Source organism: Panicum virgatum, chromosome 2N, assembly GCF_016808335.1.
Source record: "Panicum virgatum strain AP13 chromosome 2N, P.virgatum_v5, whole genome shotgun sequence".
Lineage (NCBI taxonomy): Eukaryota > Viridiplantae > Streptophyta > Magnoliopsida > Poales > Poaceae > Panicum > Panicum virgatum.
The window spans coordinates 68813806-68884494 of NC_053146.1; the positions used below are offsets into that span (position 1 = coordinate 68813806).

The 70689-nt window shown below is 46.3% G+C and overlaps 6 protein-coding genes, 1 long non-coding RNA gene and 2 other non-coding genes across 10 annotated transcripts in view; 6 read left to right on the forward strand and 3 right to left on the reverse strand.

The window, feature by feature from the left end:
- Positions 1-1441: 1441 nt before the first annotated feature.
- LOC120662170 (peroxidase P7-like) lies at positions 1442-2978 on the reverse strand. The gene is made up of 3 exons (XM_039941291.1): positions 2639-2978; positions 2362-2556; positions 1442-2276 (listed from the first exon to the last, which is right to left on the reverse strand). Exons 1-3 carry the CDS (start codon positions 2846-2848, stop codon positions 1707-1709), a joined length of 975 nt encoding a protein of 324 aa, XP_039797225.1. The 5' UTR covers positions 2849-2978; the 3' UTR covers positions 1442-1706.
- Positions 2979-6315: 3337 nt separating this feature from the next.
- Positions 6316-9501, forward strand: LOC120662171. The gene is made up of 3 exons (XR_005670201.1): positions 6316-7367; positions 7852-7905; positions 9247-9501. It is a non-coding gene; the product is annotated as an uncharacterized LOC120662171 (long non-coding RNA).
- Positions 9502-15593: 6092 nt separating this feature from the next.
- On the forward strand, positions 15594-17071 carry LOC120662967 (NFX1-type zinc finger-containing protein 1-like). Its single transcript, XM_039942009.1, has 2 exons — positions 15594-15609; positions 15975-17071. Exons 1-2 carry the CDS (start codon positions 15594-15596, stop codon positions 17069-17071), a joined length of 1113 nt encoding a protein of 370 aa, XP_039797943.1.
- Positions 17072-26339: 9268 nt separating this feature from the next.
- On the forward strand, positions 26340-31085 carry LOC120662968 (WEB family protein At2g38370-like). The gene is made up of 4 exons (XM_039942011.1): positions 26340-26985; positions 28196-28233; positions 28761-29078; positions 29324-31085. Exons 1-4 carry the CDS (start codon positions 26340-26342, stop codon positions 30770-30772), a joined length of 2451 nt encoding a protein of 816 aa, XP_039797945.1. The 3' UTR covers positions 30773-31085.
- A 570-nt stretch (positions 31086-31655) lies between these two features.
- On the forward strand, positions 31656-31737 carry TRNAS-UGA. Its single transcript has one exon. It is a non-coding gene; the product is annotated as a tRNA-Ser (tRNA).
- Positions 31738-38449: 6712 nt separating this feature from the next.
- On the forward strand, positions 38450-40224 carry LOC120662172 (CBL-interacting protein kinase 29-like). The gene has a single exon (XM_039941292.1). It carries the CDS (start codon positions 38623-38625, stop codon positions 39922-39924), a length of 1302 nt encoding a protein of 433 aa, XP_039797226.1. The 5' UTR covers positions 38450-38622; the 3' UTR covers positions 39925-40224.
- An 11979-nt stretch (positions 40225-52203) lies between these two features.
- Positions 52204-55099, reverse strand: LOC120662173 (CBL-interacting protein kinase 2). Its single transcript, XM_039941294.1, has 2 exons — positions 54864-55099; positions 52204-54070 (listed from the first exon to the last, which is right to left on the reverse strand). The coding sequence occupies exon 2, from the start codon at positions 53734-53736 to the stop codon at positions 52384-52386; it is 1353 nt and encodes a 450-aa protein (XP_039797228.1). The 5' UTR covers positions 53737-54070; positions 54864-55099; the 3' UTR covers positions 52204-52383.
- A 4970-nt stretch (positions 55100-60069) lies between these two features.
- TRNAY-GUA lies at positions 60070-60155 on the forward strand. Its single transcript is given in 2 exon segments — positions 60070-60106; positions 60120-60155. It is a non-coding gene; the product is annotated as a tRNA-Tyr (tRNA).
- Positions 60156-64452: 4297 nt separating this feature from the next.
- The window catches only part of LOC120662174 (probable potassium transporter 9), an 11350-nt gene continuing 5113 nt past the window's right edge, over positions 64453-70689 (reverse strand). For both annotated transcript variants that reach the window (XM_039941296.1, XM_039941295.1), the window contains one exon: positions 64453-65763. In XM_039941296.1, the coding sequence (XP_039797230.1) occupies positions 64667-65763 (1097 nt within the window). In that variant the 3' untranslated portion in view covers positions 64453-64666. The remainder of the gene's footprint in view (positions 65764-70689) is intronic.

Genomic DNA, 70689 nt, shown 5'->3' on the forward strand with positions numbered 1-70689 from the left:
TGAGTACTGCTCGTCATCAGATGAGCCCTCATATTCTTCCATCTCTATTGCGATTTGGTCTTCTGCCTCCATCTCGTCCACAATGCCATGTATTCTCTCTCCCTCATCAGCAAGGCCCTGTGGTCCGATGTTTTGGTTCTCTATCTCTTCTGACTCATCTTGCTCAACATAGTTGGTCTCTCTTCGAATACTCGGAGTTGCTTGATCTGCACCATATTGGATTTCATTTTGTGTCTTCTCCCGGATTTGAACAAGAATGGCCAGATGCCACCCACGCTCTAGAGCTGCTTGCATGTACTTCTGCCAGTCATCAGTGTTGTGTATCATCATCAATTCCCATAAATCACTTTCTACCTCACAGTTAACAAGAGACTGGACGGCCATCACATGTGTCAACAGATCAACACGGAACCCATGCTGCAGCCACTTACATATGGAACCAAAACTCCTTTCCAGAGGTTTATCTATGGCGCTAGATGTGCACTTAAAGGCAGAAAGGTCTACTCCATTTGGTCCGTACAAAATATTGTAGTCACCATAAAATACTTGAAACTGCGTCTTGCTCGACATATCTGTATATCACAGAATACTTATCGAGTTATACTCTTTACTTCACTACCTTATTCAATAATCCGTAAAAACTAAGTATGCATTTCAACTACAACATATAAGTATTCATAACTACGTGATGACACTCAAATTCTATACTGTATATGCGAAATTCTATTCTAAATTGTAATTAATTTATAAACACGTCTCTAATAGTACTACAATTATAATAATAAATGCGTAGTACTAATTTTCTAAACTAATTTACTACTACGTAACTAAAGTATCATTAAACTCCTACTTAAATGGTTATACTATAGCACTAATTAAATTAAATTACTCTACAATACCAATGGAAAAATACATAAGCTAAATGTACTAACCTGCAGATCACAAGTGCGCAATCCGGCAGGGCTTCGCCGCTTCCCTTCTCCTCACCCCTCTCTTTTTTTTTTCTAGATTTTTGATGGAATTTTTGGGCTCAAATGAGGATGGAATAGGGGTAGAATGCTTATATAGGGGGGTAAGACCCGGTCGCCCCGGGGGGGGGGGCGACAGGCCCCCCTGTCGCGCCTGAGGATGCCCCCCCGGTCCCCCCTGTCGCCCGTGGGGGGGCGACAGGCCCCCTTTGCACCCGCGCGCCCCTGGCTAGAGACCTCGTTGCAAATTTGATGAAAAAAAAATTATATTTAGGGCCTGTCGCTCCCCCATATGGCGACCGGGGTATATTTTTGAAAATTTTCAAAATGGACAAATATTTTTGAAATTTTGATTTTTTTTATATAAAAAAGAAAAAATCGCTTCCAGGACCTTGATTGGTCTGATTTTGGCCCATTTGGGATTCTGCGATTGGTCCATGGACCGTGGGCCGTTACCACTGAAGAAAGATTATTTTTCTTTTTTTCCCCTTCCGAAAAAAATAACTGCTTCTTCAAACATTTCGGCCAAAACATTTTTAAACAGTACATGAAAAAAAATCTCACAATTAAGCAGGCACGCCAGTACAGTACAAAACACACACTACAGAATACTAGAATAGAATCTTGCTGCGGAAGCTGGTGCGGGCAGCAGCTGCAGGCAATCACGCAGCAACATATATCTCTGGACCCTGGACACTGAAGCTGCTCTGTCTCGTTCCACCACGAGAAAGCGATCGATCACTGCTGGTTGACGACCCGGCAGTTCTCCCTGACCTCGCCTTGGTCGCCGGTGAGCGGGCTGAGGTTGCCCATCTTCACCATGGCGGCGCCGAAGTCCTCCCAGAACTTGCTGGGGTTCTCGGCGTAGTACTTGACCAGGTCGTCGGCGCCGCCGGCGCCGCCCTGGTACAGCTGCTGGTCCGAGTGCAGCAGCGCGCGGCCCTGCATGAGGCCCTGGTAGTAGTCGGTGTCCACGGTGGTGGGGGTGTCGTCCAGCGCCGACAGCGCGTCGTCGTCATCGCCGGGGGATGCCGGGCAGCGCTCGTCCAGCGACGCCGCGTAGGCCGGGTCCAGCGTGTCAGTCTCGTTGTAGAGGCGGCTCCGGAAGAAGAGGCACCGGGAGTAGCCCAGCGTGTGGCCGCCGGAGAGCACCACGAGGTCGTGCAGGGAGAGGCCGTGGGACTCGAAGTTGGCCAGCAGCGCCGGCAGGTCCATGAACGGGGTCGGGATGTCGTTGTTGGCGTCGTCGATGCTCGCCGTCGTCGCGTCGCGCCGGCCCAGGAGCACGTCGTACGAGGATCCTCCCAGCTGCGTGCACAATCAACATTTGACAAGCAATCAATATTTAATTTGTAGCTGCTGATCGAACTTAATAATAGCTACCGACACCGACCGCTACAATGGAGTCGCGAGCAGCTACAGCGACGATGTCAGCGCAGGAGACGACGTTCCCCAAGCAGACGGTGTTCAACGCCGACTTGATGGTGTCGATGACGTCGTGCCCTCTGACGGAGTTGTCGTTAGGCTTGGCCGTCTTCTCGCCGATCATGTCGTCGGTGTCATCCAGCAGGATGGAGCCGTCGCAGCCCTGCAGCAACATTATATTATATTTTCAGCATGTTGGTTGACGGATCAGCTAGCTATCCGATCCATGGATACTCAGTACTCACATTGACGAAGCAGTCGTGGAAGTGGAGGCGGACCAGCGCCGCCCCCATTCTGGGCTCCCTGAGGATGGCCGCGCCGACGAGGAGCTTGATGGTGGTCAGCGCAGGCGGGCACGTCTCGCTGTAGTAGTCCGCGGTGAGCTCCGCCCCGAACGCCGAGGCCTGCAGCAGGGCCGCGGCGATGACGGTGAGGTACACAAGAACGGCTGCCATTTGCACGCGAACAATGCAAGTTTCCTACTGCAGTTCTAGCTAGCTAGCTAGCTAGCACTGTTTTCTCAAAAAAAAAAAACTAGCTAGCACTGTTCGATCCAACGCGCTGCGAGTGCGATGATCCAGCTATAGACGGGATGGAGGACGTGTGCTTATATATATAGCTAGGAATTAATGTGCTTATGTATGAGTGTGCGCGATGATCGATCGAGCTGTCAGCATTATTATTGGCCGGGCGACCAACCAGTGCTTGTATAGTGCTTGATAGACCTAATGCATACAGATTCAGGCTTTGTTCAGGGCTAGCCGCTGCTTGTCGATCAAGCAAGAGACCGCTACGTTTCTTCTCCATCCATCTCATCCATCGCGATCGGCCAGCTTGTGCTTTGCTCGAATTTACCTACACCAGATTGGCACTGCAACCGGCAGCAATGCAACATTTTCATTTCTTGCTGAAAACTAGCTAGCTACCTAGCTACCCATTGCATGCAATGCATCGACGACTTTCACAACTAGCTATAGGTCTGTCAACACGAAAAGAAACCATCCGAACACCATAGTTTATGCTTCTCTCCAACAGCTCGGACTAATTTTAAGTGATCGTTTTTTTATAGCCATGGTTGGTACCGTTTCGCCTGGACTATGGATGGACCATATATGCCGTTATTAGCTTTGTTTCTGATTTGGTTTCATCCGATTTGCCGGCAGCGATGCCTCTAGGGTTAATAAAGTAATATTGTATTTTTTTTAAAAAAGCTTCACTTAAGCACGGCCATACACAGGTGAAAATGATAGCTTAAGTATAAATTATGATTTTCTTAACGGAATGCTGATTCATTTTTCCCGGAGCTAAATTAGATCAAGCCAAATGGTGTGCGGTCAAAACCTAATTGGACTTTTGTGTGAAAAGTTTTATCTTTTTTTTTGAGAGGGGTGAAAAGTTTTGTTTTCTTATTTCAAGTTTATTTTACAACACGCTTCCCCGGCCCGGAATTTGTATTAAGTGTATAAGTAGGCAATTTGTACACTCTAATCATGACAAATGACCGCCTATTCGGAATATTCCCCGAATATAATGGGCAGGTACGGGCATTTCTGGAATCATGTAACAGAGGTCGCGGTATAAATACCCTCCTCCCATTTTCACTGTATAGGTTGATTTTTTAGGAATATGTTGTTGACGCAAAAATCAACACACTAGAATCTGAAGGCACACAAAAATCAACACACTGGAATCTGAAGGCACAGTTCGCCAAATTTCAGAATGCAGACCAAGCGTGCCAGTCAGTTTAACCATTCAACTGACAAGGTGATGATAATTCTTCTAATGTCAAAAGGGATCGGTCGATCAGACTGATTTTATTCTGGCATCAGCAACGATAACACCACATTCCACAGCAGAATAAAACATGGTAAATAAATAATCGGCCATGAGGCTGATTCCAGCATCCTGATGAGTAGGAGCAACTCATCTGTTATCTGAACTACATCTATGCGATTGATGACAATAAAGCTCAGAAGCTATCAGCTAGGAAGCCGATAGAAAACATAGTGCAAGTGGGCTTTTGATCCACCATGAACAGGACCATAAGTCAATGATGCTTCGACTAATATCACCACCTGTATTTCTAGATGAAACGACAGCGATGCGCTCGGAAGTTGCAATCTAGAAATACTACTAGCAGCAGATTAATCTAACCTCACCGGTCAATAGATCTATCCACAATAGAACTTCCCAACAACACTTTGAGAAGTAGCCAAGGTTAAGATGCAACAGGCTATCGGATAATCTATCGTCTATTTTATTAAGATAAATCTAATTAAAGCGATCTAAATAACAAGACGATAGATCAAAGATAAATAAGCCGATGCGATCTTACTCGAGACTAGAATAATTGTGATTCTACCACATCTAGCAAGAGGTAACGCTCACAAGATAGGGCAAAATCGATAACTGGTGAATACCGTAGATCCAGACAGAAGCGAATGTGCCGTCGGCCGAAGATCCAAGGTACTCGATAGCTGGTGGATAAGAACCAGATTCAACGACAGCGATGCACCAGGAAGTTGAGATCTGGGATACCCGGTAGACGAAAACCGTGGCGAACCGGAGATCGAAGCGATGCAGCCCAGATTGCTGAAGAACTTATCAAAAATCTATATTACTCCTACTCTTAGGGTAGAAAGGTAAAAATATTTGAGAAAGTAAATTGTTTTGTATTAGTCGTGTGATAAACCTTTTGATAATGACTAATAATCGGCCAGCCGCACGCTCGACCGTGACGCCGTTCACCCCCTCCCTCACATCCCGCACGTGGATTTATCCGTTCTCTCCTAGGTCCTCCTGTTCGTCCCCAACTCTCCATCATTTTTTTTCTCTCCCCCTCCTGCAAGCTCCCTTAGTCCCTTCCAAATCCATGGCAACTCAATTCAGATTCATCCTCCTTCCCCTGCCCTGGCACATCCCTTGCCGTCGCTGCTTCCTCTCTCCATTCCCCACCATAGCCTCCTCCCTCCTCCCGCCGCAGTCTGTTCCCCTCCTCCCTCTGCGCCGCACGGCGCGGAGCGGCCCTCCTCTCCCCGCTGCTCCCTCTGTAGAGGCGGCGCGGAGCTCGAGCTGCGCGGGGATGCGGCAGCTCGGTGCGCCCCCACCTCTCCCCACTCCTCCCTCTGCGGCGGCGTCGCGTGGCGCGGACCTTGAGCTCGCACGCGGGGATGCGGAGGCGCGGCGCGACCCCATCTCCTTCTGCCTCCTTCGCGAGCCCGCGCGCGCAGTCGCGGCGGCGCAGGCGGATGGGGCCGCGTGTGGCGCGGGGGCTCCTCCCCTCCCCTGCTGCACGCGGGCAGCGCGGCGGGGGTGAAGTGGCTCGGGCGGAGTGGCGCGGGCGCGTGCAGAGCAGCTTTTGCGCAACTCCGCTCCTAGGCAGGCATGGCAATTTCTGGTCGCCCAACGCGGAGGGCCGGCTGCGGGAGCTGGTAGAAAGGCTGGCGCGGGCGTGCGACTGCTCGGCTAGATGGTGAGTCCTCTCTCTTTGCCCCTGCATATTTTGGCGCAGCCTCGCACTTGCATCTGGTGGGGGATTTGACTCGGCTGTGGATTCTGGATTTGCAGTTTATGTTGGCCAGGTCAGTAAGGAATACTATTCTGCATTTACGCGTGTCAATTTCCAGTGACCCATGCTGCAGAGGAACCGATTTTAGTCTAGTAGACTTCTAGTACACGCTCATGATTCTGACCAGGTCCCTTTGCGCTCTTAAAGTTGAAGCACTCTAGAAACGAAGGGGACATCTATGGAGCGGGCGTAGGCAGCGGTGGCGCATGCGGAGCAGAGCAGCCGAGCCGAGCCGGGTTGTCTTATACAGTTACTATGATCTGTTCTTATAATCCAAATGCTTATTTAGTCACTTTTTTGTATGATGCAGGCATTTGTAAAGAAACTGCAACAACAACAACAACAACAACAACAACAACAACAAAGCCTTAATGTCGAGTATGCAGTTTTTAGTGTTATAGATGGATTACAAATCTTAATGGCATGTACCCAAAACACAGGTTCAGTTTTAGTGTCATCAGTAATTCTAGCTAGAAGTATTAGTGCATTTTGGCCTTTTGCTATCAATGATTTCGATTCAACTTGTGGACTTCATTTGTAGGCAAGTTATGCAAAAGCAACAGGCAAATTATTCATTTTAGATTAGCATTTTTTATTTCTGCATAGATTTGATAATTGCTAGCACTAATATAGTTGTATCTTGGATAGGTTTTGATTTCACACTTATTCCTTTTTTACTCCTTTTGATTCTGCATTTTTTCCATTTGTATGTCTTCTTTACTTTTGTTTTGTGTCCCCTAACTACTAATCTTGGTGGTTTCCTTTCTTCTATTCAAGTACCAGACGTAGAAGCATCTTATAGATTAGAACAAGATGATAGGGATGTAAACAGATTGGATACAGACGGATATTACTGATATCGTATTTGTTTTCATATTTTTGTTCGAATACGGAGTCGAATACGGATATTGCTAGTTTTTGCCGGATAAGATTGCAATGGATGTCGACATCATAAAAATGTAACTTTTGAGTATTCGGATACGGATCGGTTATAGATATTGAATACTCGGAAACAGATACGGACGGATAAAAACCCTTCCAGACCTGATCGAATTCGAATACAGTCGGGAAATATCCGTACTATTTACATCCCTACAAGATGATGCAGTTGTAGGCACCGTACTACTGCAGTAGGACCTGATCTTGGTTGTTTTTCGCATTCACCAGCAGGGATTTTGGTGGAAGCGCGGGGGATGGGCTCAAGTCCTCTACAACGGGTGGGGGTGAAAGGTCAGGGGCGTCAGACTATATCAAAGACCCTCTCAAATAGAATCTTCGTTTTTATTGCATTTTCTTCAGATTTTTATCCCCCATCCAATCCACCTTAGTGTTTTTGTATTTTTTTAGCATTTGTTGGTTGGGAATTCGAGGCCATGGAAACGATAGTCTTTGCTGCTAGCTGGAAGGTGAGTCAAGCAGATCTCCTCATCTTTTTTTTCCACTCCGGTATATGAAATGGTTATACGTAGTTTCTCTCGCTGGTGGTGGGTAGTTTTTAAGGGAAAATTCGATTCATGCCACCACAGCTCCGTGAAATTGGGTGTCATGTTGAAAATCATGCCACTCAATGTCATGATTTTCAACATGAGATCCAATTTCAAGAAATTGGAGTGGCATGGATCCAACTGACCCTAGTTTTTATCAAGTGAGGAATAGCACTTTGCACATGAAATGGTAGTTTCTATAGAAGAATTTTTGGCTTTCAACAGTGTATTAGTCCTATAGAACAAGCAAAGGGAACTTACTGGTGAAGAACACATTTTAGATATTGTTTTTCTAAATGTTTTTTATAGAATGTATTCATGCGTGTGTCTGTGTCTGTGTCTGGTGGGGGGAGGGGGTGACATTACTAATATTAGCCTAATAATGGTTCTTCTTTTTGTTCGCCAGGGTGCTGGGTGTGCTGGTGGTTTAACAGAGATGGCACAGTTGCTTTTTTAGTTGGTAGGATATTTTTTACGTATGTAGGACCACATACTTGCTTTTTTAATTATGTATATTTGCGGATGGCGGGGTAGATAGCAGCACAAAATGTGATTTCTCCTACTTATGCAAGTAAAATAACCTTGCACACACCCCACTTGTAGTAACAAGCTTTTTCTTGGGCAACATGCAATTTCTTTTAAAAAAATAAATATTGATTAGAATTACAATTATACTTTTTTTACTAGCAATTATACTTATTCCTTATAGCCATTTTATACCTTCCGATAAGCAATTTACATTTTCTAATTTGGCAAATGTGTTTCTAGTGTTTTGTGCTATTCTTAAGCACTATCACGGCTGGATATAACAAACTGAGATCTGCACCATTATATGATTCTGATTCATAAGCACATATATTTACCAGAATGATACAGCGTGCTTTCATCATCAATTATGGGCTTTCTTTCCTCTTTTTGTGGCAGTATTTCTGCAAGATACTACATTTTATGATACAATCATCACTGGATCTTTATTTGGTACTAATATATATAGGAGTTTGGCAATAATATTGTTTTTACATAGGCAATACTACTGTGGTAGTATTAGCTTGTTTGATAATTCATGCAGTATCTTAGAGTGTTGTTTCATTTCCTTTTTGCGATGAGAGAGATTGAGGGAGGTTGTCATAATTAAGGATTATTGAATTTGGCTATCGAGCTATGAGCCGTGTGTGCGTGGGTGGGTGTTGTTTCTGAGATCAATGTCATATACCTCTCAGTTATATTTGTAGGCAAGTTTTGCTAAACAGTCAAGCAATTTATTCATTTTAGTTTAGCATTTTTTGCATTCTGATCCTAGCATTTTCCTATGTTTCTACAGATCATTTTTTGGATTTCATATATCCAACTTATACTCAACCAACAAGAAAATTAATCATACTAGCTAAGCATTCGCCCTTGTTTTTAGCATTTTTCATGTATTGTGACAATCTGTATTTTTTTTTGTTCCTACTTATCACTTCGAGCAATTCATGTGTAGACCACCTATGCTAAATGAACATGCAAATTATTCATTTCAGTTTGGCATTTGTTTTTGTTCTGGTTGCATATTGACCAGTAAAAAACATATAATGCATTAGTTTTCTTCTCACGAGGCTTGCACCAATGCATATTAAAATGGTAACATCCTTGTGTTTGCATGTGAATCAAAAGAAATGCAACTTATCTAAGCTAGATAAATACATTCCAAGATATAAAGGATCTTTAGTAGAGGTGCCAAGTGAACTATATTTCTTGATTATACCTTAAAAATTAGTGCATGGAGTTACTGTAATGGCTAACTTTTAAGATTACCCAACAGGAGCTTGGAGCAACATCTATAAAGTTGGTGATTTGCAACTTTTATGGATGTTATGGAGGCTGGGGCACCGCCAACAACACACATGGATTTTTTGGGACTGGGTGGTACTGTTCAACTTCGGCAACACCAACAACAACACGAGCGGCGTTGCGGCAGGGATAGGGATCCGCATTGCGCCGCCGGAGAGGCTAGCCTACTTCTACCACCCCACGGGGTGGCCCTCCGTCGACAGCATCATCCCCAACTTTCATATGTGAGTAGTGCTCCATCCCCTATCCCAATCCTTGCCCCCACCCGTTCGTTCATCCTGTGAGTCTTTGTGTGTGTGCGCGCGCACGCTACTTGTCTAGGCAATTTTGTGTATCCATGCTAAGCATTTTGTACCGATATTAGAAGCAATTTTATATGAGCCACTATCAATCACTATTTAAGCAATATAGTGTATGCATGTGAAGCTTTCAATAGTTAAACTGGGAGCTATTCCGTATTTTTGTGTTAGCATCTTTGGTCTTATGATTTAGTATTTTTATGTTAAGCTAATCTGCCATTTGTGTTCGACTGATTCAATTTGTTCTTGGTGCATATTGCACTGCATACAACAAAACCAATTTGGGTTCATGCCTGGAAGGTCAACCATGGAGGCGATTTTCTTAATACGACAATTGATGGAGAGATATAGGGAACAGAAGAAGGACTTGCACATGGTCTTCATTGACCTTGAGAAGGCATATGACAAAGTACCGAGAAATGTCATGTGGTGGGCCTTGGAGAAGCACAAAGTCCCAACTAAGTACATTACCCTCATTAAGGATATGTACAAGGATGCGACGACGTTTGTCCGGACATGTGATGGCAACACCACTGACTTTCCTATTAACATAGGCCTACACCAGGGGTCAGCATTGAGCCCTTATTTATTTGCTTTAGTGATGGATGAGGTCACAAGGGATATACAAGGTGAGATCCCTTGGTGTATGCTCTTTGCTGATGATGTTGTGCTAGTTGACGAGAGTAGGGCAGGGGTTAATAGGAAGTTAGAGCTGTGGAGACGCACGTTAGAGTCGAAAGGGTTCAGACTTAGTAGGACCAAGACCGAGTACATGATGTGCGATTTCAGCGCGACTAGGCATGAGGGGGGAGACGTTAGTCTAGATGGACAAGTGGTGGTCCAGAAGGATACTTTTCAGTATTTAGGATCGGTGCTACAAAAGGATGGCGACATTGATGAAGATGTTAGGCATAGAATTTCAGCTGGCTGGTTGAAATGCCGGCAAGCTTCTGGCATCCTTTGTGACAAGAGGGTGACACAAAAGCTAAAAGACAAATTCTATAGTACAGCAATTCGTCCGGCGATGCTATACGGTGCTGAATGTTGGCCTACAAAAAGGTGACATGTCCAGCAACTGAGTGTAGCAGAGATGCGGATGTTGCGGTGGTTTTGCGGGCACACAAGTAGGGATAGAGTCCGGAACGAAGTTATTCGGGATAGGGTCGGAGTGGCACCAATTGAGGAGAAACTTACCCAGCATCGGCTGAGATGGTTTGGACATGTCCAACGAAGGCCTCCTGAGGCGCCGGTGCGTAATGGGGTTCTTGAGCGGGTCGATAATGTAAAGATGGGTAGAGGTAGACCTAAACTGACGTGGGATGAGTCGGTTAAGAGAGACCTTAAGGATTGGAATATCTCTAAAGAGATAGCTTTGGATAGGAGCGCTTGGAGACTAGCTATCAATGTGCCTGTACCTTGAACTTATTTTTTTTGGGTTTCATCTCTAGCCTACCCCAACTTGCTTGGGAAAAAAAGCTATGTTGTTGTTGTTTGCATATTGCACTGCATATATTAGCTAGAGAAATAGTACTTTAAGTGCAGTTTTGACCCCCAGTTTTGCTATAACCATAGGTAAATAACTGCAGGTAAAAATAAGCTTCTGCTCAAAGCCTCAAACAACATATTACTGCTGTTTTTTTTCATGTGACTTAGGGTGATATGAAACACTGGAAGGAGCCTGATCTTTTTGTTGTTTTTTGCCTGAAACTACAACATGTATTTGGCACTGTATCTATTTTTCATATTCGGTTAGTTTTACCACTTTGGTTCTATTGACCAATTTCTAAAGGAAAAATACATTTAGTTTAGCACTTTTTGTATTCTAGTTTAGCATTTTATACTCTAATTATGTATCCTCTTTTAATTTATACTGATTTAGTTCTTATATTTGGTGCTTTGTGGTTGGTTCTATAGCAGGATCAGCCAAATTTTATGGAGGTAATGCTTGGTGCTTGGTGTTAGAAACCAATGATGCAGTCAATCCTTTGCTTTTTGGTCTTTGAAAATAGTTCTATTCATATTCTAATTTGCTCATAATTTTTCAAAATTTTGCTTAAGAGGTTTCAAAAAATTGCTTATTGTAACTTGTTGAGTTGATAACCAGCATATAAATGTTAGGAATTAGGTTGCGTGGGTTTTGTTATTTTTGCCTGCTCATTTATTTTAAGTTGCTTCTGAGTTCATTATAGTGTGCCTACAACTTGTAGCAAAAATGCTTATTATTGTACGTGTGAAGTATAATCAAAATATATATAGTCAACCAAAATATGTGTTTTCTTCATCATGTGAATACGGGTTTTCTATGTGATACACCACTTGAATTGTTCTCTATTCAGATACAACTTTTTTTCCTCCACATCTATGCTACAAGTTGTCTGATTGTTCTTTTTTCTCACTATACTTTGCAGGCTATGAATGCTATACCATGTAATGAGAAGAAAAATATGATATATTCATTCATCAGGAGGCCATTTGTTTTGCATATGTAGTTTCTAAGATGCATGGGCAAAATGTTGTAAATAAGTAGGGTTACATGTTCTAGGAGGTATATATTTGCTATTCTTATCATGGAATCCTTCAACGTGCAGTCATCATGAAATTATAAAGTCCAAATAGTTAGGAGAGGAACAACCAAAAAAATGCTAGACTCTAGTCATGCAGTCCTTGTGCTGACATTAGGACAACCAATCTCCTAGTCCCTGAACTTGTAGTTTTCGAATAATATGTTTTGTAAGGAATCTTATACAATTTTGTTCTTGGTAGAGTCATATTTTCTAACAGGAAACTTTGCATGCAAAAGGCTACCTACTAGTATTTTCTGGCCTGTTTTCTAGCAGTAAAATGGCGGGTGCTGCTAGGCACCGAGCTCCTGTAATGACAGGTCTTTAATGCCTGAGTAGTACTTTCCAGAAGAGGAAATTGGACAGCAGCTAATAAATCTGCTTTCTAAAATAGGGGCGGCCGTACCAGTCTATTTTAAGGCTGGCCGTAAATTAGCTAGGTCCAAACCTTTTATAATGAATGGGAGTACATATTTATAGCCTGAACAACCTAGCTAGTTATGGCACATCAAACTTGTTAGAGAAGAAATATCTAAACAAAAAGGAAATATTAAGATAAATAGATTCTAATTTTCTTTACGTAGAATCCTTGCTAATGAAGCCCCTTTGTTCCCGTCCGTGTATGGACCAATATGCTTGCGTGATTATCCTGGACTTCTACTTTCTATGCGGCAACTTATTTTAATCATCTTGACTCCGTCCAGATAAATTATGCGGAAAATCCATGTATATGGTGCATGCCTCACGTACATGGATACGCATCTTTTTTGCATCTTCCTCCACGCAGCAGCCTCATTATTTTATTCTGATGCATGCACATATTGTATTGCCCTTCTCATGCATGTAAATAATCCTCGTGATATATGCAGAACATGTATTTTTCTCCACACATGTATACGCAGCTGTCTGTCGTGGCACGCCTTGATCTTCACAGTATACCCTCGCATGCGATTCATGCCGATGCATACCGGGCGCCGATGATTTCATAATTCAGATCACATCGAATTTATCAAAATTCAGTGTCAACACACGTACAGTGCATTTTTACACCAGCTGTGTAAGAAACCATGCAACACCATCAGAGGTGGGTGTTGGATCTGTGGACTTGTGGTGGGTGGACCTGCTCTTCTTCCTGGCTGTTGTGCAACAACTTGTGCAGTTCCAGGATCTGAGAAGCATGGGGCGTGTGCCCCCGGCCGATGCATATCAACATGTTGTTTGTTCCTATCCCTTGGGTTAGGACGCTACTACGGCTCTTTTCAAAGCCTTTGTGTGATGGTGCTTCTTCATATCTTGGTGTTTGTTTTGCCGTCTCTCCCTTGCTCTGATGGTAGCTTCAACAACGACGGAGATGGAGATGGAAGACGAATAGTGTGTATGGCAAGCATGAGGAACTGAAGGACTTATTTGTTTTTTTTTTCAAGCAATATCGGGGTGGGGGTGGGGGGGATCCCCACCTACTACTCCCTCCGTTACAAATTATAAGTCATTCCAAAAATCTTGGAGAGACAAAAATTTTCAAGTTTGACCAAATTTATATAACAAGATAATAACATTTATAATACCAATTAAGTATCATTGGATTCTTTGTTAGCTATATTTTCATAGTATATCTATTTGGTGTCATAAATCTTTGTGTTTCTCTCTATAATTTTGGTCAAACTTTGAGATGATTTGATTCTCCAAATTTTTTGAAATGACTTACAATTTGGAACGGAGGGAGTATTAAACTTGAAGGTTTCATACAAACATATCTCCCGGCATTCCAGGAGAGGAGTTATATGAGAGGGATTCAGAGGGAATTAAGGGGAAGGACTTATTTGTAATTTTATTTTTGTCAAGGATCCTTTGTGTAGGTTGGGTTGGATAGCTGTTTCTTCTGTAATCCTTCTATTACGTGCTGGCATTTGGACGTATTCATATATATTTTTTTCTTAAAGTTTAATACAGGCATGTGTACGCTTTAGCGTACAATTATTAAAAAATTCAACGTGCTGCGGGCATGCATGCATGCCGACTTTGAGTAGAAACACGCGCCTAGCTAGCTTCAAGGGCGATCGATCTTCAAGTACGTACGGACGTACAACTCTCGTAACCTATAGACCTCTATATATGATTTTTATATATTTAGTTACTACGTGAACGTGACGTGTGTGAGTACTGGGATTTTTCACATGTGCATATGCATGCTGTGCCACATGTATAGCTGCCATCAAATTAATTAATTATGAATAAAGGTGTGTTTTTCCATCTTTCAAGTATTATAAAAGTGTGACATTCATACCTCGTGTTTTATTTGGTGCAAATTAACCCCTTAACTAACTAAATCGATACATTTATCATCCCTATCTTAGTTTAACAATGAGTGCTATCCTTTTGTGATCTATACCACACAAATCATCTGATTAATCCCTACTTGGAAATGTAACGTGCTAATTAAGTTGAAGATATAAGGACCATAATTAAAAGATCCAGTAAATCCTCAAAATTAAGTACCGATAAAAATTTATCCAAAAAAGTTAACAGATCTTATGCACACCGAATGATTATAACGATTGACTGAGCATAGACGTGGCTAAGCACTTATTAGTTAGATAACTATACATGACACAAACCAATATTATATGATACTAAACCATTGTTAAGTATGGGTGAGGATGATTAATGCACCGATTTAGTTAGTTGAAGGCTTGATTTGCACCAAATGAAACATGAGGGATGAATACCACACTTCTGCAATACTTGAGAGATGAAAAATACTAAACAGATGCTCCCAAAAAATGATTGTAGAACACACCAACTAATTAAAATGACCAGATGCTAGCTTCCCCATCACACCCGACTTGCATCATTCAAAATAAACTACTTCAATGTTTCCATGTATAGAAGTTTGAATCTAGCTGGCAACAAGTACCATACCAAATGGCCGGCCTCTTAGCACACAGTTGAACCCGGGGAGGAAATTCGATTTCCTGATGACAAAGCACATATATATGTTCATATTACACCGTATATGTCAACACCTAGATTGAAATAGTAGCATTATTAAGAACCTAGAAGAGTACGTGCTGCTTTTCCCCTAAAAGTTAGGCGCACATTATTTTTGAATTTTGACTCGCTCTATATTGTACTCCATTCATTCCAAATTATTATATTATTATAAGTCATTTTGGTAAATAAGATATATATTTTTTGCTATGCATCAAGATGAATATTATATTGAGATACATAATAAAACTTACGTATCTAAATTTTGCAAAAATGATCTACAGTTTAGGGAACGGGAGAATATTTTATCATATACTAGCCATATGACTCCACGGACAGCGCGCTGGCGTTTTAAAAATTTCAAATCCATTGAGTCGGGACTATAGCTAGCAACGTGTGCACATGCATGCCCATCGTGGACTCTCCGGTGTACTATACTCCCCTTTGATCTCCTAGTAGCAGCAGGATCCATGTATGAGCTAGCACGTAAGTTAGGCGCGCATTATTCTTGTTAATTACGTACTGGTACGTGCTGCAACTTGCAAGAGCGAGTCTCCAATGCATGCAAGTCCACAAGAGGCAACTGTTCATGGCATGTACTCGTAATTAATACCATCTAATAAGAATCTTGCAACCTCGATCCATGATATCGATCGCCCGTATAGCAACCACTGGCCGGCCTATAAATACCTGATGGTATGCTGACCGATACGCTCAAGGGGCCGGGGGCACACACGGCTGACAACATCCGCAGCTAGCTTAGCTTAGCCATGGCATCCAAGCCCATGGCTTCCCCTGCGCTCCTTTTCCTCGCCGTGACACTCATGCTTGCGGCTTCTGTGCGAGCCCAGGGACGGTCACCACCACGGGCACCCACACCATCTCCACCACGTGCTCCACCTCCATCGACACCACAAGCTCCAACACCTGCACCGACCCATGCTCCTACACCCTCGCCAACCCGTGCTCCAACTCCTGCAATCCGTGCTCCGACACCTTCGCCGACCCGTGCTCCGACACCTTCGCCGACCAGTGCTCCGACGCCCTCGCCGACCCGTGCTCCGACTCCTGCACCGATCCGTGCTCCTACGCCCTCGCCAACCCGTGCTCCCATGCCTGCACCGACCCGTGCTCCGACTCCTGCACCGATCCGTGCTCCTACGCCCTCGCCAATCCATGCTCCCACGCCTGCACCGACCAGTGCTCCGACGCCCTCGCCAACCCGTGCTCCGACTCCTGCACCGATCCTTGCTCCTACGCCCTCACCAACCCATGCTCCCACGCCTGCACCGACCAAGGCTCCGACGCCGTCGCCAACCCGTGCTCCGACTCCTGCACCGATCCGTGCTCCTACGCCCTCGCCAACCCGTGCTCCCACGCCTGCACCGACCAAGGCTCCGACGCCATCGCCAACCCGTGCTCCGACTCCTGCACCGATCCGTGCTCCTACGCCCTCGCCAACCCGTGCTCCCACGCCTGCACCGACCAGTGCTCCGAAACCCTCACCAACCCGTTCTCCGACTCCTGCACCGATCCGTGCTCCTACGCCCTCGCCAACCCGTGCTCCCACGCCTGCACCGACCAGTGCTCCGATGCCCTCGCCAACCCGTGCTCCGACTCCTGCACCGATCCGTGCTCCCACGCCCTCGCCGATCCGTGCTCCCACGCCTGCGCCGGCCCGTGCTCCTACACCCTCCCCGATCCGTGCTCCCACGCCCTCACCAACCCCTGCTCCTACGCCAGCGCCAACCCCTGCTCCTACGCCAGCGCCGACCCGTGCTCCAACACCAGCGCCAACCCTTGCTCCTGCACCTGCACTAACCCGGCCTCCGCCCCCTTCTCGAACTCCTGCACCCACACCCAGTCCAACGCCTGCACCACCCCCTACTCCAGCACCTGCACCTCTGCCGTCCTGCCCTGCCGGCTTCAAAAATTTGTTGGAGTATAAACAAGCCGTTAAAGAGTATGCTAAAAAATGCGTGGTTCTTATTCTTGAGCCTGCGAGCCCGCCGCCGCCGGTGCTGCCCTTCACACCAGGCGTCACTATCCCGTGCACCATAACAACGTGCGTGTGCAAACTCCGCTCCACCCTTTTCCCCAGCCTCGACAGCGAGATAACATGCAATAAGGCATGAACATGAGCGTGCATGCATATGCTGCTTTACGCAACTATTTATTATATTTTGTATGATGAATAATATGCATGTCAGGCATTCATGTGTCGCCTGCATATCGTACGCACTATACTTACGCGCGTTAAGCAGGAGTTGACCCTGCTTCTGTGTACTGTATTGTGTGACAAGCAAGTTTATGTTGTTGTATGTGTGCTCAAAATTATATATATATGCTTACTGGAAGCATGCATATTGTTGCTCTATTACTGAGGGATAAGGACGATTCTCCCCTGTGCAATTGACGAGTGATATGATGGCATTTAGGCAAAAATTAGTTCTTGGATTGGGTGGGTGATTATTATTTGGTAGAAATAATGAATTCTTCTCACGGGCCGGGATTGATGATCAATAGGATATTATTTATTTAGCATGTTTTGAATTGGCTTTTGATATTATATCGTCAATTTCTACCTCCCAAATGACGCTACTTGCGCGTGTTTATTTGCATTTGAAATCTGGGTATTGGAACATTTCTTTCTTTCTTTTGAGGGGTGGGTTGGGTATTCCAACTATGGGTGTTATGGTGTCAGCCTTTGTAAAAAACTGGCGGACAATTTTTTGGTGCCTGACCATCCAATCTCTCCCCCGATCCGCCTTCCGACGGTTCCCATCTGACCATCTCTCCCACCCCGCCGCCCTCCCCTCCCTACGGCCCGCCATCTTCCCCCTCCCTCCCTCTTGCGACCGCCCTCCCCCTCACGCTCACAGTCTGCACGCGCCGCCCAGCCGTGCCGACCCCGCCCGGGCACGCCGTCCCTCTCGCATCTCCATGTTCCCATGCCTTTATCGCCGCCGCCATAGAATGCCAGATCTCGCGTCCGTGCCCATCCCGTGCTATCCATGCACTCCTCGGCAAGTTCCCCTTCCATCCCTGTGCGAAATCAACCATGAATCGTATTGTTGACAGCCAAATTTGGCAAGCCGAGAGGCCGACCGGTCAGACCGGTCTGTCCAGTTCTAGTCCGAGTAGGCTCCGTTTTATTTTATAAATTCTTGTGTAAACCAACTTGGAAAGGGGTACGACTTCTCCGGCCTATAAATATAAAGGCTAAGGCCGATTGAGGTAATTCCCAATCGAATCAATACAATTTACATCTACTTTTGTTCTCTCAAACCCTAGCCTTTTCAAAACCCTAATTGCTGTTCTTCCTGCGTCTCGACGGCGTTTGAAGGCGTTCTGAGTGGCTTGCCGACCTCAGAGCAACCCTAGCTGTGCGAGCTCTGACGGGTCCCTCCTGAGTTCACGTTCCTAGGTTTACGCGATTCTCTGCTCAACACCGGTTAGACTGGTCTGTGGAACCGGTCAGACCGGTCCGCCAGGATTTCGCTGGTTCTGGTCGTTTTGACAATCAATCGCGTGTTCTAACGCACTTGAGTGTGTTGGCGCTATAGTTGTCCATGCAGCACGAGGCCCGGCAGCCCGCCCGGAAGCCCGTTTATTGCCCCGGCCTGCTGTGTGCCCGGGCTGGCACGGCCTGGCAAGGCGTGCCGGGTATGGGCCGCTAGCCCAGCATGCCGGGCGGCACAGCCCGGCACGGGGGGATCATGCCGGCCCGGTGCAAGGCCTGCTGCCCCCAACGGCCGGGAGCGGCCCAGCAAGCCGCCAGCCCAAAATCCCCCCCACCCCCCGCATACATAACCCCCCACCCCCGCGCCCCGTAACCTTAACCCTAATCCCCATTTCCCCGCCCCGACTCCGCTGGATCTAGCCGCTTCCCCTTCCCCGACCCCGACTCCGCCAGTCCGCCCTGCCGGCCGCCGCCTCCTCGCGACCTCGCCTCCCCTCTTCCGCGGTGCACCTCCTCCTCATCTCCGGTGAGTAGATGTAGATCCCAGTAGTACTCGCCGACTCGCGTGCTCGCCGCCTCGAGCCCTCATGGCTCGGGGGCTCCTCTCGTCGTCGCCGACTCCGACCACCTTCCTGTCCCCTGTCCTCTCCTCCTTCAAATCACCATAGGCGTGCATCTCGCCGCCGTCGGCCGTCCCCGTCTTCGCCTCTCGTCTTGCTTCGGCTCCGGGCTCCGGCTACGCAGGTAACCCTAACCCTAACCCTAGTTCTTAGATCTGTTCTTCTCGTTCTTCTTGTTCGTGTTCTTCTCGTTCTTCTGTTCTTCTTCTTCAGTTCTTGGTAACCCTAACCCTAACCCTAACCCCACCTCCTCTGTTCCTATAGGTCTTGTGCCGGCTGCTTCTGTGGCTCGGCGCGGAGCCGCTAGTCGTTGAGGAATGGAGCCGACGAGGTCATCGGGAACTCGTGATGGACGATATGGAGGAGTACACCATCAACGACGACCTCAGGGTGTGTGGGCTCCCCGACGACGATGTGGACGAGCTGGCATCTGGCAGCGAGGCATTGTTCGGTAGCTCTGATGCTCCGATCAATGTGGAAGGCAGTGATGATGCCGGTGCTGCTGGAGGTGCAGGTTCTGGTGCTGCGACCCCTCCTGTGATGCCGTCCTCTACTCCATCAGTCTCTACTGGCACCAGCACACACATCTTAGTGTTGTCATCCATTTTGTTTCTGCTGATTGGGAGTTAGAGAAGAGGGTCATTGGTCTTAGGCTAATTGATGTTTCACATTCTAGTGCCAACATTGCTGAACGTGTTCAATCTGTTGTTACTGAGTTTGGTTTGAAGGATAAGGTGTTTTCTGTCACACTTGATAATGCTTCCTCAAATGCTTCTGCCATGGCTAGACTTATTCCTAATTTTCTTGGTTACCTTGGTCCTGACCCTGAACCACTTGGCACAGAGCGAACAGTGCATGGTCTCTTGCACCAGCGCTGTGCTTGCCACATTATAAACCTCATTGTCAAGTCTGGTTTGAAGAGAATCAACTCATATATTGGTATTTCTTAACTCTTACAGAGAAATCCGCAAGCGCATGGAAATGCCGTTGTAGCACTTCACCCGGGAGTATTGAGGGTATCGTATTTTCCACGAGGAACGGGTGTGTAACTGTCTTCTAACTAGATTACCCCGAAGAAGATAAGAGATAGAGAGACCTTAGGGTAGTGTGGTTCTGATCTAAGGATGGGTTCAAGGGAAGATGCACTAATGTTTTCACTCGCTCACTTCAGGCACCGGTCTGACCTTGGTCTGCTAGGGACCTCAAGTATCGCTCTATGTCGTACCCAGGCGGGGGGGGTGCACTAACCACGCAGACTGTCTCCGTAGCGGACGGACAGAGTTGTCACCACCTGCTGTCTACCCTACAATACTAGCTGAGTACGAGACAAACAAAGGTAATCTAAGGCCCAGACACCACGCCTATACCTTCGACTACTACTCTAGAGTTGCGCAGGGTTATCCCATCTTTATCAGATCCCTCTTCTAGAGTATCCGCTACGAGAACGGACGATGAACTCGCGAACGAATGAGAATAAAAGAATAACTTTACTAGAACTTACCGAATAGAAGAACCCGGATATGTACTCCAAATATACTGTATCCGTAGAGGTACAAAGCCGAAGAGACGCCGACAAGTCCGGCTCTTCTCCGAACTCCTTCCTCACACACTCCCTAGGCTAATGATACAAAGAGGTGGAGCCTCTCTACTCTTCTCCTTCACATATGAAATGGTGTGTGTGTGAGAGGTGGAGGGATCCCCTTTTATAGTCTTCAGGGTCGGTTCCCGCCAAAAGCATATATGGAAGGTGATTAGGAGGAGTAGGGGGCACGCCACGTCGAAGTGCACCTGGACGAGAGGCCGGCCAGGTTCGGCCGACCCAGGGGGTTGGCCGGCCTGTTATCGCCATAAATTAACAGGGTTAATTAATGGGCCGAGGGCAAGTTGGGCTTAGTGTAAAAATTAAAGAAGGCTTGTGAATCGGCTGTGTTACCACCAGAATTTGGTCGAGAAGGATATGGGCCGAAGCTGCCGATGGGCCTACACAGATTGTCCAGGGAAGAGGCGATTGTGGTCCATGCCAAGAGCTGATGGGCTCTTCTTATCTGTGTGCGTCGGGAGCCGATGGGCTCTCTTTATCTGTAATCATTAGAGATAGATTAGTTTTCGTATTGGACTAGGTTTTGTTTAACTTGGTTGTCAAGTCTACAAGACTATAAATATGTACCCTATGACATTCGTAAAAGGAGAACGACATCACGTCTCACAACAACAATTCTCGGCGCACCGCCACCCCTAATCCTAGGGTTTCATCCAAGTAAGCGTCATGCTGCCCTGATCACTTCTTGTGATCAGGGCAGTATTGTTCTTATTTTAACCTTGGTATTACTCGTACTGAAGTATTTTTGATGGCGAGTAGTGCTAGTTATCCTGGTATTCGTAGCATGACCTTTAGTAGATCTATCATGCTCTTGTTGTTTATCATCTACGAATATCATGTTATCTCTGCGTGATCACATTTTAATCTTATATTAATTCTCGTTGCAGAGAGTTAGTCGCGTAGAGATAACACACTGCTTCTTTTCTATCTAGTAGATCTAATATGTTATGGTTTGTTCTTATACGTAAAAATCGGCCTAATATCTGCTAGGTTAGGCCTTGCAAACGGGTTGGATGATCCGGCGACGTATTAGATGCTTTGATTTGATCTTAATAGGGATTGATCCGGGAATCAGTTTTCGCTTATTCTTAGACCTCTTTTCTGGTTAAAGTTTGGTTATCTATTACGCTCGTTAGGCCTAATTACATGTAGGATGTTCCGATCTAGCAGTGAAGCTTTTACTGTCGTGGATTGGATTAACTAGATCTAATTGAAGCAATTTTTGCAGTTATTTGCTTTATTTATTAACATCCAGATATGCAGATCTGATCTGACACCGGGACTCGATCGGCTCTTTAAAGCCGATGCAAGAGTCGTCCCGGGGAGCCGACCACGGCTCGGACTAATGTTTACACGTGTTTGTGCATGCAGGCAAACCATCGAGAGCACGTTTGCACCTTCTTGATCGGGTATAGGTCAGGTGGAACGCCCTGCATCTCCAGAAGCATCGGCGTGTGCCAGGATTTGGGTCGTTGACCGAGGGACCGGTGCCAGCCAGCGCCCCGGCAGCCTCCCGGCTCTTCGTGTTGCCTGTCGCTACTCGCCGGTGGGTTTTGACCGACAACACGGCCCCACCTGGTCGCCTCTCGTCCTTATCTTCCTCGGGGAGTCTGATCTGTGGGCCCATGTCAAGATCTCGTGGTGCATTTTCCTTGGTTCCCCTGTTTGCTCTGACATGTGGGCCCTCCTTGTAAGTGACACGTTTCAGTGTGGATCTTTTGTGCATTTTTCATCGTGTTCACTTGTGTTTTCCCTCTTTTACAGATGTGGGTGCCTGCAGATGACAATTCACCAAAACTCGTGGAAATGGTTAGTTGTAAGCCCTATATCTATGTTTGGTGATTATTTCCGATAAAAAAACTGCAAGAGTTGACGGTCGAAAACGACACTTAAGGACCGTCAACAACACCCCCACACTTAGTCCTTTGCTCGTCCTCGAGTAAAGTTTGAAGGACCAAGGTGGATGCTACTCCTTGAATTCAACCTGCATACAAGTTATTCCAATCTTCTTCTCACCCTTGTGAATTTTTGTCTGGCTACCATGCAGTCTTGGGTGATTGAACAAAGGAACGACTCAGAATTCAGGCTCTTGACTCTTCCTGCTTAGCACCTGGATGTTTTATTTTAAAACAAAGATATAGCCTTGCTCCTCAAATTACTCTCTGGATCACTCTTTTTGTTTTATATCCTCAACAAGGCAAAGATGCTGCCATCCTTCTCCTACCATTTATTCAGGCTTATGTGGGGCTCAGGGTAGGAATGGAAGGGCATGTTTGACTTGATTGTATTGCTGAGTCAAAAACAAGATCCGAGCAGAAACGAGTCATACAGTCTGATCAAGATGTGCAAGTGTTATCCTAGCAATCGCCAAAGGGCATCTTGTTCAGATATATATCTACACCGGAGATATTCACTTATTTCATCTCTAGCTATGTTATTCTCTTTTCTATTCTGTAAAAGTTGAAAGTAAATATTGGCTTGATCTAGACCTTGTTCACATATTTACATAGGTATTTCAGGAGTCTACTTTGATTGACATATTCGACGTTTATGTGTGCTTGATATTTTTTTAGTAGAGTTATATTATATGGAACTACCCATTCATTTTTAATGTTGCAATTGTTTCTTCGTACGTGTATATCTGTGTTTCTTCTCTTGTACTTAGTGAATCCATTTTCATCGAATCTTGTTTCCTATTCATAATCTTTTGGGAAATATTTCGAGCATTTTCCTTTTTTCATACATGAGCAATTGGGGTTGATACTCCCACATGGTCCATGTATCATATGTTCGGCTACAAGTACATATCCTAAGGGATCTTCATTTGGATCTGGAATCTCAGCTGAGATTATTCGATCAATTAGCTCTAAAGTTGTTTCAGCTCGATCTTTGGACAGCCATACTAAAATGTGTACATGAGGTAATCCCCTTTTCTGAAATTCTATGGAATACAAAATTGCATTTACAGGTCCAAATATTGAACTCGATCCTATATCATGCAACATTTCTTGCAATTTCATATGAAATACCCGTACTATTATATCGGGCCGATCATTAGGTTGTTCGCCATCTGAAAGCATTTCGAGTATTTCATGCCGTGGTGGATTGCATGTGAATGTGATAAATAGATCAGGAGGTCCATACACACGGCATATGGTAATACCATCATGATAATTCTGTATCATATATCTTTTACATCCTACATGGCTTGATGGCAGCAGTGTTTGTTTGCCGATTTCACTACCCTCTTTAGCTCCCTTTTCAACCGCGTCTACTATTCCTTGTAGGTATTCCACTCTTATTTTGTCTTGGTTTTGTGCAATATATTGCAATCTATCTTCATCCTCGCATGCTCGAGCATCCACTACGATCTGTTTTGACAGCCGGCCATAGCAAATATATGGATTTGGCTGACCTTTTCGGTAGTGTACTTGGTATTTAAAGTAGTCGTGCATTGTTAATTTCTTTCTTTTACTTTCTGATTTTTTTGTTGGTGTCCTGATAATACATTTGCATGTGATATCCAGGTTCTCCATATGGAAATAGAAGAGGGTATTGTAGTGGCATATAAGCCGGATGCAATATAGATATGTGCTGTAGCCCATGCTTTTTGCTTTGCACAATAATATCGCGTTTATAATTTTCTAATGATAGCTCACCCACTATTAGTATAGCTAATTCATTGATATTTGGCATTTCACGCTCGGTAAGCTCTTAACTATCAGTTCCTACAATGCGGATGCTTACATCTACTCCTTCATGTTCTCTTAGTATATCACGTGCATGTCTAAATTCTTTTACTATGGGATTACATTCATCTAGCATTTTTGTCAAGCTGCCAACAATTTCCGGATCTAAATCAGCACTTTCAGGATCTTCTTTGTTTACAGCACGGATTCTATTTGCAATCTCATTTTCTGTGTCAGGATCTAAATCTCATTTGCTGAGCAAATTGGGGTCTCTCGTTTGGTTTTGGCAATAAAGATCCGATACGGTGATGAACTTGACCATTAATTCGAAATACACATGGTCCATTGCCCTGGTTTATTGATTTGTCAATATTTGCACCCATAGATGTAAAAGAAAATATGCTGTTATATTGCCTTATTCTCTGTCTGAAATGTTTAGATTTGCTACCATCATTATGATTAAGTAGGTTCATTAATGGTTCTGGTGGATTGTTAAAAGGTGGGAGTTTAATCTTCCCTTCCTTGCAGCATGAACTATATGTAACCTTTGTGCGAACAGATTTTTTTCTTTCTTCGTACCAGAACACTGCACCACAGTGTTGGCATTCATTATTTGCCTTGCCATAGTATGATCTATATGGATATGGTGTTTTTAGGTGCTCGATATATTCGGCAGAGAAATAGCTATTATTCATTGGATTGATATAGTATGGTGTTTTCTTTTCCAAGTACATAATAGTTTTTCTTTTTCGTTCCTGTTTTTTCTCTTCATCTGTTTTTTGTAGAGCAATATCTACTTTTGAGGGCCTCTTAGTACGTGGCATTTTTACTATGACACATAATATTGTTCGAATTACAAAACAAAATATTAGTAATTATTCCAAAGAAATTAAATATACAATAAATACTACAGGTTACAAGTGTTGCACAAATATGACATATTAGAGGTCTATTTTGAATAGTTTACATGCTCAGAAATATTAAAAAAAAAAGTAAAAACAGATGGAAATATTGTGCTTATTTGTTTAATTAATAATTTCCTAGTTGAACATATGTAAATGATCTTGTCTGGTTACATGAGAATGTAATTCAGATTGCAGTGAAATATTCATGTATATTATGTATAAAATGGGCAAGATCTTGTTCCTCTTACCTCTTTGCAGAGAACTTTGTTTGAGTTGTACACCTGTAACCATTAAATTAAATTTTTAATGATATTAGTACTATGTAACACATAAACTAAATATAACATGTGTATTGCTGATTGTTTTTCCTTTTGCATGGAGAAGAAACATGAGAGATGTCCTGGATGACAAATATGACAGATTGGATGCCTATAACTAAATATAACATGAGAGGGATGATAGATTGAAATATAGTACTTATTTATGTAATTTAAATTGGAGCGAAATAATTTTTGTATAAAATAGGCAAGGTATTGTTCCTTTTACCTTTTTGCACAGAACTTTGATTGAGCTGTAAACCTGCAAACATTAAGTTATGTATTAGTTTTTTGTGAGATTAAATATGACATATGTATTGCTGATTGTTTTCTGCATGCACATAGAAGAAACAAAAGAGACCATGCTTGTTAAAATAAAATTCTGTTGATGTTATTTGAAAATAGAAATTGAATGGCATTTTGTCGAATACTTTGCAGCTAGTGGAGGCAATGTTAGTTGCCTTTGCGTGTGCTTCCAAGTTGTGAGCAGTAGGCTCGAGTCAGGAGCAGCAGGCAGGCTCTGCGCAGCTCGACCGTTGAAGCTTATCTTGCAACTCAATGGGGTTACGGAGGTCATGGGGCAGGAGACTACGGTCGACGAAGGACAGGAGCTGGGCGCAGGATGGGGTGCTGTGGAGGATCTGGAGGAGGAACCCGATCCACTCGCTTTCCGGATGGGGTGCCGTGGAGGATCTGGAGGAGGAAGCCGATCCACTCACTTTCCTTCGCTGCTGCTGTTGTGTCGCACCGATCTGGGCTGGCGCTCGGCCTTCAAGTGGGGGACGCGCAATGGCTCTCGACCCTGCCGGCGTGCCGCCGCCGGGGCCCGACGCCGTATGTTCGCTCCCCTCCGACGCGGCCGCAGCCGCCGCGCTTGGCACGGCGATGGGTAGGGAGCCACCAGAAGAGCTGGACACCAGGTACGGTGTCCGACGTGAGAGGCGGCGGCGCCCGCGACGTGGACCGCGCGCGCGACAGGGAGCGACCACACGCCGTGGGACTCCTGCAGCGGGGCGATGGTCTTGAGGGCGAGATCGAGGGCCTTCCAGTGGTGCTCCGCGGCCTCCAGAAACGCGAGTCCCGCGGGCTTGGCATCCGTTGCCGCCGCCGCCGCAGGGAGCCATCGGAGGAGCTGGACACCAGGTACTCGTATGGGGTCATGGGCCGCGGTTCGCTGGCGCCGGCGGAGGCGGCGCGGCTTGCGGCCTCCTCCCGCTCTGCCTCATCGTGGGCCTCGCGGGTGGCAGTTTTCTCCAACGATTTCAAAGGTATGGGATGTAGCTATTACTAATTCACCGGTGGCTTAAATTGTATTCATAGGATGTAAAGGAAAAAAATAAAGAAAAGGGCAACAAAGGAAAGAATCATAGAAACAATGCTCAAGACGTCATTAAACATTCCATACCTGATGATGGGGATTGCCGGTTTGAAGTTCTTTTCCTTACGGTAGCTTTTTCTTCCCTCCTTGGCGTGTGAATGGGGAGCTTTTGATTTTAACCTGTGTGAAGTTCAAAGGTCACTTCCCTGATGGTGACGTAGTGTAGAAGGCCAAGAGTCTTTTCAGAAATCTCCAGAGTGAGCCAATACCCTCCTACGTTGTTAGGTGGCCCTTTGTTTTCCCCATTTTTTATGTTACATGCTTCATCGACAGTTGATTTAGACCCTGTTTGTTTGGTTTACAAAAGACTCTAGCCCCTCCAAAAGACCCTGGGTCTAAAAAAAAGTCACACTCTGTTTGTTTTCAATGATTAAAGGGACTAAACCTCATTAAATGGTGTGTTCAAAAGACATTTTTACCCCTTCTCCCTACATGCATGCGGATAGGGTAGGGGGCAGTAGGTGGAATTGTAGAAAAAAGTCCCTAAAAAGCTCCTCAAGAGGGTTTCTTCAAAAAAGTCTCTACCCTAAAAAAAATCCCTAAAAATCCCACCTATTTGGTTTAAAAGTCTCATAAGTCCTAGCGACTTCAAAAGTCCCTCAAACCAAACAAGGCCTTACATATCAATGGCTGGTAAAAATAAAGCTTACGTGGACGTATTGGGATTTGAGGGAATGCACCAGGTTTAGTTGTTAAGATTCGTAGGGTCTATTTGCTATGGCTCCAGCTCTAAGATCCGTATTAAAACTAAAGTTTGTAAAATAGATTAAAATGTTTCATATTTTATTTTAAATCTAAAATAAAAGTATAATGATTCGGTAAGAGATCCTTAATTTATTTACAACTTTAACTCTAAGAATTTTTGGACTCTATAAGAACTCGAATTTTCTAGAGCTAGAGCCATATGAAACACGCCCTTAGCTTGGAGCTTTGTTTTTGTGGGATAATAGAGGTAAACCTAGCTCTAGATTTACCATGGTGCACACCACCTTCTCAAGGGCGTTTGCATACACCACGACTAATAATGAAATGGAAGCATGTGTGTACGAATGTAGTCCGGTATAATGCATATTTACTCGTGAGTTTTTTTTTTGTTTAAGTATTAAATGTCACAAGACACCTCGTCATCTTGCTTACCGTAGGTAGCAAAAGGCCACAAGCCCAACAGAAGCCTGCAAAGTGCACAAGACGCTTTATTCCAAAAAAAAAAAGTGCACAAGACGCATGAGGCGGCAGCCGGCAGCAACGGTCTAACGGCGACCAAACGGCTAGTAGAATTTACTGTGCCACAGGGTCAACACTCAACAGTCCCATCCCAATCCCATGGAGATAAAACCAAACCAATCCTCACTCACTCCGCCGTGGTCTTGTTTGCCATTCAAAAAAATAAAATCTCGTATGCATAAAGTATTAAATAAAGTCTATTTGTAAAACCGTTTTAGAGATGGGTGTAACTTTTCGTGACGATCTAATGACGGTAATTAATCGATGATTGGCTTCAGCGATGCTACAGTAACCATCTTCTAATCGTACGATCAAATGCCTTATTAGATTTTTCAAGATCACTGGAGTTGATTTTGTAAACTATCTTTATTTGACACCGTAATTAACACTCAAAATATCACTATTCATAGCACGCTAAAATGCTAGCTCGAACTAAATCAGGCTCATGTTTGCTTGCTTCCACTGGCTTCGATTCCTTTGGCTCTCTCTCCCTCTCCGTCGTCACCCGGCAAAACCCCACAGAACCCAAAAAGACGAGAAACATCATCAGCTTTACTCCACGCACGAGTCCCACTCCCCATGGACGGCGAGCTCGAGGCGCAAGACCTAGCTCCGCCCACCGCCGCCGGCGGCCTAGAGGGCAGGGTGGAGGTCGACACCTCTGCGCCCTTCAAGTCCGTGCGCGAGGCCGTCGACCACTTCGGCGGCAGCGCCGCCTGGAGCTCCCACCTCATCAGACGCATGTTCGCGCCCCCAAAGGTGACCGCTCTCTCTCTCTCCTCACTTCTTCCTTGCGCGGTCCAAGTTTGTGTCTTGACTAGCTGTAGAATATTGTGGTACAACGAGCTCTGCTTGAGTATAATGTAGTAGTATTGTCTTAGCGTATGGTACTGTGATCTTGGTTAGTTCTGCACTCGATTAGTTGCCTGCGGTTCCTAGATTTATGGGGAATGCGGCTAGGAAATCTGCAATTGATATCTGTTTCTTCCTTCATTCTGGTGCAGAAACAGGAGCGAACCGAGGAATTGACCAATCTGGAAGAGCAGACCCTGCAGCTAGAGAAGGAGCTCAGCATCAAAGAAAGGGAGACGCTTGATGTGCTGAAAGAGTTGGAGTCCACCAAGAAGGTGATTGCAGATTTGAAGCTAAAGGTGCAAAACCAGAAAGCTTGTACATTTTCCATCTCTGAGGAGACGGACCAAGTTGCGGCACCCACTGAAGAAGGACCTGCTGAAAAGAAGTCTGAAAATGTTGAACCTGAAGTGCGTACGCCTAGCCAAGATGCACAGCTGCAGCAGGCTCCTGGTTCTTCAGTGCTCAAGGCGCTTGAGCAGGCCAAAGCTAACTTAAGCAGGACCACAAGTGATTTAGCAGCTATAAGGGCCACCATTGAGTCGTTACAGAATGACATCGCAAAAGAGAAAGTCTTGGTGGAGAGAAGCCGGGAGAAGGTGCGCACCAATACCACATTGATTTCGTCACTTGAGGATGAACTGGACCAGACCACACAGAAGTTGCAGACTCTGAGGGACCTGCAGAGGAGGCGTCAAGATCCATCAGACATCTTCATCGAGATCAAGAAGATGACGTCTGAGCTAGAGCAGCTCAGGAACACGGCAAATGCATCGAAATCTGAAGCTGTTAACTTGGCTGCTGAAATTGAGCAAATGAGAGCTAGCATTGGCACTGCTGAGGTGAGATGTCTTGCAGCCAAAAAGATAGAAGAGGCGTCGAGAGCAGCAGAAGCTCTTGCACTTGCTGAGATCAAGATCCTACTAAGCAATGAAGCTTCATCAGCTGAGGGTCTCCACGGCGCAGATAGAGTGGACCTTTCATTGGAAGAGTACTCTGAGCTTACTGACAAAGCTCAAGAGGCTGAGGAATTGTCAGGAAAGAAAATTGAAGCTGCAACGGTGCAGGTTGATGAAGCCAACCAGTCAGAATCTATCTCCCTTAGGAAGCTGGAAGAAACTCAATTACAAGTTGGCGAATGTAAGAAGGCGCTACAGGAGGCCCAGAAGAGGGTGGATGCTGCCAACCGGGGCAAGATTGCAGTAGAAGAGGCTCTTCATAGATGTCGATCTGCAACTGGACATAAGAGACGTTCATTCCATGACCATCCCAAGTTCAAGCATGCAGCACCGCGTTGCAAAGTTTCTCATAGTTTGGATATCATGGAAGAGTACTCTGAGCCAACATTGTCGATTGGTCAGATATTGAGTATGAAGCTAATGGGGCCTGATGGGTATGACAAAAGTGTTTGGGACAATACGAGTGAAACTTCTAATGTGTCACTTGGGCAGATTCTGAACCGAAGGCGTGCCGTTGTGTATAGCAGTGATGCGGCTGCTCACAAGAAATTCTCAGGAAAAAGGAAGAAGTTTGCATTTACTGGACTCTCAGTTTTATTGGCAAGGCAAGCCAAGAGCAAGAAGAAAAAGGAATCTCATTAGAACTACTGATGTCAACTTGTCCAGAAAAAGACATCCTTTGCAGTCTGTTAACTTGGACCCTTGTTTATGTTCTCGTAATCTAGTACTGTCTGTAGTCTACCTAGCTAGTTTTTAACTTTGACCCTGTATTTGCAGATGCCTAGATCATTGATTTATCGGTGCCTCCATGTAATCTGTACTTCCATAGCAGGCTAGCAGCTAACTATTGATGTTGCTGATTAGTAGTTATCATGTAGTACTGTGTGAACATGAAATGTATCAATATCACTAGTAGTTGATATCAATACACCTGAACATAATGTTCTCTGATTTAGCGATCTCTTCTTTCTTAGATGGTGGTCTGGTTTTATTTTTTGCAAGCCCTTTTGTTTGGTGCTCTGAGATGGGTAGATCTTGGTTGGGATAAGATATCAGTATGGTTCGTGGAGAAGGAATGACCCAATACAATCAATAAATGGACCTGTTGGTTGCGCACTCGGAACGGGAGGTGGCGATGGCCTCTGGTGGAGGAGGACAATCAAGGCTTTTGGCATAGTTACTTCAGATTTTGGCTTCAGTCAACTACTATCAGCCCACTTTGTTATCTGTCACAGGATTAAAAAGGAAAAAGAAACCTGTGCGTGATGCACAAATGGTGGCCTCTGGTGGAGATGGGGAAAAAAACCTGTTCAAATTTTGGCATCAGTCAATTACTAGTATCAGTCAGAGGATAGTTTTAGGTCGCTTAATTTTGGCTTCTGGCTGTGTTGATTGCTGTGCACCCTCATGCTCTTGGAAGAAAAACGGGAAGTTTCCTGTCTGAAAAGAAGTTGAATAATGGTGCAGATTTGTATACGCGAGTATAATACAGTTAAGTAGATTAGAAACATGACTTAAGGAAGAAGTCGATATGTCCGAGTGGTTAAGGAGACAGACTTGAAATCTGTTGGGCTACGCCCGCGCAGGTTCGAACCCTGCTGTCGACGCATAACCTTTTTATTTTCTCTCTTATATGGTTTTGGGCTGGGCCTGCTCCTTTTTTTTTCCATTCTGAAGGTGAGCCTGCCTTCCTCATCTTGGGCCTCTCTTTTTATTTTCTATCTTATATGGTTTTGGGCTGGGCCTGCTCCTTTTTTTTCATTCTGAAGGTGAGCCTGCCTTCCTCATATTGGGCCTCTCTTAGTCCTCGTAATGTTGTGCCGCTGATTGTCATGTTGAATGAAATCGTTTTTTTTTTTTTGAAATTATGTTGAATGAAATCGTGAAGCACGCTGCAATCACGCATGCAGCCAGAAGCATCTCATCCTTGGGCATCAATGGTAATCGCGTGCGTACCATGAGTTCCGGCCAGTTCCTCGTCGGAATGCAAAGACTAACAGATGCAGTACAGAAACCTGTACTACATGGTTACCAATTTTTGATGAGTTTTAAAATTAAATATGATGAGAGCCTATATATATATAAAACCCATTTGAAGGTGCAGCCGTGGAGGCGGCGGACTTCGACCATGGTGGTAGCAGATAAAGGGGTCATCGGGGCCTGGCGTTTGTGCGGAAGGGGAAGAGGAGGTACTTTGGGCGAAACCATTTCCTCCACCACTAGCGTCTTCCCCCTGGGGTGAAAACCATGTCCTTTGTTGGGTGTGTGATGTTGGCACTTTCGACGTCGTGCCCTTCTCGAAGGCGTCACACCTGGAAGTCGTCATGGCCTCGATGTTTGTTGTCTTCGGTGTTCACCCTTCATCTCTCGGCGGTCGCCTAGCTAGTGTGAGGGGACTGATCCTGTGATGTGAAGTTGGAGCTGCTGCGTTAAGAGATGTAGCTCGGCAACAAAAACATAGGGCGGACTGTCCTTCATCCTTAGGAGTTGCTGGTGGTTGGGCGGTCACCGAAAGTTTGGCCTTGTTCGCATTAGGAAATCGAAGCTGCTGCAAACCAAAGCTGCTGCAAACCAACTTCGCAACAATGACTCGTTGTAGTGTTGTGCTGTTTTGTTGATATAACACTTTTGGGAACATCAAAACGAACTACCCATTGGATTCGTACACGACGGTACCCCAGGGTTTCAAATCTCGGCCGGGAACCGCCGGTTTCCGGGTTTTTTTCCCGTTCCCGGTCCGGTCCGGGACGGTAAACCGGGTCCGGTTTTTTATATTTTATGTTTCTAAATCCAAAAATACAAAAGTAATTTTTTTGTGCTACTGTTCCGGTTTTGAACAGTGTCACCGGTTTTTGAAACCCTGCGGTACCCATGTCAGATGTCTCCGTCAGCTATAGTATACTACCCCTAGCATATCTCTTTTCTGTTGCGCACCAGCAGCCATAAATAACTAGCTAGCCTTTTGTGTGGCAGGGAGACGTGGCCGTTGCGGCGTGCCAAGGGCCGGCTGCCACGCGCGTGCACGACGCGGTGCAGTACGTTCCACGCATATATAGTATTTCGTTCCCCGAGTATCCTAGCTAGTCATGCCTATATTATCGTTAATTGCGATATGTTTAGACGCTACTAGAGAATATATCGACGCAAACACCTCATCACCATTGTTTTAATTCGAACTGGCGGTAATAACCTCAAACCGCTAGTGGTAGACCTGATCATAGGCCACTCGACTCGATCCGTCCAAAGAAAATCCCGACCCAACAGGGCTCGGGCCAAAATGTTTGATGTGAAATCCCAAAAAACCCAACACAACCTAACCCAATCCAAAAATTATATATAAAAAGTTGAGTTCTACCCGACACAAACCAACCATATACTGGGTCAGGCTCGGACAAAAAAATCCAATCCCATAATTTCTTTTAACCCGATCCGACGGATAATTAGATTATTCGATAGTGATACAATCACCACCCTATTTTATATTCCCCTCCTCTCTTATCTGACTGTAGCTCGCTTCTCTCCCTCGCGCCCCATCCTCTCCCTTCTCTCCTCTGCTGCCCCCTCCCATAGTCCCATCCTTAAGCCCGGTTTAGTTCCAGCGCAAAAAAAAAAAATCATTGGAATCTTACTAATTTGAAGTATTAAATGAAGTCTATTTATAAAAAAATTTACACAGATGAGTTGTAAATCGCGAGACAAATCTAATGATGTTAATTAATCCATAATTAATTAATAATTAATTGATGGTTACTGTAGCATCACTGTTGTAAATCATGGATTAAGTAGGCTCATTAGATTCGTCTCGCGGTTTACAGCCCATCTATGCAAAAAGTTTTGTAAAAAGACTTCATTTAGTACTACATGCATGTATTGAAACGTTCAATGTGACGGTTTTTTATGTTTACGGGTTATAGGGTGGAAACTAAAGGGCCTTAATTACACAGTGATCCGGTTTTCAGCAACCGTACGTACGTGATGGTGTTGTCCGAAAGCTAAGGCAGACTTCATCACCGTACACGGTGACGCACGCGCTGTGTACACGTACGCTTTGACATATGCGAATATAGGATACGCGTGTGTGATCGAGCATGATTTTGTTCATTTCCAGCTTTTTTCTTGAAAATGACACGACGGGTGAATGGGTGATTATTAATATTCCAGCCTTTTCCAAGCCCGTTGTTTTCCGATCGAGGTGACGGCACCAGCTGGTTGGTTCGATCAAATATAGTATATATAAAATTGAGTGGACGGGGATGCATGCATCATTACATGTGTGCGAAATTCTATTTTAATTTCTCAAGTCAGCGGAAAGATCCAGGAAAGATCGGTGAAAGTGATGGATGATGTTACCACTAGCTACTCCGATCCGTAGTACGTAATTACCAGCTGGAGCAGCGAACCCGGCCGTAAAAATTAAATGCTTTTAAAATCTTATTCTAATCTAAACGCTGGATTTGAGAATTAATTATGACTTTTTGTGTTATATATATACAAATGGTGTTATTACCATTTTCTTCTTTAACTTGTTGAGAGCAACCAATTTTTGCTTTTCGCGCGCGCCCATGATGCTACCACTACACCGTGTATTGGGGTCGGCCGGTGATCGGCATGGGCAGATTTATTTGCTAGCTGCCAAACCAGCGACTCTCAATCAGATGGCTTGGAACCTTAGCTGCACGATACTGGATACCTATGCTTGAAACTAGTATGTATAGGTCGCTAATTGGCTATGCTAATGGTTCGGTAGAAGTCGAGTGATTTCCTGTCACTCGCGAGAATTATATGAGTTGAATGTCTACTACCTACTGCAACAATATAAGGTCTACGGGCGGGGTCAGGGTACTATATTTTCTGGATGAGACCCCGTCTGTTTAGTGAAAAGATGCTAATGCCGCAGTGTGTGGTAGTGGTGATTAAGTGTTTGAACGTACTAGACACATGCCGAGAATATGGTAATCGGTAAACTTAAGTACTAGATTGAACCGAGGCCGGAACATACCTTTCCCACAGTCTTGACTTCGGTCTCATCTGGGATGACGGGTGCAGAGCCGGGCTCTGTAGTCGAGGGCGGTGGGCCTGTTCCGTGAAGCGGGAATTGAAGGAAAAAGTTGCACGTGTGACTCTGGGAGTAACCACGTGACTTGTGTTTAGGTCTGTCTTGCAAGGTTAACAAATTCGATTCGAATCGTCCGCTTCTCACGATTTGGGACTGCTTAACACTTTTGCCACATAGAGTAAGAAGTGGAATATGATGATGTTGAATATGGTTGAATGAGGAAAACTAATTGTTTTCCACCATGTATGCTATTGGATAGATGCTCACCTAGAATGGTTAATTGAACTAGAACCTGAAAGCTAAAACCTAAAATTAAGGATCTACTCTTTACTGCTTTTCGGCAAAACAAACCCCTCAAGCCAAAAGTCTTGCATGTCTAGATAATGGGCTAAGTATACACTTAGTCGGGTAAGTATTGCTGAGTATTAGTATACTCAGCCTTGTTTGTGGCTTTATTTTTCAGGTGGTACATCTGAGGATGTGGTTGACGTCATGCACGGGGTTCATCATGACGTCTTATTTCGTCGCTAGAGTATCGTTCATTTTTCTCCACACTTGAACTCTGTTGTACTTTTATAAAGTCAAATTCGGTTTGTAATAATAATTCAGTTTCATACTCTGTGCTCTAAAATTTGCGGAATGTTGTATTCTATGGACTGCTTTGTCGATCCTGTTTTAAGTAATTTAATCGGGATTTTACCCGACAGCACTGCCGAATTAAATTTTAAATGCGTGTTAACTCTGGTTGCCGTTTCGGTGATGATTAGCACACTTAAGCCGAATTAATTTGAACGGTACTGCCACAACCATGTGCACTGAGAATCTTACTGCCGCCCAGACGGCCCGGTGCTGCTGCAGCGGGCAAATGGCGTCGACGTGTTAGGATTATATTCATATATATACTACTAAAGTCGCCGCCGGAACCCAACTCAACCGCGCGGGCCGACCATGCAGGCCGAGCGGATGGGCGACGGTCCACGCCGGCGGATCCCGGTGGGAGCACGCGTACGTCGACCGATCCGGCCGTGCAGCTGCAAACCTGCAAGTCTGCAACAACTTTGGCATGCATGCAGCTGCCTGCGCGGCCTTGTTTAATTATCTGCCGGCCGGGAAAAAGATCCAAAGGGCTGTTACCATCTTGACAGCCCTGAACAGCGGATCAAACAAAGGCGGCCAGGTACCCCTTACACTGGCTCATCGTCCTGTTTGACCAAACAAACACACCGCACCAAAATTCTGTCACGGCCGCCGCCCCTGTTGCTTTGGTGGCAATTGCGGCACGCGTCACACGTGCTCGATCACAAAAGCTGCAAGCCCGTTCTTCCTTCCCGCTGCACAGAAGGCATGGAGAGAGAATTCCCGTCTGTCCGTCCGTTGATTCGCCGAGACGACATTCTCAACGCGCTGCAGAAAATGTGAAAAGCTTTGCTTTCCTTGTGTTGTGTCCCATCCCCATCCCATCCCATCCCATCCAGACGGCGACGCTTTGGACTGGGGTGTATCTCTCCAAGCCTGGAGCCACAAGCAACAGGCTCGGCGTGGGAAATGCCTCCACGCGTTTGGGGCATCGGGGCCACTGGGCCGCTGGATGAGATGAGAGATATTGTCACACACACTGACAGGGAGGCCCACTGCATGTCTTGCACAATCAGATTTGCAGCAAGTGTCACTAATTATTTCTATTGTACTCTGGGCTTGTTCAGATGCGAAAAGTTTTGGGTGTGAAGTACTGTAACACTTCTCGTTTGTATTTGGTAATTATTGTCCCGTCGTGGATTAACTAAGCTCAAAAGATTCGTCTCGCAAATTATAGTCAAACTGTATAATTAGTTATTCTGTTTAACTACATTTAATACTTCATGCATGCATTCAAAGATTCGATATGATGGGAAATCTTGTAAAATTTTGAAATTTTGAGTGCGTCTAAACAAAGCCTCTACTAGCTAGCTTAATTTAGATGGTTCTATTATTTCAGTTCTACTACTACAGTATTCTCAATTAGCATGCAGTTGGAGAACAGCTACCGCCACTATTTCTTGCTCCTAATCTTAGCTAGAGATGTCATATTACTATATATGTTCCTTTAATTTAAACAACTCTTTTCCAAATACACGTAGTAACAATAATGCTTCGAAAAGGTTGGTCTGGTCCAGCTTTGATACTTGTACCATCAATAATATATACACGGGAAACTTTATGCGAGCATATCGTTTTTTTTAATTACTTTAGTTTTTCTTTTATGAGCGTATGATATATTATCATATTTTCTTTGCCAGGCAAATGTATAATTGCTTTATTTATTAGCTTGTGAGAAAAGTGACGCTATTGTTCTTTGTTTGTCTTATCTGGGTTCCCAAGTTTTATATTTTCGTCCTTTTTTTGCTGCAAGTAGGTGTTGTTTCTACATATTCCAGACTCATGTATCTCGTTCTGAGTTTGTCGTTACACTTACCCCTATAAACACACGTATGCCAACCCAACCCTCATGAGCATCTTCGAAGATTGAGCTGATAAATTTTTTAGATTGACGAAGTCACCACAAACGCCTCGTTGTGGGAACGTTGCATACCACTGAAAGCATAACGACGTTGAATATTAGAATATTCACTACCACGGGAAGTCGAACCCGAGGTGCTACTGAAATTCTTGTAACCACTAGGCTACATGTCCCCTAACCAGCATTAACGGCAAATGATGACCGGTAACCAAGACAGAGGAGTTTGACAAGAACAACATCGTGTATCACATCTCTAGTAAAGAATAGCCATATTGGATCCAAATCATTTCGACCATTGTGACCCATCAAAGTTTGGTTTGCACCTGGCAAGTTACTTCTTCCGTTCAAAATTATTAGTTGTTTGGTTTTTCTAGAATTTTCTATGCATTTAGACATAATATATATGATATATCTAGATGCATAATAAAATCTACGTATTTGTAGAAAAACTAAAACAACTAATAACTTGGAACGAAAGGGTATTAAACTACTAATTAACAGGTCGTTCGTACTACTGTTGGTAATCAGTTGTACGGCCAGCATCATGAAAAGAAAACAGCGTGCGAAGTCCGGGAAATTATGCAACGAGAGAGCTACCGGCGTTTGATGATGGCACGAACTTTCACTCCCGTGCACCCACCCAACCGTCCGCAACAGACTGTCAGCCTGCCACCGCCGGGTCCACTGACCAGACACGGTTTGGTTTCCTCTCTCCCCTCCACTGGCGACGTCCACCGCGGCGCGACACCGATAAATACCGGCGCGTGGCCGCGCACGGTGGGATCCTCAACTCGAACAGCCCAGCCGCAAAGCCACCCCGGGTTTCCAGCAGCTCCGGCACGATCGCCTTCGCCCAGTGATTGAGGGTCAGGGAAAAAAAATTCCCCCGTCGCACCCGCCCATTACGACGGCGCCGGCCGAGCAGACGCCGCCGCCACGATGTCGCCCACCACCGGCGCCGTCGCATCCGCCGCGCCGGGAGAGGAATCTCCCGCCGCCACGGTGCTCCTCGGCAGGTACGAGCTCGGCGACCTCCTCGGCCGCGGCGCGTCCGCCAAGGTGTACCGCGCGCGGGACCTCCTCACCGGCCACTCCGTCGCGATCAAGTCATTCCCCAACCCCCGCGCCGGCGCCGAGGAGGGGCGCCGCCCCGTGGCCATCGAGCGCGAGGCGGCCATCCTCCGCCGCCTGCGCCACCGCCACGTGGTGCGCCTCCACGAGATCCTAGCCACGCGCAAGAAGGTCCATTTCGTCCTCGACCTCGCCGCCGGCGGCGAGCTCTTCTCGCTCGTCGACGCCTCCGGCCGCATGACGGAGGACCTCACCAGGCACTACTTCCGGCAGCTCATCTCCGCCGTGCGCTACTGCCACGCGCGCGGCGTGTTCCACCGCGACATCAAGCCGGAGAACCTACTCCTGGACGAGGCCGGCGAGCTCAAAGTCGCCGACTTTGGCCTCGGCGCCGTGGCCGACGACGGCAACCTCCGCCACACGCTCTGCGGCACCCCGGCGTACGTGGCGCCGGAGATCCTGTCGAGGAGAGGGTACGACCCAGCCAAGGTGGACATCTGGTCCTGCGGCGTGGTCCTGTTCGTGCTCGCCGCCGGGTACCTCCCCTTCAACGACGCCAGCCTCGTGAACATGTACCGCAAGATCTACGCGGGCAGGTTCCGGTGCCCGAGCTGGTTCTCGCCGTCGCTGCGCGACCTGCTGCGCCGCGTGCTGGACCCGAACCCGGACGCCCGCATCGACGCGGACGACATCGTGGGCCACCCGTGGTTCTGCCACGGCGCCGGCGACGAGGAGCTGGCCCGCCTCATGCGCGGCCACGAGGAGGAGCCCTGGTTCAAGCCCGAGTTCAAGGAGGAGGACATGGCGAGGGAGATGACCGCGTTCGACATCCTGAGCTTCTCCGCCGGGTCCGACCTGTCGGCGCTCTTCGGCGCCGGGCATGGCAAGGAGCGGGTGTTCGTCAGCGAGGCCGGCGCTGCCGTGCTGAGCCGCGTGGAGGCGGCCGGGCGGAAGGAAGGGTACCGCGTGAGGAGGGAAGGGAAGCGGGGCACCGGGCCGGTCTACCTGGAGGAGGAGAGCGGCGGCGGCATCGTGGCGAAGGTGAGCGTCTTCAAGCTCGCCGACGCGGTGTCAGTGGTGGAGGTTGTGAAGGGCGACGGCGCGGAGGCCGCGCTGTTCTGGACCGAGCGGCTCGAGCCGGCCGTGAAGCCCCCGGTGCTGTCGTGCTGAGCTGAGCAGGCCGCCGCCGAGGGTTCCTGGCTTCCTGCTCCTGGCCCTGGGAGGCGCCTCCGCCGCTTGCCGGGAATGGGATCCGTTTCCTTTGGTTGTGATGGTTCCTCAAAAATTCATTTGGTTGTTTGGCCGTGTGTGTGTTGTATGGTGCCTGTCACGCTCGGCGAGCATCAGAGCACTAAGCGAGCGAGGTTTGGTGCCGGGTCGGCCAAAATCATCATCATCATGATCGTCATCATCTGTATAATATTCCTATTCCGACGAGGCAAGCAAGAATCCTTGCGATGTTGAGACGAATCGGTCTCTGTCAGACTCACCAGAGGGTCGGAGGGTTGCTTCAAACTGACGGGATTCACAGCACGATGGACGAAATGAACGGAACGAACCCCGGATGCTTGTCCCCAACCGCGAGCTGCACAACTTGCGTGACATGGATCATGAACTTGTTTATTTCAAGAATGGACCATGAACTGCTTGCTGTGGGGAAATAAAATAGGAAGCAGAATTGCAACGTCAACGGGAGGCCATCTGATCGGCGACTAGAAAAAAACGCAGTTTGCCTTTGCCGGCTAAGTATAACCCATAATAAAAATATAAAAGAGTAGGTAACACGGTGATAGGATAGGAAGATGCACGCTTCACGCCGGCACATGGCTCGCCGGATAGCAAGATGGCGGAAGCCCCCGGAGTCAACCGCGAATGAACCGAGCCGAGGGCCAGCGCAGATTAATTATCTATGGGGTGCTGGCGCCCACCGTCACTCGTAGCGCGTAAGAACGCGGACGGACCTTGCTTCTCCGTACCGTCGCCTCCTCCGCGCTGAGAATGAGTGAGATTCCCCCCGGACAAGGACGGTTTTGGCGCGACCTACACGAGCAGGAGCAGCAGAGCATCCCGCGGCCACCCTTCTTCTTCGTTGAGCCGGCACATGGCTCGTACGTGTCTGCTGGTCCCTCACTGACAAGTGGGCCCGAGTGCAGTGGGGCCCACACGTCAGTCCAAATCGCTCATCGGTGCTGGCTGTTTTGATGCCAATATGCCATCGCATATGCTGCTGCTTTCCGGTACTAGTAGACAACAATGGCATGGGCAGTTGCAGGTGGAGGCGATAAGAGCACCGATTCCCATCGCGGGGAGAGATAGGCTAGCTGTGAGATCTGACGAGTGATGATGGGTGCTCAGCGCTGATCATCAGCACAGCAGAGCACCATGTGGGATGTTCGTCCGCCAGATGGCCAGTCATCCACAATGGTTTTCCTGTTGTTTCTTTCACTGATGATCGATAAGCAAGGAATCTCTGATAGACGCCTTGGCAGGGACAGTTGGATGCGGATGGATCGATTACATGCATGGCCATCGAGCTCGATCAACAGTTTTGAAACCAACTCATACAAGTAGCACACTTCATTCATGACCTCGAAAATTCGTGGCCAAATTTCATCGAGCTGCCCACACCAAAACGTCCATTCATAAGCAACAGCTTAGCTAATAATCCCCAAAGCTAGCTAGCGTCCCCATCAGCTAGCCAAACACGTACTAGTAGTGGCAGATGCAACTACTAACTTCACGGGTCCTTGAACGTACTCCCTCCATTATTTGTACGTGCTGATGCTGTCCTGCTAATAGCCATACTAGTCCTTATCAATCTGTGCCACCTCACCTCCCATCATATATATTCGTCTCGAAACTCCGCTGATGCTCTCAAAGTGTCTTTTTTCTTTGTCGATCATTGGTGGTTGCTAGGTCACATGATGCATTATGATATGAAGGTTGATGCATGGTGAACAATTGATAAAGGAAGGATGTTTTTTGAAGGAGAAGAACGATAAAGGAAGGATGTGGGGTAATTGGTGCTGACGCGGCGGGGATTATAAATATTATACTAGCCTATCAACTCGTGCACCCGCACGAACTAATTAGAATTAGTATAAAAATAAAATTATAGCCAATAATTATAATTATCTATCATACACGCTCTTTGGTCTATTAAATATTTAAATATACTAACACATACTCTAATATATATATTTCATTATCTAATTGCATTGAATTTTAATTTGCATCACACCTCAACACGTGTTTAATATATATACTTAATTGGATCATTTATTTATGAATTGACATTTTTATCTCTTCCATCATACATGAATACATGGCGAAACCTATTGTGGGCATTAATTATATATAAACAGTAACATAAACAATATATTAATATTAATAAAAATAGTAATTTAGAATTTTAAATTAGTACACTTTAATATTTTTTATAATTATATAATTTAGATCTAGATTTAGGAGTTACTTTAAGCTTTAATAATATCATAATTGGATAATTTATATGCAAGCATTATTTGCATTATTTTTATAATGGTATAGGTGGGTAATTTTTACAAAGATTAGGGTTACTGTAGATTTTTTAAAGTAATGGCAAAGGTGAGTAATTTAGATACATATTTAAGGGGTTACTTTAGTCAATTTTCATAATGTTAGAGATGCATAATTTATTAGAAAACAAAACAGATCTAATGACTAATATAATTAGAGTTTTCGGGTTGACGACCCAATAATTATTTATTTTTGTGAGAATTTGTCGGATTTCTCAATTTTTTAGAATGTTCATAGATCTTAACTAGGTGGCTTCGCGTGGATGTTTGGGAAGGAGCATCCAACAATTAGTAACAGTGAGATAAGATGCCGATGATGATCTGGGCGTGACCGAACAATAGTAGTAGTTCAGTGCCGTATATCGTCGCTGGACTATGGATCAGCTGCGGACGTCACCTACCGCCGACCAGTGGAATGAATGGATGACTGGCCGCCGGTTCACAGCATTGGCTGGTGGCTGCCTCTCCGGCCCTAGTGGTGGGCTTCGTTAATCCTTTGACTGCATGCCCACAGCATTGCCGGCGGGACGCGGGAGGCCACCGCGGCGGAGGGAGGCGTTGGGATCGGAAGCGTTGCTCCCGGTTGGGAACAGGAACCAATGAATGATTCTGTAGCAGTGAACGCCATGCCCCACGCCCCATGTGCAGTGGTGGGTTGCTTCTTCCGCCCATCCCCAGAGTCATCGGCGGAGGCATCGCTGGTTGCGTCGCGTCGCGTTCAACACGATGCTCCCGCGCTAGCTTTCACTGTGTCCCGGTCCCGCCTTGCCGTGGATAGCTTGGTGCCGTGTACGCCGGGCGTGACCGCGATCGCCGATCCAACTCAAAACGGCCGGGACAGCTAGCCTCTCATTGATGGCTCCATCGCCGGCGATCCTTCATGATACTCCGAGGACGGGACCGGCAGCATGGCAGGTTGAAAAAGTGCACGTACGGTTTCATTCCCAGCCATATATTTCTTTCATCACTGATTCTCCTACTCTGAATTGATGATGATGCAGCGGCTTCTGCAGCAAAGTGCAATTATGCAACGTATTCTAAGCACAAGTCAAACGGGAATTAAGCTGGCAGCGACTACTAGAGCTGGAAACGTCTGCAACGGGCCGTCGTCAGTACTGAACTAACACTGCTTTGCTTTGGATGCTGCACTTAGGTGCAACAAGTCTGCAACCCACACCCACTTCACGGGTCCGACGATGATGCTGCCTCTCCGGCCGGCCGGCTCCATTGTCGTCATGCGTGCTTTCCTATAAACACAAGTCCTTATCAATCCGCCATCCTCACCTCTCATCATCGACGAGGCATGGCAAGATAATGAGGACTGGATAGGGAAAAAGAATGCTGGTGCTGATCCTGTTTCTTGTTGAATTATTGTTCGTCTGATATATACAGGCATGCACATGGTGTCCCGATGCAAGGTAGGCCGGCCGCATTCTTTCATATCATGGCCTTGTTTGGTTTCCGCGCTAGGAAGTGCTAGGAAATTTTGACCGCTAATTACGGTGTCAAATAAAGCCGGTTTATAAAACCAATTCCAAAACCCCTGCGCTAGGAACTCTGAAGAATCTAATGAGATCTTTGACCGCGTGATTAGAGGATGATTACTGTAGCATCACTGTAGCCAATCATCGATTAATTACCGTTATTAGATTTATCGCGAAAAGTTATACTCATCCCTGAAATTTTTTTTATAAATAGACTTTATTTAGCACTCCATGCATGCGAGATTTTTTTTTTTGGGAAACGTGCATTCTATGAATTCTAGAATTGCAGGAGTAACCAAACAAGGCCATATTCATACGAGAGCACGCAGATGAACAACTGATGGATGATACAAGGTGGGCGTCAGTACGTGGTGATAGATATATGTAATGAATGTGATGATTGATTCTGCTGACGCAGCAGCAGCAGCAGCGATTTGGTCTGTGTTTTGGACCGATCAATGCATCAGAATGCAGTGAGCTGGACAATGGACAGTTTCGAGTTTGCACATGAGGCCATGTCCTAGCCTACAGCCCTACATGTGGCAGGGGGATGTTAACTCGTCACCTACAGTGCCTTATCATACAGTTTTCTCTAAGATAAAAGATAAAATAAAAAGTCTACCATTAGCCGTGATTGGACAATGTGTTTAACCCAGGATATAAGGGTCCAACGTACAATTTTGTCATCGAAAATAAACTAGAGACTAAGGGTTCAAATAAACGGGAGCAAAAACACACTATGACCTTCAATTCATACTTTCTCGAACAACCCAGTTAGTAATGCGCGCGCATAAACGGTTGAATTGTCGTTTCTCCTGACAAAGAACAATGGTAGCAATAATCCATAAATCAGACCCTCCAAATGCTAAATGAGAGTTGCTCCTATTTTTTAGGAGCCTCCAAATTTACTTAACTCTAGCAATAGTTCTCAATTCTAAATTACAATAGAGACTCCTTAAAACCTCCTAGGAATTAAAGGTGGAGGAGGGAATTTGGAGGCCTCGTCATAATAAAGAGTCTAATAGCGGGTCTGTTGGAGTATACATTTTTGGCTCTCTAAACTTGAGATAGCGATTTATTTACAAGTTCCGTTGGAATTGCTGAGTGATTTTTGACTAGGGCCTTGTTTAGTTGCTCCCAAAAGTTTTTGAAAGGAAGTTTTTTCATATTTGAAGTATTAAACATAAATTAATTATAGAATTATTAAGACTAAGTAATTCATCACTAACACATATTTACTGTAGCAATTTATTATCTAATCACGGACTAATTAGGCTCATTAGTTTCGTCTCGCAATTTACAGACAATCCGTGAAAACCGAAGTTTTTTTCATCTACATTTGATACGCTATGCATGTGTCCAAACATTGATGTGATTGATGTGTAAAGTTTTTGACTAGCAACTAAATCAGGCTAGTTCGTTCAACTTGAACCGATAGTGATGGGCGAACCAATGGTCTGCCGAGACGTGCAAATCCGGGGTATATGGTATAACGACGTTTTGTCATATATACACTCACTTTCCTTTTCATAATAAAGTACACCACGCCTTACTTTAAGGAACGGTTAAAACAAGTCCAAAGCCACCCTGAAAAAATTCATTCAAAAACTAAACGGTGCCAAATGCTGACGGAACAAACAATGCTCAGCTCATCGTTCAAACAATCAATTAGCAGGCCTGTATATACATGACGAACCTGTTTTCTTCAAGCTGGAAACCCGGGTTCACCACTAACAACTCCGAGGCAAATAAAGCCCGAACATGTATGAAAATAATCTCCATATATCGATCTGAGGACATGCATGGTGTCGCATGCCGAAAATGTGGTGTTTCTACTTGACCTGAACACATCAACGTCTCGATCGGAGAGAGCTGAGGAGAATACGAATTGGAATACTACATCGATCACCTCCTGTCTGAATGCCTCAACACATCACCGTCACGGCATGGAACCTACTCTTCCTCAGTCCTGAAATATAAAGTATTGAAGGTTTAAAATTTGTACTCGGTACTTTAGGATTTTTGGATAATAAGTATCACTACTAGAAAAATGTCTAAGGGCACCGGTTGCATGTGCTCTTTGGTACCGGTACCCCGAAAGTGGTACCAATGGCTCGAGTCTTTGGTACCGGGTAAAATAACCGGTACCTAAGCCTTCAAAATTCACGCAAAATATTCTCTTTGGTTGGGATTCGAACTCGTGACCTCTAGCCTAGTGTGTTGTTCCTTTACCATCTCAGCTACACAGTTGTTCTGATTGAGAAGGAGATATATTCCTTTTAAAGTAACCCATGGATGAGCCTAAAATACCGGTTGGTGTTACCAACCGGTACCTAAGGCTCGTCTATAGGTACTGGTTGGTGGAGATGAACCGGTGCTAAGGCCCATTCAAAGATTTTATCCACCCCAAAAATACCGGTATGGAGATGAACCGGTACCTATGCTACTATAGGTACCGGTTCATCTCCATACTGGTACTTTTGGGGTGGACGTAAGACTTGTTTTCTAGTAATGTATTAAAGAAAATAATTAAATTTCCCTTGGCTCTTAGCTATCCTTTTCTATTCATCCATCCCATGCTTAGTCTTAAGAACAACTTTAATTATAGCCGGTAAACGAAGAGCTCTTGAAGGTACATACGTCTTTTATTCTTTCTCTTAATATATCTTAAATTTGCTATAATGCCTTATATTACAAGATAGAGGGAGTAGTTGACTATTGTAGTATTGTGGCTAACCAAAATGTGTGTGGAAGTGGAAGCTAATCAGCACCAACAAGCAAAATATCAAATTCATAAATAAAGAAGAAATCTAGAGGAAGAAGATTACAACTTGCAAACGCAAACGGTACGTTTTTAACCTGGACGTGACGGCTGCCGTACTTTTGTGTCCAAATGTGAAATGTACGGCCGATATGATAGTTCCGCCGCCATATCATATTCACTTTAAGTTATCATCATCACCCATAGTAGGAGTAGTATACGCAAGCTAGCTGTCCGTGACCAACCGGTTGGGCTATACCTGCCAACCAGGCTTCCATACATGTGTTTAGCTGGCATTCTGGCAATCGATCAAGCTGGGAATGGTACACACCGACACGGGATCTTACCAATCGTTTTCGTGATTCAGATTCACACGCCGGCCGGCTGGCAATCTGCATGACCACCGTATGTGTGATATTTCCCAGCTGTATTGTATAGCATTTAGAAAAATGTTGGTACGAATTTCTTATTTTATTTTTATATTTATATGAATTAGCTCTAAAGTTATTTTTTTATCGAACCAAATTTTTTGAATTTATAAGAAATAGAAATCAGCTTTGAAACCACCCAAGTGGTAAGATTTATTTGGTTTTCAACAGTTGAATAGTCATGTTATTTTTTTTTTTGAACGAACCGCACATACACATGTGGGTACACTGTCTTAATAGTTGAGCAACAACATTTTTTTCTGTCATGATTACAGTATATTTACCTGTTTCTGAGATGCTGCACTTAGGTGCAACAAGTCTGCAACCCACACCCACTTCACGGGTCCGACGATGATGCTGCCTCTCCGGCCGGCCGGCTCCATTGTCGTCATGCGTGCTTTCCTATAAACACAAGTCCTTATCAATCCGCCATCCTCACCTCTCATCATCGACGAGGCATGGCAAGATAATGAGGACTGGATAGGGAAAAAGAATGCTGGTGCTGATCCTGTTTCTTGTTGAATTATTGTTCGTCTGATATATACAGGCATGCACATGGTGTCCCGATGCAAGGTAGGCCGGCCGCATTCTTTCATATCATGGCCTTGTTTGGTTTCCGCGCTAGGAAGTGCTAGGAAATTTTGACCGCTAATTACGGTGTCAAATAAAGCCGGTTTATAAAACCAATTCCAAAACCCCTGCGCTAGGAACTCTGAAGAATCTAATGAGATCTTTGACCGCGTGATTAGAGGATGATTACTGTAGCATCACTGTAGCCAATCATCGATTAATTACCGTTATTAGATTTATCGCGAAAAGTTATACTCATCCCTGAAATTTTTTTTATAAATAGACTTTATTTAGCACTCCATGCATGCGAGATTTTTTTTTTTGGGAAACGTGCATTCTATGAATTCTAGAATTGCAGGAGTAACCAAACAAGGCCATATTCATACGAGAGCACGCAGATGAACAACTGATGGATGATACAAGGTGGGCGTCAGTACGTGGTGATAGATATATGTAATGAATGTGATGATTGATTCTGCTGACGCAGCAGCAGCAGCAGCGATTTGGTCTGTGTTTTGGACCGATCAATGCATCAGAATGCAGTGAGCTGGACAATGGACAGTTTCGAGTTTGCACATGAGGCCATGTCCTAGCCTACAGCCCTACATGTGGCAGGGGGATGTTAACTCGTCACCTACAGTGCCTTATCATACAGTTTTCTCTAAGATAAAAGATAAAATAAAAAGTCTACCATTAGCCGTGATTGGACAATGTGTTTAACCCAGGATATAAGGGTCCAACGTACAATTTTGTCATCGAAAATAAACTAGAGACTAAGGGTTCAAATAAACGGGAGCAAAAACACACTATGACCTTCAATTCATACTTTCTCGAACAACCCAGTTAGTAATGCGCGCGCATAAACGGTTGAATTGTCGTTTCTCCTGACAAAGAACAATGGTAGCAATAATCCATAAATCAGACCCTCCAAATGCTAAATGAGAGTTGCTCCTATTTTTTAGGAGCCTCCAAATTTACTTAACTCTAGCAATAGTTCTCAATTCTAAATTACAATAGAGACTCCTTAAAACCTCCTAGGAATTAAAGGTGGAGGAGGGAATTTGGAGGCCTCGTCATAATAAAGAGTCTAATAGCGGGTCTGTTGGAGTATACATTTTTGGCTCTCTAAACTTGAGATAGCGATTTATTTACAAGTTCCGTTGGAATTGCTGAGTGATTTTTGACTAGGGCCTTGTTTAGTTGCTCCCAAAAGTTTTTGAAAGGAAGTTTTTTCATATTTGAAGTATTAAACATAAATTAATTATAGAATTATTAAGACTAAGTAATTCATCACTAACACATATTTACTGTAGCAATTTATTATCTAATCACGGACTAATTAGGCTTATTAGTTTCGTCTCGCAATTTACAGACAATCCGTGAAAACCGAAGTTTTTTTCATCTACATTTGATACGCTATGCATGTGTCCAAACATTGATGTGATTGATGTGTAAAGTTTTTGACTAGCAACTAAATCAGGCTAGTTCGTTCAACTTGAACCGATAGTGATGGGCGAACCAATGGTCTGCCGAGACGTGCAAATCCGGGGTATATGGTATAACGACGTTTTGTCATATATACACTCACTTTCCTTTTCATAATAAAGTACACCACGCCTTACTTTAAGGAACGGTTAAAACAAGTCCAAAGCCACCCTGAAAAAATTCATTCAAAAACTAAACGGTGCCAAATGCTGACGGAACAAACAATGCTCAGCTCATCGTTCAAACAATCAATTAGCAGGCCTGTATATACATGACGAACCTGTTTTCTTCAAGCTGGAAACCCGGGTTCACCACTAACAACTCCGAGGCAAATAAAGCCCGAACATGTATGAAAATAATCTCCATATATCGATCTGAGGACATGCATGGTGTCGCATGCCGAAAATGTGGTGTTTCTACTTGACCTGAACACATCAACGTCTCGATCGGAGAGAGCTGAGGAGAATACGAATTGGAATACTACATCGATCACCTCCTGTCTGAATGCCTCAACACATCACCGTCACGGCATGGAACCTACTCTTCCTCAGTCCTGAAATATAAAGTATTGAAGGTTTAAAATTTGTACTCGGTACTTTAGGATTTTTGGATAATAAGTATCACTACTAGAAAAATGTCTAAGGGCACCGGTTGCATGTGCTCTTTGGTACCGGTACCCCGAAAGTGGTACCAATGGCTCGAGTCTTTGGTACCGGGTAAAATAACCGGTACCTAAGCCTTCAAAATTCACGCAAAATATTCTCTTTGGTTGGGATTCGAACTCGTGACCTCTAGCCTAGTGTGTTGCTCCTTTACCATCTCAGCTACACAGTTGTTCTGATTGAGAAGGAGATATATTCCTTTTAAAGTAACCCATGGATGAGCCTAAGATACCGGTTGGTGTTACCAACCGGTACCTAAGGCTCGTCTATAGGTACTGGTTGGTGGAGATGAACCGGTGCTAAGGCCCATTCAAAGATTTTATCCACCCCAAAAATACCGGTATGGAGATGAACCGGTACCTATGCTACTATAGGTACCGGTTCATCTCCATACTGGTACTTTTGGGGTGGACGTAAGACTTGTTTTCTAGTAATGTATTAAAGAAAATAATTAAATTTCCCTTGGCTCTTAGCTATCCTTTTCTATTCATCCATCCCATGCTTAGTCTTAAGAACAACTTTAATTATAGCCGGTAAACGAAGAGCTCTTGAAGGTACATACGTCTTTTATTCTTTCTCTTAATATATCTTAAATTTGCTATAATGCCTTATATTACAAGATAGAGGGAGTAGTTGACTATTGTAGTATTGTGGCTAACCAAAATGTGTGTGGAAGTGGAAGCTAATCAGCACCAACAAGCAAAATATCAAATTCATAAATAAAGAAGAAATCTAGAGGAAGAAGATTACAACTTGCAAACGCAAACGGTACGTTTTTAACCTGGACGTGACGGCTGCCGTACTTTTGTGTCCAAATGTGAAATGTACGGCCGATATGATAGTTCCGCCGCCATATCATATTCACTTTAAGTTATCATCATCACCCATAGTAGGAGTAGTATACGCAAGCTAGCTGTCCGTGACCAACCGGTTGGGCTATACCTGCCAACCAGGCTTCCATACATGTGTTTAGCTGGCATTCTGGCAATCGATCAAGCTGGGAATGGTACACACCGACACGGGATCTTACCAATCGTTTTCGTGATTCAGATTCACACGCCGGCCGGCTGGCAATCTGCATGACCACCGTATGTGTGATATTTCCCAGCTGTATTGTATAGCATTTAGAAAAATGTTGGTACGAATTTCTTATTTTATTTTTATATTTATATGAATTAGCTCTAAAGTTATTTTTTTATCGAACCAAATTTTTTGAATTTATAAGAAATAGAAATCAGCTTTGAAACCACCCAAGTGGTAAGATTTATTTGGTTTTCAACAGTTGAATAGTCATGTTATTTTTTTTTTGAACGAACCGCACATACACATGTGGGTACACTGTCTTAATAGTTGAGCAACAACATTTTTTTCTGTCATGATTACAGTATATTTACCTGTTTCTGAGATTAAGCTGAGACATAAGCACGTCATACGGTTACTGCCTCTTTTTCCTGTTTTCAGCAAACAGTTATATGATCTTTATTTGTAGTATAGGAAGTAAACGATTGTCTGAAATCTGCAAGAGGTAAGCTTACAGTTGACTTGGCAACCAAAGAAGTGTTAGAGCATGACAAATGGAAATTAACAACTTCCTCGCTCAATGGTCCAGATTCATAACATCTAGCAGTAAACAATTACTCTCTCTCTCTCTCTCTCTCTCTCTCTCTCCCTCCCTCCCTCCCTCCCTCCCAAGCAAATGCATGAACCTAGCACGAGGTGATTCCTCTTTTTCCAATCGAGCGCTTAGAAAAGCTGTCCATCTCCACCATTGTATTTGAGAAATCTAGCTACATCTGTTGCACCGCAAAATAAACTCTACGAGTCTATAACATGCACCTTATTTATCTGCGGGCCCGATAAACATGTAGCCGTATGCAACAAATAAGTCTACTCTTCTAAAGTTGTATTCTATCTGCAACTAGTGACGTATTGCTCGAACATAGACAAAAGAATAGTGCCAAATAACATCACGCAGACAGGACAAAGCTCTCAATTATCACTGGGCCATGGCAGCACAACTTTGCTGGGCACTACTACCAGCAAAGAAACCTTTGTGTAGTACATCTCCTTAGTTTTCCTTTAATTTTCTTTTAAAAACATGCACCTAAGATAACATTTCTAACAGTATCTTCCCGAATTAAAGATCAAAATACAAGGATTCAATCATGGCGACGACAACCCTTGAGCGAAAGAAATTGTGGCTAGTTCAATTTATGTACACAAAAGAATCCTCCGAACTTTAATCGGAAGTAATTATTAGTACATACTCATGAATGCCAAAGACAGTGTACCTCAAGCTATTATTTGGAATTATTTTTCCTGCTCAAATAAAATGCTATAAAATTCACTTCCGAAATCCAAATAGGTTCAAGCAGTTTTCCATTGATATGTCTCGTCTCTGCACTTACAAGGCACAGGGCACTGCAGTACTCTACCGCGTCAGTCTACAGGTGGTACTAATTTGCATCGAAAGTGAGGTCACCATTTCAGTTTTTGAATCCATTAGATAAAATGAGACGATACTTGTTTAGCTTTGAGATAAAATTGTCTTAGAAGATAGTCCTACACAGATGTTTATATTGGTAATACAAGGGGGTACAAAAACAAAACACATAATGGTAAAAACAAATACTACATGAATGCTGGAAATTGCCTCGAGAAACGTTGCACTTGTTACAATATTTAACATGACGTCTGTTGCTGCTGCTTCGGCTGCTCACCTTGCCAAGCCCATACTATGTCCGCTAGCGCTGGCCTCATCTCTTGGTTGAAAACCTTCTGGTACTCTAGAGTATCACCGTTTGTCTTCTTTATCTCCACAAGATGGAAATTCGGGCTAACCTCAAATATCTCAGCATCGATGCCCATCACCCCTTTCCTTCCAGGCTTGGCACCTTCCATCTTCAATAAACCATCATCCTTCTTTGTGAGCTTCAATCTCAAGTTCTTTGCAATATCCTCAATCTTTGATATAATCGTTGAGCTTGTCTTGGTGGACGTGAACTTGGACTCTCTCTTCTTGTCAGATTCTTCAAACATTCCTGACAGGTCCAAACCAGCTGATAGGGATATTATATCAAATGCGTTCATGTTGGTGGGCTTCCTTGCTTCTTGCTGCTTGCCCTCTGTAGCTGGGATGGTGCCCATGGAATCAAAATCTGCATTCATGTCCACAGGTGGGGCATCCTTTGTTTTCAAGTTATACCTGAGTAGCTTTGCATCTAGACCCTTCCTGAACCATGGATTCTCCATGATTTTTTCCGTTGAGATCCTTGTACTGGGGTTAGGATCAAGAATCCTTAGCAAAAGCTTTCGAACATCAGTAGAGAACCAACTTGGGCACTTGAACTCCGCTTTCCCAATCTTCTTATACATATCCATCAAGTTTTTATCATGGAATGGGAGATACCCAGCCAGTAGCACAAAGAGGATGACCCCGCAAGACCAGATATCAGCTTTTGCACCGTCATAACCTTTTCTATTGATCACTTCAGGTGCGACATAAGCAGGTGTGCCACAGGTTGTGTGCAGCAGACCATCTTGTCTTTTGCAGTCAGCAAGTGCACTTAGACCGAAATCCGACACCTTTAGATTGCTATTCTCATCAAGCAGAAGGTTCTCTGGCTTCAAATCTCGATGATAGACACCCCTGCTATGGCAAAAGTCCACCGCGCAAATCAGCTGTTGGAAGTACTTGCGAGCAGCATCCTCCTTGAGACGTCCCCGCTGAACTTTATTGAACAATTCTCCACCTCTCACATGCTCCAACACAAAGTATATCTTGGTTTTTGTAGCCATAACCTCATATAATTGGACAATGTTTGGATGCCTCACGAGCTTCATGACAGAGATTTCCCGCTTGATCTGATCGATGAGGCCAACCTTCATAACCTTCTCCTTATCAATCACCTTTATCGCAACGCTTTCAAAAGTCTTTGTGTTACGGGCATGGTAGACCTTGGCAAAGGTCCCTTGTCCAAGCATCTTTCCCATCTCATACTTCTGCATCAAAACATTTCCTTTCTGCTCTGTCATCGCGCCGAATGTATACTATATGCACACAAAAGGCCGCACTGATCCAATAGTTGCAATGGACTAACAAGAAGCCTGCAATTGCCTTTGAAGACTTCAACCGTCTCCCCCGAGGTGGTTCTCTAAGAAGATGGCTGAGCTGCCACATCGAACCCCATTGTGCGGAAGCACAAGGAGCAGAAGCTGTGCGTGTTGATGAGCCCCAATGTCATCAAGAGGCGGCAAAGAAGAAATATGGGCGGCTACCCTGCCAAGTCCCTCACTAGGTAGCTCTTTAACATGCAAGCACATCTTTCTGCATTCCCTAAGGTGTTTCCTTGTTATTGAGAGGCCAGTTCTGCGAAGAAGAAAGAGCAAAATAAGGTCAGTCATGAACTGAGAGAACAAGCTCATGCTCGGTGCGTAGTCAAAATAAATGAATACAACGCAGATATGAAGCAGATGAACGGATATCTTTCTAGCACAGGCAAACACAAGAAGAGGTAGGCTTTTATCATGTTATGAAGTTTTTTTTTTCTTTTGCCCCTGCTCTATTCAGGTTGCTGTATATGGATCGATCCTTTTTTTTTTGTTTAACTGCAGGCAGCTCAAAATTCAGTGAGTACCCGCGAGAGGATCTATTGTTATTGTGGAGTATCTGAATTCCCCACCCACCCCCACTGTCAAGACCAGAGCAGTAGGTACAAATAATTGAAAGACAGTACCAGAATGGAACACGACGCTCTGCTTGACTGAAAAGTAGATAGATACAGATACAGATGTTGGGACAAAGAATTCATGAAAGAAATGCTACGCCTATAAAACGATGATAGGCATCTATCTGTCTATGTATCTATGACGTAAATAAAGAAGAAATCTTTGTAAGACGGCCATGCGGCAGGTCCAAAATCGCATCAGCTATTACGTTGCGCCGTGTGCATCCATCCAGCAGCAATACTTTTCCGTAGGGCAATCCAGAGAGAGACGCCAATCTAACTAGTGAACAGAGGCAGCACGGGACGGCTCTCGATCGGTTTGTAACACAAGCGCTGCGAACCGTGACCCCCCAACCCAACCATGGATTTGAGACGAATCACATGCATGTGTTGACAGTGGAGGATGAACAGGGATCGAAAGAGATGGAGTGGTACCAGATCCGGACGGCCGAGGACGGAGAGAAGAAGGGCGCAGCGGCGACTGAGGGCGAGCTCGGCGGCGGCACGAAGAAGGTGGTGGCTGGACTGGCACGGCGCGCGGGGGGCCGCGGGCGGTCAGTGCGTGGAGGCCGGCGAGGAGAGGAGAGGAAATCTGGGTGTGGCTTCAATTCCCTTGCGGTGGTGGCTGGTGTGGTGGTGGGTCGATGCGGTGTATGCGGCAGGAGCCGAGGCTTTCGGGGGCGCTGGTTTTATACGGCTGGTGGGAGCACAGGCGCAGGAGCAGTTCTTGGAGGAGGGTACCCGTGTGGGATCCCCTTCCCCAGAAGAAGATATTCGTTTGTGCTGCCTGTCCGGTTCCCATCCCATAAACCCGCTAAAAAAATCATCACATCCAATATTTCGACACTTTGTATAGATGGGCTGTAAATCGTGAAACGAATCTAATGAGCCTACTTAATTCATAATTTATAACAGTGATGCTACACTAATCATCCGCTAATTATTGATTAATCATGGATTAATTAGCATCATTAGATTCGTCTCGCGATTTACAACCCATCTATGCAAAAAATTTTATAAATAAACTTCATTTAGTACTTCAAATTAGTAAAATTCCAACGCAAAAATTTTTTTACACCAAATCAGAAAGGGGAATCACCACCGCCGGGTGGGTTGATTAGGAGAGGCGGGTGGGCCCACCAATTATTGCTGTCAGCGGCGGGTGCAACTTGCCGCCGTCGGTTTTAACTGGACGCCGGCTGGATCCATTTCACCCGCACCAGAATTCAGGGCAGCCGTGTGCCGACCGCCGCGGCCATGCCAGGGGTGTGCGTGGATGGAAAAGACACGCGCAACGGAAGGAGGCAAGCAACCAAAAGCGAAACTGGCTTCGGCGCTTGCAGCGTTCGTCAAGGCCTGTGCGTCCGTCCGTGATTGGAGGCGTGTCACGGTCACCACGCGACTGCCTGCCTGCCTGCCTGACGTCGTAGGCGTGCACTGGCTGACTAGGCACTAAACGTGGACCGACCTGCTCAGCTAGATCGTCCGTCCACCTGTCGCCTGCCTGCTCCGTTGGCGTGACCTCACTAATTGTTGCCTTGTTGGGCAGTCAGTCTCAGGTCGCCCGCCCGCCTAATCGATCGGCTAATCAGATGTGCCTCTCCAGAGACCTCGTTCCTTCTTGCACTGCTAGCTGCTAGCTCAATTCGGCTGCCGGTCTGCCATCGATGCGACGACAGGAAGGTCCATGTCACAACTCGAGGAGATGACACGTCGTCTCACGGATCGCTGCGTGCGTGCTTCGACAGCACACATCGTCTACTGTTTTGCGGTTTAATTTGTTCGTTCGTGCAGTGAAGCCCAAACGCAATGTGACAATGCCTGTCTACCACCTTCGATCGATCAGTTTCAGGCACAAAAGATCTGCGTGTGCTGCCTTGAGCATCAATATAATCAAAAGCAAGCAAGTGTTTATATTTTCCAGATGCCTTGCCTTGCTGTTACGAAAAGAGAAACGAATGACCATGATTGATCTCATTTTCTCTTTTACCTGAGGGAGATTTTCCGTGCAGGCCAGGGGGCACAAGAGTGACGTTGACCGGCCAGGAAATAGCCCTCCCAGAGATCGAAACGAGAGGAGGGACCCCACACCTACCATTCCGATGTCCAAATCGGCCGGTGTGGACCCTCCCATCATCAACGCTTGGATGGATTCCTCTAGAGACGATAGCGATGTCGTCCGTCACTCCCACCACCAGGCTGCTCACTCAAGGTAGCTTATTAGCTTGCTCCTCATTTCTTTCTCTCAAAAAATTTATTTGTCTTTCGATTTCCTAATATTTTCCATTGAAATGAAAGGGTACGACGTTCCTCTTTCATCAGTAATGAATGAATGGGCCAGTACAGTTAGTGTGGCTACCTGCACTTAAATCATGTCCAAGCTACCTACTGGTAGTATATATGTTGCTGCTTCAGTACTCATCGGAAGCTTCGCGATGTAATCAAGCAAGAGCACCAATTAATATGCATGCATGATATGATATGAGCACGAACCAAATATTCGCCTTTCTCTCTGTACAAGAGCTAGCAAAAACCAGAGGTAAAAATAAGTAAATGAGCTCGCTTTAGTTAGCCAAGAAAGAGCCCCGCAGCCTTCGCCTCTGAAATCAGGATCCTGGAACGAGAAAGCACACGTAGCTTTCAAGCATGTGGGAGGGGCATGGGCACTTGCCCCCTTGCAACTTGTTGGAGGACCATCCATTTGTCCCTTGCCGGCGGCGGCTGTCCGTGTAAAACCTCCGCCGGACGCCGCTGGATTGCCATCTCCGGAAAAGATTCGGCTGCCTGCTGTTCCGTCGCGGCTCTGGTCTGGAAGCCGCTGCTCTGCTCTGGTGCGAGTGCGACCGCCATGGCGGAGGCAGGCAGCTTCCTTTACGGGAAGCCGCCTAGCGGCTGTGGTTCTTGCATTGCAGCTGCGGCTGTGAATCAGAATCAACGGAACGACCGTCTCGCTCAAAACGTCATCACCACACAAATTGGGGGCCGCACGATCATATCGAATGGTTGCTGTCACAAGGTTCGTGAGCAGACACGCCTTGTAACTGTACAGCAGTACAGGTCCCCTCCCTCCCTGATTCTCCAGCCACCAACACGAGGACGACGATGCTTGGACTCTAACAACTCTGCTACTGCTAGCGTCATGCATCCTCCAGGTGGCACCACCGCCTCCTCCCTTTCTGATACCGTGGGCCCGGATCCTATGGCAGCTTGACACCTTGGTCCCTTGGTGTGTCCATCTGAGGCCGACCTTCCAGTCCTCACTTCCTCACCATCACACCTCATGTCACCATGGCCTAAACAATAGTAGTACAACTTCATGAGCCGGGCATCTTGTAATCAGATTAAATCACTCCTATAGATAAAAAAAAAGAAACTCTGAGCTAATTGGCTCTGTAAAAAAATTGAACAGGTACTGTACATGAGAGACCACAACAACGCACCTGTTTCTCATGAAAGCGTGCTCTCTTTTCTTGAGTCGATATAATTTCCTCCAGTTCCTCCCTTTGTGGCAGAGCGAGCCCCTTGACTAAGATAGATTGACTCTTTCATTCTTGCAGCCTATTCTGGTTCCAATTGCGTTTGAGGAAAACCCCCTTTGGCATCAATGAAACTCGCAAGGGAAAAAGACAAAGCAGGATTAAATTGACCAACCTCAGATGGCTGAACTTCAAAACTATGGGCACGCCCTCTCGGAAGCTTCTGCACGTTAGCGGGCATTCCCGACTACACTACTATGATATGGGTGGTCAAGTGGCCTGACCAAGTCGTTTTCAGCAACTTAGACTAATTGTCGTCTAACAATGACAACTAGTAGGGACATTTGGAATCTAATGGACCCTAATCATGCTCGCAAACGTTGGACTTCATTTCTCAAATGCTACATGGATGTCTGAATCAGTCGGCAATTGCTAGTTGCACTGCAAAATATCCTCTCTACTTAATATTTCAGGCATGCGTATTACATCATTCAGACCAAAAACAAACAAGCAACAAATGAGCTTTCACCACGGTATAAACAAGGCTTTGTTCAGATGATGACACACTTCAGACTTCAGAATGAATCCATTTACAATTGAGCTGCTCATGACTTGTAAGAACAAATGAGGTACAGATAAGCACGGCAGTTTGAATTCATGGGCGCCAGTCTATTAGGCACATTTCTGCAAATATGCACTGTAGTGAACCAAATTTTGACCAAAAGAAGAAAAAGACAGCACATGTACCGTATTATAATCTTTTATCAAAAAAAATCAAGACGAACAAGTGTGACTTGGAAACTGGAGTGCAAGTTAGAGAAGAAGCGTGTGCCTAACCTTGTTGTTTATCTCCAAAACCACAAGCTAACATTATTGTTCGGAAAGGGAAAAAAACAGCAGCCGAAAAAAGTTCCTTCGTCCTGGCCCTCTAATTTCACCTCAAGTAAGCAACTAGGCTTAAACAAACTAAACAAAGGTAAAAAAACATATAAATCTCTCAAATCAAGGAGAGCCGCAGAAGTTGCTACCCTAATCATTGACTAAAATACGTGAGGCCAAATAAATTGGTGTCTCCTACCAAAAACAAGAATCATAACAAGAATCTGCCATACTCCCTCCTGTACCTGCACAACAGTACTCATGATGGAGGGGCTGTCACTATACAACACACGGTGATGATGGCACTCCTAACTCCATAATTGCTGTTTTTTAATCCTCCTTTGTCCAAATGAGTATTCTCAGGTTCTGAACATGTAGGAGCTACTAACTGGAGCAGGGTTCTACTAGCACGTTCCAGCACCGAATGTCCATGTTGAATGAGAAGAAAATGGAAAATTTGTCTGATGTCTTGTTGACATAACATGGAATTTTCCGGTCCGTCCAGTGAGTGGTTCGCAATTGTTACTCCAAACGGCCGGTGGATTCCTAATCATGCATCTGTTTATGATGCCTAGCCTTGACAGAGCTCCTACCCTTTTCGTTAGAAGAACTAGCCTATCAACCCGTGCTCCCGCACGGGCTAATTAGAGTTATTTTAAAAATAAATCATACAACTAAAAATAAATCACGCATGGGTAGTATTTTTATATACATGATAATATAATAATGATAGAAATCGTAATTTAAAATTTTATATTAATATACTTTAATATTTTATTATAATTATATAATTTAGATTCAAATTTAGGTGTTACTTTAACTATTAATTGATATAATTAGATAATTTATATACAAATTTAGGGGTTGTTTTGCATTATTGTTTAATAGCATAAGTGGGTAATTTACACGAAGATTAGGGGTTACTTTGGGTTTTTATAATGGCATATGTGTGTAATTTAGATACATATATAGGGGTTACTTTAGTCTATTTTTATAATGGCAGAGATGTGTAATTTATTAGAAAAATAACAGATCCAATGACTATTATGATTAGAGTAGACAGATGGATGACCAGATGTTTTTGATTTTTGTGAGAATTTCTAGAACTTCTCTATTTTTATAGAGTGTCCACCTAAGATCCTAGGTGGCTTCAAAGGAGCCTCCAATTAGTAATAGTAAGATACACATCCAAGCTAAGCCAGGGAAGCAGTGACTTTGTTGTCCAAGAGCAAAATCACCTAGACGAAAAGAGAGAGATATATTAGAAGTTGAGTTTCTCCCGCAAACCGACCTTAGCTCAGTTGGCAGAGCGGAGGACTGTAGTCGTTGCAGATGAATCCTTAGGTCGCTGGTTCGAATCCGGCAGGTCGGATGTTATTTTGCTCCTTTTTCTCTCGCTCATGTTTTTTTTTATTAGGCTACGAGATGCTTCAGCAGGTACGAAAGGTAATAACCAAGCAACGGCAAAAAAAAAAAAAAAGCGAAAGAGAGCAAGGATTCTCAACGCTCGTCGCACTTGTCTTACGAGACCGACAAAAAAACAGGGGCAAGAGTTTTGCAGTGCGTCGGTCACCTACCTCTGGCTGCATGTGACGACAAGGATAGGATGGATTCACGCCGCCGCTGCCCGCTGGGGGAATCCCGGGATTCAGATCGCGAGAATAGGGCGGTTGCGCACTGGGCTGCCATATTAATTTGGGCCCAACGTGTGAGGGCATGTGAGAATAGGGCACGTTTCTCGAAAAAAAATCTCGCATCCATGAAGCACTAAATGAAATCTGTTTGTAAAACTTTTTTAGAGATGAGTGTAACTTTTCGCGACGGATCTAATGACGGTAATTAATCGATGATTTGCTACAGTGATACTACAGTGACCATCCTCTGCTCGTGCGGTCAAAGTCCTAATTAGATTCTTCAGAGCCACTAATGCGGAGGTTCTGAAGTTGATTTTATAAACTGGCTTTATTTGACACTGTAATTAGCAGTCAAATGTTACTATTCCTAACGCTAGGAAGCATGCCAAATAAGTCCCAAATTCGGCCCAATTCACGTGGACCTACGTAATTCGAGCCGAGTTTGGGAGCCAGAGCCGGAAGTTGACCTGCAGGCATGGCCATCTTGCTGTCGGCCATTGCTCGCTGGAGGCCTGCAGGGGATCATTGACCTGAAGTTGGCTGGATTTGCACTCAAGACAAAGATTGCTCTGGCTTCAGCGTACGGACAGTGACAGATCATGGTCGAGCTTGCAAATTACTGTTGAGCCGGAAGTCCGAGGGCTTCTCGGTGCACGAGTAACAGTGCAAGTTGGCAATGGAGAGCAAACCTTACACCTTGTTTAGTTCCTCTTCAAAAATTGTATACTCCCGTCACATCAAAGGAAATCTTATCATTTGCGAAAAGGCCTGTAGCCCGATGATTACAAAAGCCTCAGTAGCATCTGAGGTCCTGAGTTTGCCTCGGCATGGGAGCAAATTTTTCAGAATTTAACGGCATTGTGCTTTCAGTAGTAGACGATGTTTGACTCTTTATTTTGGTGGCACAGGGGTCTTTTTGGCGCAAGGCCGATCGTCGAGAAGCAACTCCACCAATACTCAAGGTCCAAATCTGGCTGCCTCCAAGCTGCACGCGACAGAGACCGAATGCACCGTTCTAGCATATAGAAGAGTAGTTGCAGGAAATAATTGTCTCCAAGCATAATGTGGTTGCAGCAAATAATTTGAGCAAGCGGCAATGACATAGCTCCAACTGAAGCTCATAACTATGCAGTGTGCATTGGCGCCTGATAACTGCAGAACTGGTTCTTATAAAAACGAGTATGCTTGCAACAGAAGTTAGAAACACGTATGCGACGAAAAGGCCACACACGGAATCATCATAATCCAGATCACACAACTAGAGGGCTTGATAGTAAACCACCTGATAACTATGCAGAACTGGTTCTTATAAAAATGAATATGCCTGCAACAGAAGCTAGAAACATGTGCATCAAAAAGGCCACACACGGAATCATGATAACCCAGATCACACAACCAGAGGGCTTGACAGTAAACCAATAGATCCTCAGAGTATTCATGCTTTCTTCTCCTAAGCATGAATACTGGATTAATCATGAAAAACAGTATCCTCCTAATATTTGGCATATGAATATGATAGAAAATAAACGAAGATAAGCAACTCCTAAAATAGGCATAGTTCTCCTAAAATCTCAGAAAAAGGTTGAAGTAGGACAACAGCATCTAAAGATGGTTTACGCCTTCAATGACTCAACTAGTATGTCAGGCAAAGAGAATTGAACAACGACATCGCAACATCTCTAGTATCTCGGGTGAAGGTAATTGGATAGAAAATTCTTGGAGAATGAACCAGCACGACAGGCAAAGTGGGACTGCAATATCTACAACGGTTGGCAACTTATATGAACAACCACCACGTCCCCACCACCAAGCATCACCAGTTTCCTCTAGCACTGGACGTCCTTGTCTTTGACACGTCAGTCGGATGGCAAGCTACACACACAACAGAAGATACACATCAGGGTCTATTTGTAGTGCGAATTAGTGAGTTGATATCTTGGGTGGTTGATAATGTTATTTTCATATCAACAACTGGTAGGCCCTTCTCCAGCTCCGAGCACCAGGTATCAAATATGTTGGAAACTGAGGTGACCCTAATACCCACTAAACTGAGGACCTACATCTAAGGCACACCAACTCACTCTAAAGTAGTTAGCCTTTTCAATTTCTAGCTACTTAGTATATAAGGTCCTTTCGACGGCAGAGCCGCTTTCTCGCTTCTGGGTGGCAGAGCCTACAAATGAAACTGGCTTCCGGGAGAGCCTTCCTACGATGAAGCCCAGACTCTTTGTGATCCCGAGTGGCAGAGACAACCTACGATAGATCACAACTTATACACTAAGTACTTAGAAACTTAGAGACTAACACTTACAAAACACTTGCTTTATTACAACACAATAGTATTACACAAAGAGTACAAACACACCCTCTCTTTGTGGCTATTCTAGCACTCACCCTTCTCATCTACCATACTCTCTTGAATGAATGGCATGCAAGAGAGGGGCTCTATTCATAGTCAAGGGGGAACCATGAGGTTGTGACAAGTGTCCCCCATTCTTGAAATTTTCCAGACATTACAACATTATCTAGTTTATTTTATTACTAATTCTAGACTACTCCATGGTAAATATCTTAGTCTTGCATAGTGTAGAACATTCTAGAAGGTTGACTTGCCTTCTTTCAACAAAATACAACCATTACAGTGCCTTTGTGGCTATCTTTGGTGGATAGATTGCATAGCACTGACCATGTTACAGATTTCATCGCAATTGTATTACCAACCAGATCATATAAATCATTCAACACATCTTTAGGCTTCTTCTCGAGGTCCTGAACAACCACGTAGAATTTAGCTGGCTTTAGAACATTAATCAAATTTTGCAGTGCACTTATCTTTCTATTTACATCAACCTTGATATAAACTTATTAGCCAATGGCTCACCATGGACAGGTTTCCCTACAACATAAGAGACTATTATATAATTTCATATGGAAAGTTGGAAATAAATTGGAAAGATGGAAATAAATCTTTTATCTCTAGTATATATGAAAACCTAAAGCAAAACATGAGACAACACCAGACAATCATATTATCTGTCATTGTTTTTCTAGTCCAGGGAACCAAAATGCACCTGAGATGAAAGAGTCTAGACCCCGAAACATACAATCCCGGGTGGCAGAGTCAACCTACGATAGATCACAACTTATATACTAAGTACTTAGAAACTGGGAGACTAACACTTATAAAACACTTACTTTATTACAACACAATAGTATTACACAATAGTACACAACATACCATCTCTTTGTGGCTATCCTAGCACCCAACCTTCTCATCTACCATACTCTCTTGGATGAATGGCATGCCAAGGGAGGGGGACTCTATTCATAGTTAAGGGGAACCATGAGGTTGTGACAAGTGTCCCCCATTTTAGATATTACAACATTATCTAATTTATTTTATTACCAACTCTAGACTACTCCATGGTAAATATCTTAGTCTTGCATAGTGTAGAACATTAAGGTTGCCTTGACTTCTTTCAACAAAATACAACCATTACAGTGCCTTTGGGGCTATATGTGTTGGATACATTGCATAGCACCGATCATGTTACAGATTTCATCACAATTGTATTACCAACCAGATCATATGAATCATTCACCAACCAGATCATATAAATCATTCAGCACATCTTTAGGCTTCTTCTCGAGGTCCTGAACAGCCACAAAGAGTTTAGCTGATTTGGCGTGCGGGAGCCCCATCCGCTACGATAGCGTTCGGGATGGCGTGCCCGCTGCAGCAAAAAAAAAGAACAGTATAGGCGTACGCTATATGTTTTACCGTTCCTTTCCTTTTAGGGGAGGTCTCTCAGTTGCTGCTCTGGCCGACTATATTCATCTTTGGGAAACACTATAACATTTTCAGCTGGTTGCAGATGTGAAAGACATATTTAGGTGGAGGTGCACTTCGGATGGAAAGGAAAGTACATAGCCAAGTCGGCTTATAATGGCGTCCGCAATGGACTTTTGTTGTTCCCTGGTGTAGCTCTTGAGGCCGTTGTTGTCCGGAACTTTAGTTCCGCGCTGTCAATGGACTTTTGTAAGAAGTAGTCAAGTAAACTTTTTTCTTCTTAATACTACAAAGATGCGCAACTCTCTTGCGTATTCGAGAAAAAAATGTCATGGCATCGCATGGCGCTACAATTCACATCAGCAAGTCGAGATGTGCACAATACAATACAATGGCAGAGAGACGCGCTGAAAGCCGGACGCACAGATCACAATCGCGGATGGATCGCCGTCACGTTCCTCACAGCACGTAGACCATGCCGACCTCGAGCAGCGACGCCGGCGGCACGCGCAGCGCCACATCCGGGCCGCGGCAGTTCCGCCGCAGGAAGTTGTACCCGACGCCGACGGCCAGCTTCTTGAGCAGCGACGACCCGGGCTTGGTCTGCACGTGCGAGTGCCCCAGGATGAACGCCGTGCCGGCCTCCCGCGCCTCGCACAGCTCGTGCAGCTCCTCCAGCACGCGCTCGTCCACGCCGGGGCTCCTGCAGGGGGTCGCCGCGAACCTCACCTGCTTCTTGATCGCCGGCGCCGCCGCCGCGAGCTCGATCCCGTCCACGCCCGTCTCGTGGGCCGACGACACGCCGTCGTGGGACTCGTCGTACCCCAGCTGCAGGTGGCGCCGCAGCGGGTTGCTCCCGATGACTGTGAGCGCGTTCTCGCGCTCGTTTTCGTAGCCGCAGCTGCTGTCCCGCGCCTCCCTGCCGGCGTCGCTGCACCGGAACAGCGCGTCGAGCTTGATGAACGTGGCGAGGCTCTCGACGAGCTCCGTCTCGAACGAGTCCACGTCCTGGTGCACGTCGCGGTAGCCGTACCGCACGATGCACCGGTAGGAGCAGTGCCCCGGGGGGCCCACGCGGCCGACGAGGTAGCGCTCGGCGGGGAGCACGTGCGGCACCGGCACGGACTTGACGCAGACGAAGACGAGCACCCGGTGGAACGCCGGGAGGTTGGTCACGAAGCGGGAGAAGTTGGCCGGCACGCCGGAGGTGAGGTCGGTGTAGACGAGGCCGATGCCCGGGACGCGGACCATGCCCAGCTTGTCGCCGAGAGCGAGGAGCCACTCTAGGGTCACCTTGTTGTGCATGTCGTACTCGTATTTCCTGATCGTCACGTGGTGCCACACGAACATGACGGCGAGCAGGATCAGGGAGAGGAGGATCGGCACCCACGCACCTTCCAGGAACTTGATCAGTGATGCCGAGAAGTAGAGCGCCTCGACCGAACCGAACAAGAGGAAGAATGCCAGGGCTAGCAGAGGCGACCGGTGCCAGCATAGCATGATCACCACGGACATGAGGCACGTCGTCACCAGCATCACCGTGATCACGGCCAAGCCTGCACAAAAGTCCGCCGTTCAGTTGTTTCCGGACCCTACACGCATACCAGTAGTGTCAAGGCTGGCTGCAAGGGTTGATCGAAAAGAATGCCTCTCGCCTCTCGCGAGCCGGGAGACTCCGGCGGCGGCGCACCCCGTGCCGCCACCGCCACCCACCCCTCCGCCGCTGTCCTCCGTCGCTCGCTGTCGTCGCCCAGCGGACTGCATCTCGCACGCCGTGCCGACGCCCGCCCCCTGCCGCTGCCCGGCGACCATGCCAGGCCCGGAGCCCAGCTACAGGAATCCCTTCTCCGTGACTTCCACGCCACGGCCGTCCCAGGTGCTGTTGCCCCATCCTCCTCGCGAGTCCACATATGGATTACTGCGCCCTTCCATGCCTCGCGTTTCAATTCCTCATATATCTCCACGGTGCTCTCCTATCACCTCACTGCTCCCCCCGATCTCGTTAGGGCCAAGGTCGTTAGGCAGTCCGTCTTTCGTGCTAGGATCTCTGTCAGGTCGCTAACTTCCTTGTCGCGCGGGGACACCTCGAGTTCAACAAGTACCAGTTCTGCCTTCACAGTTCCGAGGCCCTCGCTGTGGCAATGGCGCTACAGCTCAAGGTTGAAGATGAGTGCAGTTACTACAGCCCACCAACCAACCCTGAGCCGGCTCACCCCCCTGCGTCCGGTTCCCGAGGCGCTGACCCTGCCCCGGCCCAACCCAACGGTAGACAGTGGGTGCCAACCCGGAGCAGCGCAGTTGGGGGTATCTTCAGAGATTGTGCCTTTACTGCTGCTGTGCTTCCTGCGCTGCTCCCCTCCCCTCCGTCTGCGCTGCTGATGAGACAAGACGCGGCGCCGCGTGCCCGGTCTTGTCTGCATTCACACCTCCCCACCCACCTCGCCCGCCCCACCCATCACCCTACCTGCGCGCCCTCCTCATGCCTTCCTGCTCGCCTCCGCCGCCCAAAACCCTCCTTCCCCCATTCCTCTACGGACCCCGGCTGCTTCCGCTGCCTTGCCCTAGATCACCAGGTGCGCGACTGCCGTGACCCCGTGCGCTGCCGCATCTGCCGCGGCTCCGGTCACCACGGCTACGCGTGCCCCATGGCGTCCCGCCGTGAGCAGACCCCCCACCCCAAGCGCCGCCCCACGGTTCCGCTGCCTGCTTCCCGTGCGGCCGTCCACGCCGTCCCTTTCTCACCCCGCACCACTCCGCCGCCGTCCGCCACCCCTACCCCCCCACCAACCCCTCTGAACCTGCCTCCGTTCACCACATCTTTTGACCCACTGAACATGCTTGCTTCCTCCAGCTCTGGGCCTGCTGTGAGCCAACAAATCCAGCCTCCTCACGTTCTGGAGGAGGGCCCATACTTCCTGGGCGATCTGTTCCGCGAGCCGGAGGACTGGGGCAAGCGCGCCCTTCGCTCTCCGGCTTCTCCCGCGCACCCCAAGTCCCGTGACATCAGGATGGTGTGCCGTGGCGGTGCCGGCGGCTCAAGGGCGTCCCCGACTTGTTCTGGCGGGAGGATCCGGTCTCCTGACTCCCTGCCATCCCCGCTGTCTGCTCCTAGCCCTCGCTCTGCGCGCGGACCCCCCCTGGCGTCGCCGCCGAGGACGACATTGAGGAGGAATCGGTGGAGTCGGCGGAGAGCGACGAGGATGGCGGACCGGAGTTCATGGAGGTCTGGGTCCGCGAGGGGGATTGGGAGCGTGCGGCTCTGCATGCTTTCGTCCACCTCGGCGCTGGCAGTGCTGCCGCGTGCCCGGCACCTTTCGTCCGCGCCGCCATCTACGCCGCCGCCCCAGGTCTGCATTTCCAGCTCCTCCCGTCCACTCGGGGCGTGTGCCTCCTGAAATTCCTCAGCCGTGAAGCGCGTGATTTGGCGGTCGACCTTCAACCCTTTGTTCATAATGGTGTGGAAGTAAGTTAGGAGCGGGTGGAGGAGACCGATGACCGCTTCACCCAGACTCCTGAGTGGCTTGGTCATGTTGTGGTCTGGAACTACCCTGAGGAACACTGGGGAGCTGAGAAGGTTCGGGACATCTTTGGTTGCTTGGGGACTGTGATGGAGATTGATCCCTCTTGCCTGCCTGGTTCAGATCGGTCCTCCTTGCGCCTTGTGCTTGAGCTGTGCACTCCTCACGTCCCCTACCGCGTTGGTGTGCACCCTCCCAGTGGGCGCGGAATCACTCTGCGCATCAATGGATTGGAGTTCTGGCCGAGGGAACAGCAGTTCGATGAGTTTGGCAACTGGATTTCTTTCTTTGGGCCGCCGGCCCCCTTCGGAGGTTTTGGCGGGTTTGGCCCAGCTGCAGCTCCAGGTGGGCCTGGTTTCCTCCACCCTCCCCCCGCAGTACGGCCCACCACGTCCCCCTGCGCCTCCACAGAACACCCACGCCTCCCACCCAGCCCGCTACACCCCGCCGCCTTCCTTGGTGCGGCGATCCTTTGCCATGGCTTCATCAATCCTTTCCCCCTGCCCCGCTTGCCACAGCTCCCGCTGATCATCTACCTGCCCGCACCACCTGCTCCTGCACCCGCCACTTGCCGTGCTTTGCCTGCGCTCCTGCCGACCTGGCACCCCCCGCGCTCAGACACCACCACACCCTCCCTGTCCATGCCACGTCCCACCCCTGCCTCGCCTCCACCACGTCCCACCCATGCCCCGCCTCCACCACGTCCTACCGCCACCGCCACCCCAAAACCACCTGCTGCGCGCGTTGGAGCCAGGGGCCGAGGAAGATCCCAGCAGCGACACGCAACAGCTCGTGCCTGGCTGCTAAAGATAAAGGAGTGTTCGTGGATTCAACTGCTAAAGCCACTCAGCTGAAAACGCTGCGCAACAGCCTCTCACAGTGTTCCAAACCGGTCCAGCTGCATGTAGTGAAGAAGAAGCTACTGAAAAAGACAAAGAAGCCAATCGCAGCAGAAGACCTGGTGAAGCTCTCTGATGCCGTTGGGCTAGGTGCTGCAACATCTCAAGCTCTTGATCGTATCCTGGCCATTGGTGCGGCTACGTCCGCAACTCTGGATGAGGTGTTGGCAGGCAAGTACTGATGCAGCTCGAGGTCGTCCCTGCGCGGATTGCTCTGACCCATTTTGTTAGCAATAGCGCAACCTGCCTCGCTAGCCCTAGTGCCAGCGCTCGTAGTCGTCTCAGTTCCGTCTTAGTTGTCTGTTCTGTTAGTTTGGTCGTCCCCTGCGTGGGCGCTTTGTGTTGTTTCAGACTGGCTCGCGGTTTGTTGTTCTCTGTGTGCGTCTGGCCGCCTCTGTGTGTCTCTGGTGCCGCCTCGGCGGGCGCACCAAGTTTGTCTGTCTCTGTTCTGAACCCCGGGCTGCTCTGCAGCGATTTGTGCTTTGTTCTAAGTTTGGTGTCGTCTGCTTGCCATGGCCACCAACACCACTGATTTGTCCTTGGTCTCGTGGAATGTAAGAGGGTTAGGTGATGCTGATAAGTGCAAAGTTGTCCGTGATTCGCTTTTGTGCTCACAAGCTGACATCGTGTGCCTCCAAGAATCCAAGCTTCGTGACGTTAGCGCGACCAAGTCACGTTGTTTCCTTCCCCCACGCCTGGCCGACTACCGCTTTGCGGAATCGATCGGTTCCAGGGGTGGGATCGTCACTGCCTGGAACGCGCACGCACTGACGGCGTCGCACTACATTGCACGCCGCCACACTCTAACAACCTTTTTCACCTTCGCTGCTTCCGACTCCGCCTTTGCTGTCACCAACGTTTATGCCCCTGCTGATCATAGAGACTCTCGATCCTTCCTCGACGACCTGCGCGAGGTTGCGGGGCAGGTCGCTGGCAACTGGGTCCTCGCCGGGGATTTCAACCTTACGCGTGCTTGTGAAGATAACAGTAATGGCACTATCAATTCTTTGGGCCTCATGGACATCCCCCTGCTTGATCGACTGTTTACATGGTCCAACAACAGAGCTACGCCCACCCTCGCGCGGTTAGATAGAGTCTTCTTCAATGTTCCTATGAGCGTGGCTTTCCCCAACTCCTCCCTCACGTCGCTACCAAAACCGACCTCCGATCACACACCCATCCTCCTCAAAATCTCCACCTCCATACCAAAACCCAACCTTTTCCGCTTCGAGAATAGCTGGCTCAAACACCAGGATTTCCTCCCTGCGATCCTCCCCGCCTGGCAGGGCAATGGGCGCGGCGGTGCGGCAGGCAACATGGTGAGCGCTCTGAAAGCAGTCCGCTGTGCGTCGAAAGCTTGGGCGCGGAGTAAGCGTGCCCCTCCCACTCTCCACTCCAACTGCCAATTCGTGATTTACCTATTTGATGTGCTCGAGGAGCACCGGTCTCTCTCTGCAGGGGAGCAGCTGCTGCGGCGAAGCTGCCAGGAACGCCTCACCATCTCATTGCGCGAGCGAGCTGCGTACTGGAAGCAACGGGGGAAGCAACGTGCCATCTGTGAAGGCGACTCCAACACTCAGTTTTTCCATGCGCATGCAAGCCAGCGGCTGCGTAGGAACCAGATCCGTGCTCTGGATATTGAGGGAGTAATGGTCTCATCTCACAATGCCAAGACGGCGGCTCTGACAACCCATCTCCAGCAGCTCCTTGGTGTTGAATGTCAGTCAACCTGGGACTTTGATCTCTCATCGCTATATGCTGGGAAGGCAACGGTCGATGCTGAGCCACTTGTTGCTGAGTTCACTGAGACTGAAGCTCTTGCTGCAATCCGGGCAATGAACGGGGCCAGCTCCCCTGGCCCCGATGGTTTCGGACCAAGTTTCTACCGTGCGGCTTGGGCAGTGGTCTCGACATCTGTCATGGCACTTGCGCAGGCCTTCCATGAAGAAAGAGCAGAACTGGAGCACCTCAATCGCTCCTATGTGGTGTTGATTCCGAAGCACAACGCAGCGGTTAAGCCCAGCGACTTCCGCCCTATCTGCTTGCAAAACTGTCCTCTGAAGAT

What these genes read in the sequence shown, in the direction of transcription:
- LOC120662170 (XM_039941291.1), bottom strand. Translation starts at nt 2,848, where the DNA reads ATGGCAGCCGTTCTTGTGTACCTCACCGTCATCGCCGCGGCCCTGCTG. An exon ending in TCCACGACTGCTTCGTCAAT is followed by an intron (nt 2,557 to 2,638) that starts GTGAGTACTGAG and finishes ATGTTGCTGCAG; the next exon opens with GGCTGCGACGGCTCCATCCT. An exon ending in CTCGCGACTCCATTGTAGCG is followed by an intron (nt 2,277 to 2,361) that starts GTCGGTGTCGGT and finishes TTGTGCACGCAG; the next exon opens with CTGGGAGGATCCTCGTACGA.
- LOC120662968 (XM_039942011.1), top strand. Translation starts at nt 26,340, where the DNA reads ATGGGGTGCTGTGGAGGATCTGGAGGAGGAACCCGATCCACTCGCTTT. An exon ending in TTTCTCCAACGATTTCAAAG is followed by an intron (nt 26,986 to 28,195) that starts GTATGGGATGTA and finishes TTTTTGTTTAAG; the next exon opens with TATTAAATGTCACAAGACAC. An exon ending in ACCTCGTCATCTTGCTTACC is followed by an intron (nt 28,234 to 28,760) that starts GTAGGTAGCAAA and finishes GAACTAAATCAG; the next exon opens with GCTCATGTTTGCTTGCTTCC.
- LOC120662172 (XM_039941292.1), top strand. Translation starts at nt 38,623, where the DNA reads ATGTCGCCCACCACCGGCGCCGTCGCATCCGCCGCGCCGGGAGAGGAA.
- LOC120662173 (XM_039941294.1), bottom strand. Translation starts at nt 53,736, where the DNA reads ATGACAGAGCAGAAAGGAAATGTTTTGATGCAGAAGTATGAGATGGGA.